Source organism: Nicotiana tomentosiformis, chromosome 3 (genome assembly GCF_000390325.3).
Source record: "Nicotiana tomentosiformis chromosome 3, ASM39032v3, whole genome shotgun sequence".
NCBI lineage: Eukaryota > Viridiplantae > Streptophyta > Magnoliopsida > Solanales > Solanaceae > Nicotiana > Nicotiana tomentosiformis.
The window spans coordinates 24,620,494-24,692,582 of record NC_090814.1 but is presented as its reverse complement, the minus strand read 5'-3'; the positions used below and the strand labels follow the sequence as shown (position 1 = coordinate 24,692,582).

At 39.2% G+C, this 72,089-nt stretch overlaps 2 protein-coding genes across 5 annotated transcripts in view; both read right to left on the bottom strand.

Annotated features, from left to right (window-relative positions):
* Positions 1 to 2,043, bottom strand: part of LOC104090606 (expansin-like A2) — a 4,096-nt gene extending 2,053 nt beyond the window's left edge. Inside the window, exons 1-4 of one of the 3 annotated variants that reach the window (XR_011414644.1) lie at positions 1,736 to 1,918; positions 1,402 to 1,511; positions 1,081 to 1,259; positions 183 to 315 (exon numbers count right to left, since the gene is read on the bottom strand). Coding sequence is in view for 2 of the 3 variants with exons in the window: in XM_009595742.4 (XP_009594037.1) it covers positions 183 to 315; positions 1,081 to 1,259; positions 1,402 to 1,511; positions 1,736 to 1,853 (540 nt within the window). In the remaining variant the exon portion in view is untranslated. Of the gene's footprint in view, positions 1 to 182; positions 316 to 1,080; positions 1,260 to 1,401; positions 1,512 to 1,735 lie in introns of all 3 variants that reach the window. The other 2 variants (XM_009595742.4, XM_009595741.4) reach the window with 2 other exon arrangements.
* A 41,278-nt stretch (positions 2,044 to 43,321) lies between these two features.
* LOC104101877 (NDR1/HIN1-like protein 1) lies at positions 43,322 to 57,653 on the bottom strand. 2 transcript variants are annotated; one of them, XM_009609413.4, is made up of 3 exons: positions 57,009 to 57,633; positions 56,273 to 56,458; positions 43,322 to 43,908 (listed from the first exon to the last, which is right to left on the bottom strand). In XM_009609413.4, exons 1-3 carry the CDS (start codon positions 57,486 to 57,488, stop codon positions 43,615 to 43,617), a joined length of 960 nt encoding a protein of 319 aa, XP_009607708.1. In that variant the 5' UTR covers positions 57,489 to 57,633; the 3' UTR covers positions 43,322 to 43,614. The 2 variants fall into 2 exon arrangements, with proteins under 2 accessions (XP_009607708.1, XP_070052892.1); XM_070196791.1 differs by having other exon boundaries at positions 43,842 to 43,966; positions 57,009 to 57,653.
* Positions 57,654 to 72,089: the final 14,436 nt, after the last annotated feature.

Sequence of the window (72,089 nt, the reverse complement as noted above, 5' to 3'; positions counted from 1 at the left end):
AAAAGAATTTAAAGAGGAAAAAAAATTTAAAAAGGAGAAAAACAATAAATAGTTTTCTTGAACAGAGAAAGGTGCCACATCACCATGAGGATGACCCTCTTTTATATAAATATATAGATTGGTAAAATAACCAATTGTTCTACTGAACTCGAAAAGAATTTAAGTCTATACTACTAGTTTACCTGAGCTACATCAACACCAACGATTTCAGTTTGACCCCCTTGATACAACAAGGTGATTGCTAAATAATTTGGCCTTTTGCTTGATTGTTCCACCCGAATAGCCAAATTCTTGTTTTTGAAATCACAAGGCACCCTGTCCCCACCAAAAATATTGTTCCCGCAATATTAGCTTTAGCATATAAGCATCAATCTGGAAATCTTATCCTATCATTTTTTCTCAAATGCAATCGTGAATATGTACCCCATGGCAGAGGTAAGATCTGCGTACATACTACCCTCCCAAACCTAGCGGGATTATACTTAGTTGTATGTGTAAGCATTGCATAATGCTCTGGACAGTGATGTTCACTTGTCTATCTAATCTAGTGGGGCATGCTAACATAGTTTTCTTTATTAAAAGGTACGTACCTTTTTTATAATAAAAAACAAAGAATATTTGGCAGTTGTAACAAAACCACCAAAGCCAGCATCACTATCGTGTGTTAAGGATTTGGAACGCATTATTTGTGATCCCTCCATTTCTCTTGAATAGTTTGGCTTAAACTCAAACGATTACGCTAAGTGTTCAATTTTACACTCATGAGAAATTTGTACTCTCTGTCTTAATTAATGCCACATGCTTCACTTCCCGAGACCATATGAAATTTGACTAATATTTTGAAATGTACTATTTTTTATAATACTGACATGACAAATTATTTATAATACTTTTTATAGAATTTTTAATTATTTATATTTACATATTAAAATATTAAATCGATCTAATCCAATTTAACCCGGAAGATTAGTGGAATTAATTTTCAAAAAGCAAAAAATGTTAGCATAAATTGAGATGGAAAGAGTACATAGTAAGTAGTAGGCTAGTAGTGCACAGAGTAAGTGAAGGTAACCTATGGACCTTTTGTACTCGACATGGACGATACCGAGTTCGAGAAGGTCTTGAGCTTTGCCTTGATTAGCCATGGCGCTGAAAGTTCTGCTGCTGACTACAAAATCTGTCTGGTTGTTGGTATTCTGATCAGTTACAGTCACCGTTGTGCCTTCTTTTGAACAAAGATTTGAATTCTTGCATCTTATCTGCAATTCAATTAGGTTCCATAAATCATCTGGAAGAATATTGAATATATTTACAGTAACTAAAATTTCCAAATTTTTTTTTCTTTTGGTGTAATAAATTGAATTGCATATGCGCTATGGGACGAAAATGGTAAATTAAAACCTGATAACAAGCACCACAACGAGCTCCCTCTTTGTAGATACTAGGAACTGCTGCTGCAAGGCGACCCCCATTAAAGCCTATAGCTGAGGAGCCATAACCACAAGCACCAGCTGTAGAATTGGATATTCACAAGCAAACAGAAACTCAGATTAACAAGTGAAAAGAAAGAGTAAAATAGAAGGAGTATCATTTTGCTCAACAAGTTTTTTAAAAAGCTTTTTTTTTTCTAGCTAGTTCCAAAAAGAAAACAAAGGAATATATAGTTTCATCAAGATTATAAAAATAAAGAAACGAGAGGGAATTGAGTAGGGGTAGAAAATATAAAAAAGCTTACACTGAAGGGCAGAAGCCTTGGAAAAGTAAGCAACCTTTGATTGGTGGACACAGCGATCGCACGCTGTTGCAGAGGAGATAAGAACAAAGAATAAGCAGGAAACGAAAGGAAGAGCCATATTTCTTTGGTCAAGAAAAATGTATAATGACTGACTGATTGACTAAATGGGGAGTGGCGAGGTCTATATAAATATTCTGAGAGAACTGATTGAAATAGTAATAGTAGCCTCTTAACGCGTGCACTCAACGATATGTCGCGTTTGTTTTTTTAATTTGTTGCCATGTATAGAGCAAACAAAAAGGAGGAACAGTAAAAAAAATCCAACACAGGAGATAAGTAAGGAAAAAGGAAACACGGATACCTACACCAAACGCCAATACGCGGCGGGGAGTAATTCCAGGAAGGAAGTGAAGCCAGATAAAATGAATAACGATAGTGGCGGATATGCTGGCAAGTAGCACACTGAAGTTAGTGCGGTGTCCACACGCCTACTAACTGCCTACGCTCTTTTGCAACAAAAGTCATACTATATAGGTCAAAATCTGTCTTAGTAGTTGGGACTAAGTAACATCAAAAAAAGAGTCAGTCAAGATTGACTAGGAAATGGCAAAGCACGTGGTCGAGATGTAAAAGTTGGTCGATGTCGAGCGCTGAAAAAAAAGTTGTAACAGCTAATTTATTAGGGCAGGATATTAAAGAAAATATTTCATTGGATATTCTTTTTACTTGTACCATTAGGATTTATTGGAGGATATGTCCCAAATAAATAGAAAAAAAGATAAGGAATAGGGCATGTGATATTCATTGTGATAAGAGCAGACTTTGTTAAATGATTCTCTCTCTCTCTCGTAAAGATACAAAGACTATATTTTTATCAAGATTCTTGCTCATATTATTCCACACTTTTCCATCAGATCCGAGAATATTTCGAACGTTCTAAGATCTGTCTGTCACTCATCATTGTCAGGAGGAATAATCACCTAGCTTAGTATTTATTGGGTGAACCACTTCTCCTATTTACTTAAATGTCATTTATTGTTATTTATTGCTAGTCGCTTTTTCATTAATACTGATATCTTTCGAAACACACATTAAATGCTACTGTCGATTCTCTATTAGATCTGTCTAAACGTTAATCATTTTATTAGAATCCACATCTAGAGATATTATCCTTAACCAGGTTTAACCCGCTATTGTATAAATATAATCGTTTTAACGAGGAGTTAATTTTCTTGGTCAAACAATTTGGCGTCGTCTGTGGGGATCCATTTAAAATGCCACCCTATCTGAAAATATATGATGGCACGACCGACCTCGAAGACCATGTGACTCACTACGTCACCGCCGTGAAAGGCAATGACCTCGCCAAAGAACAAGTATCCTCTAGTTTGTTAAAAATATTCGGCGAGACCCTCACGGGAGGAGCATTAACTTGGTATTCACAACTACCTGCGCGTTTTATCGAAACCTTCAAAGAAATGGCCGATATGTTCGTAATGGCCCATGCTGGGGCCAAAAGGGCAGAGGCGAGAGTAAACGACATATTTGCTATTAAACAGTCTTCGAGAGAGGGATTGAGGGATTTCTTCGCCCGGTTCAACCGAGTAAGAATGACCTTGCCGAATGTATCAGAAGGGATGGCGGTCGCAGCTTTTCAAAATGGGCTGAGCAGAAATGGTTCGAGGGCAACAAGAAAGTTACTAAGTCGGCTTATGAAGTACCCCCCCCCAACTACTTGGGATGAAATACACAATGCATATTGCGCCGAAATCCGAGCAGACGAGGACAGCCTCAATGGGCTGACCCATCGACTGACCTCGGTGCAAGCCGAATCCAGAAAAGATCGAAGAAATGATATTAGAAGAGATCTCGCAACCTTGCGACCCAACCGGGAACGACATCTACCATATGTCAGAGCCACCATTGCGTCCTCCTCCCGCCATGAAGAGGGCCCGCCCCGATCAAGAATAGGGACTAACCGGAACGAAAGAGGTATGCCCCATTTACTATCCGCTCACAATTTTTGTGTGTCACCTACAGAAATAGTCTACGCCTTGGAGAAGCTCGGACCGAATGTGAAGTGGCTACAAAAGATGAGGTCAGACCCGAATACCAGAAAATCAGACACCCTTTGCGAGTTCCATCAAGAGCGAGGACACAAAATCGAGGATTGCATCGCCCTAAGACAGGAGGTCGTAAACATGCTACGACAGGGACACCTCAAAGAGTTGTTGAGTGACCGGGGAAGGACAAACTTTGCCATAGGACGTGAACAACATCAAGGACCGCCGAAACTGCCCTCGCCAACCCGCACCATCCACATGATCATTGATGGCGGCGACGATGCTTCTATCAATAGTGTGAAGTTCACCACAACCCACAAGCTCAAATGGTCGATCACCCACGAACGGTATGATGAACTTGAAGAAAGTATCATCTTCGATAAGTCAGATACTAACGGTTTGGATTTCCCTCACTATGATGCCCTTGTTATTAGTTTACGAATTTTAGATACCGATGTGAGATGCATTATGGTAGACGATGGAAGCGACACGTGCATTATCCACCCTCGAGTACTTGCACAAATAAAACTCGAGGATAATATAGTACAGCGCTGCATCACACTAACAAGTTTTAACAATGCAGTTGAGCGAACATCAGGCGAGATCACACTCCCCGTCCTAGCCGGTGGCGTCACTCTGGACACCACATTCCAAATCATGGACCAAGACACAACATACAACACCATAATAGGGTGACTATGGATACACACCATGAGAGTTATCCCCTCCAGCTTGTACAAGTCCTCAAATTCCCAACTCCATGTGGAATATTCAGTATACGAGGGGAACAATGCACATCCCAGGAATGCTACACATCGCTCTAGACTGTACAACCACTTAACAAGCAAAGGACAAACAAATAGAGGTATAACAATAAACAGGGTTGAGGTCGATATGTGATGACCGCGAGGACGTCATTAGAGACGCCGATACGATCGAAGATGCAGGATTGACCATAGAGGACCTCGACCCCGTTCAATTAGACAACAACGACCACAGCAAGAAAGCTTGCACCGGCTGCAAAATTCAGGAATCAGGTAAGTTTTGTTAATTCTTAACTGCTAACGCGGACTTGTTTGCTTTTAGCCATGCAAATATGCCAGGTATCCCAAAAGAAATCGCCACGCACAAATTGAACACCGATCCATTCCACCCCCCAGTGAGGTAGTTTAGGCGTAAGTTCAACTCCGCAATTAATGATGCAGTACGCGAAGAGGCAAAAATATTGCTGGAAAATGGCTCCGTCAGGGAGTCGAAATACCCCCAATGGGTCGCCAACGTGGTCATGGTAAAAAAGAAGAATGGAAAATGGCGGATGTGCATAGATTTCATGGATCTGAACAAAGCATGCCCCAAGGACTCATTTCCATTACCCCATATCGACCAACTAATCGACGCAACGACCGGGCATGAACTACTGAGCTTCTTGGACACCTACTCGGGGCATGAACTACAAGACGAGTAAATAAGATACACAATAATGAAGTAAGGAGAAGAAGACACGGGGATTCGATATAAAGAACATGCAAAACACGAATTGTGCCTTGGGCAAATCCACCCATCCTTCTGGAGGATTGTGATCCTCTTGCGCCATTTCCTGAACAACACCGAGTCTCGTCGGTTCACCCTCGATCACCTACTCTGCCTGTACAGTCCCTGAATCTTCCGAGGGGGACTGATCAAGCTTGTCCGTCGAGCAAGCAAGGCTCCTTTATCGAGCATTTACGAGGACCGAGACCGAGGCTAGTATGTAGGGTAGGTTCGTTTGGATGAAAATCGAAGACCTTATCCCCCTCGAGTTTCTGACGTTCCCCAAGGAGTGGAACGCATCCCGTAAGTATTGTCTTTCCGGGGTGTTTCTTCCCTTTTGTTCTTTTTCTCATCGCCTGTGTTTGTGGTCGTGCAACTGTTGCCCAAGTTCCCGATGCAATCCCCCGATTCAAGTAGTGGATCGAAGGAATTTATATGCAAATGTTGTACTCTTAGCACGCGTGGCGCAAACTCTCGAAGGGCAAATGGGAGGCCCGTTCTCATGGTGAGGTTCTTCCTTGAAATAGTTACTATCATGCTCTTTAACTTCTATAATGCTAACTTTTTCTTTTTTCTTATAGGTCTGCCTAATACCACCGAACTTAGGCCGCTTGATGAGGACGAGGATCAGTTTTTGCCTGCCGAGCCCTCCGTCTTGGGATAACCCGGGGCTGCCGTAGAGGAGGAGAAGAAGAAGAAAAAGAGAAATTTCTCGGGTTCCCTGGACCTCCAGGGGAATAGGAAGAAGAGGGCGGCCACCCGGTCCCGGAAGCCCAAGAAGAATACCGAGTCCAGGGCACCAGACCCTGGCTATCTCTACTGGTTAAGGGATGAGCCCGAAGAATATGGCATCTTTGTCGCCCATGGATCGACCCCTACTAGGAAGCAGGCAACTACCGAAAAAGGGGATCACAAGGTCGACTCCCTCCTGGCTCAAGAACCTGAAGGGGGGATAGAGGTTGTGACCTCCCGGAAGCAGCTCTTATTCCGAAGGAGGCGACCGGTTTCATTGACATCATGGAGATACCCTCCTATACCGAGTCCATGCTCGAAGAGGCCCAAGCGGGCAAAGAAATGTCAAGTGAAGAAGCATAGGGTTCAGACGATCCCCTCAACTCCTTTTTCGATGGCATGGACATGTCCATATTGGAGGATTTTTCCGGGCTGGGTCACCTGGAGATCCCGAAGAATAATGTTCCCTCGGGAGCTGGTGGGCTGAGTTTGAGTCCAAAATTAGTGAAGCAATTTGTCGCGCCTAGTGTGGACCCCGAGCGCAAGAGAATGGTCATTATTACAGTCCTGGAGGATGCTCGGGTCCTATCTTCTCTGGTGGGCGTAGCCAGCTACCTCTGATGCCTATTGACCGAGAAGGACCAGGCAAAGATGAACGAGGTGGGTACGTCAAGTCTTTTCAATGAGGCACAGCAGGCGCTGAACCGGGTAAGGCGTCAACACTTTTGTACCCCTTTATGAATCCCACTTAGGTTTTCTCACTACTTCTATTGTTTTATAGGTATTAGTTCTCCACCATGAAAGCTTCCTTCGGTACCACTTGGAAATTAATCAGCTCGAGTTCGATCTCAAAGAGCAGGTCCGGAAGAAGGACATGTTTAGGCTTCTAAGTGAGCAACAGGACGAGGCTCTTAAAGACCTCCCGATTCTCCAGGCCGAGCTGGAAAAGGCTCAGAGGGAGGCTTCGACCCTAAAGCGGTAACATGCCGACCTGGTTGATAAGGTAAAGGTCTTTTAAGCTAAAAACGGGGAGCTAGTCGTGGTGACAAACAACACAACTTTGTAGGTCCAACAGAAGATTGACCCGATCGACCAGCCACGGGCTGAGATAGACGAGGTCAAGGCCACGACCAAAGTGTGGAAGGGCAAGATAGGCCTGCTAGCCTCATAGAAGGAAGCTGCGAAGGCGGAGCTAACGTTGGTCGAGAACCAACTTTGGGTGGTGAAGGACAAAGCCGACAAATAGTCTCGGTTAAACGATGATCTGTGGGCAAAACTGAGCTCGGCTGTCACGGAACAGGATGCTCTCGGAAGGGAATATGCAGCATTAAGGTCCACACTAGACACAATCTCTGTCGATGCCAAGGAAATGGTGGCCCAGTATAAGGCCGATGTGGAGGCAGCCGAGACCCTCCTAAAGACAAAGATTGAATACATGAAGCGGCTGTCCCGAAGAGAGACCCTCGAAGAGATCTACGCCCGAGGTTTCGACCTATCGGCTGAGATAGAAGAAGCTAAGAGGTTCGAGTCCAAGGAAAATGAGGTCTAATAGCCTGAGGGTGCTGAAGGCTCCAATGGTTCCCAGGGATCTGAGGGCTCTGAAGGTTCTGGCGACGAGTCGGGCCCCGGTGAAGACCAGGCGTAGATGCCTTAGTACTTTTTCAGTTTTTTGTTTTCTTTATGTATATTTTATTTTCATTTTGAGTCCGTTCTATCAGGCCTTTGTAAATATATCTTTGGAATATATATAAGATTTTTCCCTTTCCGACAATATTGTGCCTTTACTTTTCCAGCATATTCTTGCAATTTCTATTAGTGTATTATTTTTGATGCCTTACCATAGAATCAGATGTAGTACTGGGGAGTTCGTTTTTTGGAGGTTCGAATGAAGCCCGACTTCGATGCAACTTTGTTTGCTCGTGGCTTCGAACCCTCGGTGAGACCGGAGGTTTCCAAGATGCTTAAGTGTTTTTAGACAATGTTTTTACTGAGGGTAACCTTTTAGTAGGTTTCGAATTTTCGTAAAGGCCTTACTTTTTGGTTACGGGCTTCGGACGTCTTCGAGCCATTTTTAGGGTGGCCGTAGCCTTTTATATTTTGTCACCGCCCAATAGGTTTGGTACCTCCGGAATTCGGTAGCCCGGGTCGTCCGAGTTTTCTTCGGGCGACAGTCCCTGAGTAGGGGTAGCTCGTGGGCTCGATAGTCCCCAAGTAGGGGTAGCCCTTGGGCTCAATATTCCCCGAGTAGGGGTATCCCTTGGGCTCGATAGTCCCCGAGTAGGGGTGGCCCTTGGGCTCCAGGATCCGGGATCGAAGAAGCAAAAATACGTAATAGCAAAGCGAAATTTCTTTCATTTCTTAGTATGCATTGTACACGATCGATAGCGCATAAAACCTTGTGCCGTGGCTAGAGTAGACTATGTGGGCACTGTTCATACTACCGTTTGGCCCTTACTATGAATCCTAACCACCAAGCCTTAGCTTTTAGCATACAAAGATTTCTTTTTTCCTTGCTAAAGATATTAATCCGAGGGTAATGGCCCCCAGTATTCGAGGTCGAACTCGTGAGGGCTCGAATACTTTTGACCTGAAGCGGATGATTAATGACTCCGGTTTGAAATCGGTATTCGAATCTAAGTTAGCATGTTTTACTATTGCCTCGCTAAAAGCCTTACCCATTTTGGGACAAAACCGGTTCAAGAAAAAAAGAGTACAACGCGTGCTTTCAGACCTAATAGCCACATCTGTCCTTGGCCATTTACCTGTATATGTTAGTACAGTTTGTAAATTGATTAAAGAGTAATTGAGTTCGTACCTTAACAGTAGTATCGCTTTAAGTGTGTCATGTTCTAGTTGTTCGGTAGTTTTACGTCTGTCACGGCCCAAATCGAAGGGCCGCGATGAGCACCTTGTGCCTTACTTAATCGAGTACCAACGCAATGTATCTTTCTTATTACACCATCATGGGTAAATAGGCTAGAAGGGTCATCAGAAGATAACCAAAATAAAACATAAGGGAATACTAGACATAGGACGACCCAACATGATATAGAAACTTATACATGTGACATACATGCCTATAAGGCCGACATGATTATTTATACACTCAAAACATCGGCTAACAAGGCTATACAAGTATCTATATACATGACATCTATCTACAAGCCTCTAAGAGTATATAAACGTCGTAAAGGTTAGGACAGGGCCCCGCCATACTAATCAATACATGTCCAAATTATACTAACCAAATAGGCAATTCCGGAGCAAGTGGAGTGCACCAATACCTTTCGCTGAGCTGATAGCCTACTATGAGAATTGTCAACCTGTCTATCGGGACATGCGGGCATGAAACGCAGCGTCCCCAGGCAAAAGGGATGTCAGAACAAATAAAGTACCGAGTATGTAAGGCTTAAAAATAAGTATGTAAAAGACATGAACGAAACATGGAGTAAAGCACTCAACCTGTAAGTCTGAATAGCTCTGTGAACAATGAAACAATTAAAATGTCATGCATATGCGTATAAATATCATATCATGCATGGGTATATGCGTACATAACATCATCAAGCCTCTGAGGGCATCCCATCATATCATCTCGGCCTCTATGGGCTAAATCATCAACGTATACCAACCGATCGGGTGGTGGTGTGTATATAACGTCATAACTTTTTACCATAACCCATATACATACAATATACGTGTATATAACGCCATTTGGTCATGGGTCAATATACATGTATAAATGAATGCAATGCATAAGAAGTAAGTCGATAAGATATCTCGGATCATATGATCAATATGCCTTTATAAACTTTATCAACTTACGTATTTTCTGAGATCCATTAACAGACGATACAATAACATGATACATGGGGAATCAAGAACATAGACATCTCTAGTACCTCTATGAATAGAGTCATTTGTAAAAGTTGCGTGTTTGCTCATTTTGTTTGTATCACATGGATCATGCCAAAAGGAAAGAAGGGATAGCCTTAACATACCTCGTGTCGTCAACACAATCTAACAACGAACTCGTCAGAACTAGTACGCCAATCCTATAATAAAGGAATGCATATGCGAGCTTAGATGACGCTAGTATATCACTTACATCAAACGATAATTCGGTTCTAAATTGGAATGGACAACATTTCCCTTATTCTTTAACAACCACAACTACAACCTCATTTAATCCCTTTAAATTGACATCATCAACACCTAATAATACAGACCAAGACAGTCCAATAAATTCTTCTTATACGGTACCTTATACACTTCCTTCTTCCAACTTCAAGAAGCATATCAATAGTAATACAACAACAACCTCAAGAACATGTAGGAGAGATGAAATATTACCTTAATAAACTACGACATGCCCATTATGCTCCAAACAGTCGTGCCATAAGCAGCTATGACAAGCTAATTTATGAGAGATGGAGGGATAAATTTTGTATTATGATTTTGCTGCCCACTTTTTGCTCCATCAAAAGATAGAAAATTTTTGAAAATAAAATCCCAAAGTTGCCTCTCAATCTCTCACGTTTTGTGCTTTTTAAGGCTAGGTGGTGATGCTGGTTAATAATATACATCTAGTGAAAATGAAACTTTGAAGTTTTCTAATACTTAGTGGGTTATGGGGCCCACATAATAATCATTTAATAAGAAAAAGAAGCTTGGCCATGGAGCAGCCACCGAGATATACCTATCCATGGAATATGAGTCATAAGGTGGAGATTTGAGTAGTCCCATGTGGACTCCATAATTGTCCCCTATTTTGGACATTTGTCTTCCACTAATCCCTAATTATATCCTTGCATTTAACTAATTACCCACATAATTAATTTCTAAATCATATTTCACTTAAATACTAATATACTTCATATATCTTACTACCAAGGCCATGTGGTATAGCACTAGTCCATAAATACGGGGTATTATAGCTTGGACCGTATTTTATCCCAAAATATCAAACTTCGACCAATCTCATTTTATTTAACTCGTTTACCCTTTGATCTTCACGACTCTTACTTAGCACTTGTTTGAGATAGCATAATACTTATAACCTCCAAAAATAATCTTGTCCATGAACTTATGTAATTTATCTTACAACAAATCCAATGTAACATCGACGTAATACTATAGGGTGTAACATCGACGTAATACTACGAAGTGTAACATCGATGTAATACTAAAAGGTGTAACATTGAAGTAATAATGCATGGTGTAAGATTATTCCCCCCTTTGGAACATTCGTCCTTGAATGTTGACTGATGCGCTTATCGCTCTCATACCCGAATAGCTCTTACGAACATTTTTTAATACTGTCTTTGCTAGCTAGGTAATTGTTATGTGAATAAATCAAAAGGCTAGGGCATTCCCCCTTTAGGCCTTTTTCTCACACCCCGACATGCGGTTGGAATTCTTCCAATCTCGTAACTGTTGCTACCTTCTGTCATACAGCCTGTACGACTCTCTCCTTGTATCTGCGCCTACGCTATCTTCTTTCATTTTTCCTCCAGGTTTTAGCCAATCTCTAGGCCTCACTTTGTGAACATATGCAGTCTGTCCCTCTGGGCATCTGTAAGTGTACTAAAGTTATTCGCTCAGTACTTGTCAAACTTACAACTATTGCTATATTTTGTTTCGTAGACTCGATTATCTATTCTTATGGCTTTACTGCATCTAGGTAGGTCATACTATACCATAACTCTTACTTTGGTTTTATTATTACTTAGGTCTACTTCACAACTCCAGGTTACTCTCGTTGCTAAACCTATATGTATAAATCTAAGTCCATTAGTGCTTCCTCGTTACCGTTCATCTTAAGAATGACAGCCTAATTTGATCTCATACTTTGTAACTTTTATCCATATATTGTTGACTTACCTTAATGTTGGTTTATAATATACCATTGATAACTTGAAACCTCTTACGTAACATATTGTTACTGGGGCTCACGTCTCATCGGGGAACTTCTGAAGTAAATTTGCCTAATCCAGCTAGGGACGATACTATACTTCAATAACCGTATTTCATAACATCCCAATGTGATTCATTTTATGAGGGTATTCTAATCTCGTGCAATTCATGAAATCCTTTTTCTTAAAATCATCACTCAATCAAAGGCCTAAACGTCACTCTCTTATAATTTATCACAGTTACACTTTCATTCTTCTACCAAGGCCGCATTCCATCTCTTCTAAATGCTCCTAGTCTTAGACTCCTCTGAGTTCATTCAAGCTATACTGAGATTTCCATAACTTAGAGAAATGATCAACTCTCTTATTTTCATGGGCTTAATCCCGAGGACTTACTTATTCTCGTCACCTTCTCACTCACCTTTTCTAATCCTTACTCCTGTCTTCCTAAAACCTTGTCTCTCTACCATACTTTAGCTTGTGACCTACACATATCTATTTATACTACTCACAATCTTCCTTTAACTTGCTTGCACCATAGATTTCCTTATGTTATTATGGAACATCAAGGGAGACATCACATCATCTTTAACTCTTCTTTACTCTCTCAACTAGACCTCTCGGTACCTAGAAATCATAGGCTGGAAGATATGCCAATGACGAAACCGCTATCATTCCTGGATACTGATTCCCAGCGCTTCTAGCCCTCCATCTGAAGTATGGATAATTCACAACCTTCTGCACTTAAGTATCTCGTACGCTGTTTACCTTTACCTTACTTACCTTAAAATCTCGCATTGTATCTTCTATCTCTTTCATAATTCACATAGGTATAATTGACATCCAGAACTTGAAGCTCTACTATAAAACTTGCACCTCTCGTGCATACACAATCTGGTGGGAGCTTCATACTGACTTCTTATGAGGCTGGTACTCTTCTAACTGGCCTTATCGTAGATCCGTTATAGAGTATGTTTGTTGTACTATATCTCTTGTACCTCTGATATTAAGAGTGATTCTGCAATGTTCTCAATCACGATTTCTATAATTATTTAGGTCCAATAATCAGACTCCTGATTTACTTAGCTGATTCAACTCTTTGGTTTCCTCTTCTCCCTCAGCCTTTATATAGGCTTAAGTATCTTCCGATCTGTGGCTTAGGGTATTTGTTATTACTTTAGACTTTCATGGACGCTATGGAATATTCATGATATAATCTTCTAACAATTCAATCTTTTTTCTGTGATCTGGACTCAATTCTTTCTTTTAACTTATACCGGAGTCTTCTACGGCTGTATGAATGTCAACATATATGTTGCATGGATAATACTCTGAAATCATGAGTGCATTCATAACGTAACTAAATCTGGTTCATTGATCGAATAATTCCTTTCGTTCCTTCTCAAGTTTCTTTAAATGTGAGCAATTTCTTTTCTTGGTCTTTCTACCACTTGTTGCGTGAATACTTGGCTTATCTTAGTTCCCATGCATGCCAGAATTTTTGTGCAACTCATATGATCTCGATATTACTTTTGATTTTACTTCCCAGTCACTATCCACGATAGGTGCCACTTTCTTATGAAGTGCATACAATGTTCTAATGAGACTACTATTACAAGACCATTTCTTCTTCAAGTTACTAGGCTTAGGTTGAAGCCTTCTTCTTTATTTCCTTCGCTAGTCTTTTGTTGTAGTACCTGGGGACACCCTATGACTCTTGTAAAGCTGCGAGCTTATTAAATCGTTTACTCTATGGAATTTTTTTTTTAAATTCTTCCTCGCCTATAATTATCCTTAGTTACTTACCTCCATGCTCATGTGCTCGTAGGTTGCTTATGAACTAAAATTTTGACTGTCTTCCCAGTGGAACTCTCTTTTATTTCAGTAATACTCATACGGTACCTTTAACTACCCCAACCCCTATCTGAATATTTTTCAAGGGTCACGATGTCATATCTGCAAGACTGAATTCCCTATGTTGGGGTTCACTACGTTTATCTTGCATGATCTGTTGATTTATCTGTATCCTCTTGTATAGCCATAACTAGATTCTTCCTGAATAAACTACTGACTACTCGTTGGTCCATTCTCATGTCTATATTCCGCATAATCTCTCTTGGGTCCTTTGTCTTAACTTACCTCTCGCACTAGATATTTATGTATCAAGTGTTCATTCACACTAATTTATCAATAACATCTGGAGGGAACCCTTACTGCCTCTCCCCGGCGTCGTGCTTGCATAATGTTCTGGAGTCGTAACATATCTGTAGGATTTGAATAAGTGCAATCTCATCCCTTCCTCATTTTTGTAGCATGCTTACTTTACCATTCCATAGTTACCTGAATCACTTAACTCCGACTTAATACCACATCACACCATATTCCCTCATTTAGGGGAGTACTAAGATTTAGTGCTACGACGATCTACCTATAGATGTTTTACCTATTTATCTTTGGCATCTTTTCACATCATCAATGACCCTTACTCGCCTTACGTAACCATTCTATACCAGGGATAACTGAATTCCAGACACGTGAGGGTGACACTTAGTCCCTTAAGCTTAACTCTGCTCACAGTGTTTGCTTTAGGGTAGCGTCTTCCTGAATGACCTTTAAAGGTTGTTCTTCATTTGTCCATTCTATTTTGGCAGAACGCGGTCTCTGAAATTATCTCAATGTCGACTATTATCAAATCATTTTGTCCCCAATTCATGTTCAATTTATCCTGTTCACTAGTCCATACTGATTTCTATTACTCTGGGGTCTAACTTTTCCTTCTGGTAATCACGTTGGAGTCACCAACTTAGTTTTTGAATGAGGATATGACTTTCTGGCCTGTACTCTTTTATTGACTCAAGGACTTTCGCCTCATGTCTTTTCCTTCACTTGACTATAGACTGTGTAATCCTGTCATATTTTGATTTACCATTGTCATCTATTTATCAAAGCTTACTCATAATGCTTCATTTACTCTCTTCTCATTCTGCTGCTAATATTTCTGTCTATCACTTTATTCTAAAAACTTCAACAAACCTTCACTTTTACCTCCCCTTGCTTCATCTCACTGGCTCTTCGGATCGCCTAACATTCTCTTTTTTTTCTAGGGGCGAGAGTCATATTAAGGTAAATATTTATCCCTTCTAGGATTCCACTGCCTATCTTTTGAAACTTCTGAACATTGTAGTATTCATATCTGACTGTACTATTCTAGTGTGCACCATCTGGGTGTCTCACAAGGAGAACTATTACCACATTTTGCACTATCCTTCAGAAATGTTAGCTAATGATAACAATCCATCCACAATTTTGGGTTACTCTAACCCCAGCTGGATCCTGATATCCCATCCTTCTCTTAAACTGTATCTGCCCGCCCCCAAAGGGAATAATTGAGATGGGTGTGGTCAATTGTATATATCTCTGTTACTGTTGAAAGTAACTCAGAATGCTTATATTTCTCTGCTTGAATTGTAAATACTGATAATCCTCATTAACTGGGTACCTCGTACCCTTCTTCACCTTGCTTCACTTATTTCTTTTTACCATGTGGGTGGACAGATATTCTTGCTTTAGGACTCCTTATCAAGAAGCTTACATGTCCTAGTACACACATCATATGCCGAAGACCTCACATTTACTCATCATAAACATGATGCAAAATTGAGTTCCTCTGACTCAACTCTTCCACAACCACATGCAATCTCCTACCAACTGTCTTTCTGGATGTAGGTATCGTTGTATTACGAATAAAATAGAATTTAGGAGTTTGAATTCTTACAATTGAGCTCTATCACATGATCTAGAGTAAGAAGAAAGAGTGTCAGTCCTAAATGCCCTGTAGCCTCCTGCTTATAAGTGTGGTGCACAATACACCCATAAACAAAACTCTACTAGAGACGACTTGTAGACTCCCTAGGACAGAACTGTTTTGATACCACTTTTATCACGACCCAAATCGGAGGGCCGCGACGGGCACCTTGTGCCTTACTTAATCGAGTACCAACATAATGTATCTTTCTTATTACACCATCATAGGTAAATGGGCTCGAAAGGCCGTCAGAAGATAGCCAGAATAAAATATAAGGGAATACTAGACATATGACAACCCAACATGATATAGAAACTTATACATGTGACATACGGGCCTATAAGGCCGACATGATCATTTGTACACTCAAAACATAGGCTGACAAGGCCATACAAGTATCTATATACATGACATCTGTCTACAAGCCTCTAAGAGTATATAAATGTCATAAAGGTTGGGACAGGACCCCGCCATACTAATCAATACATGTCCAAATCATACTAACCAAATAGGCAATTACGGAGTAAGTGGAGTGCACCAACACCTTTTGCTGAGCTGATAGCCTACTACGAGAATTGTCAACCTGTCTATCGGGACATGCGGGCATGAAACGCAGCGTCCCCAGGCAAAAAGGACGTCAGAACAAATAAAGTACCGAGTATGTAAGGCATAAAAATAAGTATGTAAAAGACATGAATGAAACATGGAGTAAAGCACTCAACCTGTAAGTCTGAATAGCTCTGTGAACCATGAAACAATTATAATGTCATGCATATGCGTATAAATATCATATCATGCATGGGTATATGCGTACATAACATCATCAAGCCTCTGAGGGCATCCCATCATATCATCTCGGCCTCTGTGGGCTAAATCATCAACGTATACCAACCGATCGAGTGGTGGTGTGTATATAACGTCGTAACTTTTTACCATACCCCATATACATACAATATACGTGTATATAACGCCTTCTGGTCATGGGTCAATGTACATGTATAAATGAATGCAATGCATAAGAAGTAAGTTGATAAGATATCTCGGATCATACGATCAATATGCCTTTATAAACTTTATCAACTTACGTATTTTCTGAGATCCATTAACAGACGATACAATAACATGATACATGGGGAATCAAGAACATAGACATCTCTAGTACCTCTATGAATAGAGTCATTTGTAAAAGTTGCGTGTTTGCTCATTTTGTTTGTATCACATGGATCATGCCAAAAGGAAAGAAGGGATAGCCTTAACATACCTCGCGTCGTCAACACAATCTAACAACGAACTCTTCAGAACTAGTACGCCAATCCTATAACAAAGGAATGCATATGCGAGCTTAGATGACGCTATTATATCACTTACATCAAACGATAATTCGGTTCTAAATTGTAATGGACAACATTTCCCTTATTCTTTAACAACCACAACTACAACCTCATTTAATCCCTTTAAATTCACATCATCAACACCTAATAATACACACCAAGACATCCCAATAAATTCTTCTTATACGGTACCTTATACACTTCCTTCTTCCAACTTCAAGAAGCATATCAATAGTAACACAACAACAATCTCAAGAACATGTAGGAGAGATAAAATCTTACAGTAATAAACTAGGACCTGCCAATTATGCTCCAAATAGTCATGTTGTAAGCAGCTACGACAAGCTAATCTATGAGAGATGGAGGGATAAATTCTGTATTATGATTTTGCTGCCCATGTTTTGCCCCATCAAAAGATTGAAAACTTTTGAAAATAAAAATCCCAAAGTTGCCTCTCAATCTCTCACGTTTTTGTGCTTTTTAAGGCTAGATGGTGATACTTGTTAATAATATACATCTTACCGAAAATAAAACTTTGAAGTTTGCTAATGCTTAGTGGGTTGTGGGGACCACATAATAATCATTTAATAAGAAAAAGAAGCTTGGCCATGTAGCAACCACCGAGATATACCTATCCATGGAACATGAGTCGTAAGGTGGAGATTTGAGTAGTCCCATGTTGACTCCATAATTGTCCCCTATTTTGTGCACTTGTCTTCCACTAATCCCTAATTATATCCTTGCATTTAACTAATTACCCATATAATTAATTTCTAAATCTTATTTTACTTAAATACTAATATACTTCATATATCTTACTACCAAGCGGTATAGCACTAGTCCATAAATATGGGGTATTATAGCTTGGACTGTAATTTATCCCAAAATGTCAAACTTCGACCAATCTCATTTTATTCAACTCGTTTACCCTCTGACCTTCACGACTCTTACTTATCACTTGTTTGAGATAGCATAATACTTATAATCTCCAAAAATAATCTTGTCCTTAAACTTATGTAATTTATCTTATAACAAATCCAACGTACAAAAGTACGAGATGTAACATCGACGTAATACTGCAGGGTGTAACATCGATGTAATACTGTGAAGTGTAACATCGACGTAATACTACAGGGTGTAACAACGTCGTTTCCTGCTTCCAGCTTGTACGAGCCTTTACCGGTTATTCCGACAACTCGATATGGTCCTTCCCAGCTTCCCCTCGTACGGGTTCCTGGTGTATGTTGTTACTTTCCTCAACACCAAGTCCCCGACTTGAAAGTGTCAGAGACTGGCTCTTCGGTTGTAATACCTTTCTATTCGCTATTTCTGGGTGGCCAACCGGACAAGGGTGGCCTCCCGCCTTTCATCCAATAGTTCCAAACCCATGATCATGGCCTCGCCATTTGGCTCCTCTTTCGCATATTAGAACCTGAGGCTTGGTTCTCCCACCTCGACCGATATTAAGGCTTCGGCTCTGTAGACCAATGAAAATGGGGTGGCCCCGGTTCTAGATTTTGAAGTCATACGGTATGCCCAAAGGACTTCGGGCAGGATCTCCTTCCATTTCCCTTTCGCACCTACCAACCTCTTTTTCAGGTTTTAAAGTATGGCCTTATTTGTTGATTCTGCCTGCCCATTCCTACTAGGGTGATAAGGTATTGATAGTATCTTCTTGATCTTGTGATCTTCAATAAATTTATTTACCTTGCTGCCGACGAATTGTTTCCCATTATCGCAAACGACCTCGACTAGTATCCCAAATCGACATATTATATGGTCCCAGATAAAGTCAGTGACTTCTTTCTCCCGGACCTTTTCGAATGTTTGAGCCTCGACCCATTTGAAAAAATAATCGGTCATGAATAGTATGAATTGAGCTTTGCCAGATGCCCACGATAGGCGACCGACGATGTCCATTCCCCACTTCATAAATGGCCACAGGGACAAAATCGAGTGGAGAATTTCTCCCGGTTGATGGATCATCGGGGAGTGCCTCTGGCAGGCGTCGCACTTCCGTACGAAGTCATTCGCATCTCTCTCCATTTCGGTCCAGTAATAGTCGGCCCTGATTAGTTTTCGAACCAAAGATTCTGCCCATGAATGGTTCCTGCAAGTGCCTTCGTGAACTTCTCTCAAGGTGTATTCGGTCTCTCCTGGTCCTAAGTAGGGCTGTGCATTTGGATCGGATATCCAAAATCCAAACCGATCCGCTCAATTATGAATTTTGGATTTGAGAATATGTTTATTAAAATTTCGGATATCCGGATCGGATTCGGATTGGTATAATTTTAACCCGATCCGAAATCCGAAATTATTAGGGGATGTATAAATACTAAACTTTAATTTCGGATAGCCAGTACTTCCTTTACATCTTCCTCCAAGTTATTACCTTTACAATTGTTGGATTTAGCTACATTAGCACCATAGTGCCCTCATAATTGCAAAAACATGAATTTTTCTTGTTGTATTGCCTTGATGACGTCCAAATCCTACTAAAAAGTAAATGGACACGGTCGCATGCAATATAATTTACCCAACTATGAGTCGGGGTCGAATCCCACAGAGAACAATATATAGGCGATTAGGAATGTAAGAGAATTATCACTTATTATGCAATGCCAAACACTTAGAATAGTTGTTGAGAAATTATTATAGCTAAATGCGAAAACGTAAACTAACCTAGAAAGCAAGTAAAATGATCAATGGCTACAAGCATGGGTGCATCGGGATTTACACTCAAGTAACGATCCAATATATTTTATAATTTTATAAATATGAACGAGTTTATTATTTATTAGCCTCAGATAATAATTCTATATTAGCTTCTCTCAAAGACTAACAAGACTTCCTAATTGAATTATCCCTAAAAAAATTAGGAGATTAAGCACACCCGAATATGGCTACAAGTAGTTCATTCCCATCCCTAGGTAGAATCTATAAAGTGAGGGTTAACGCCTCAAGTTCTTATTTATTAATCTTTCCCAACCCCGAATTAATTTTTTTTCAAAATTAATTCAAAGTGAATGGGCGAGTCCAAGGGTTAGCTAATCCCTTTGGAAACATTTAAGAACAAGAATAATTAAAGAAACAACAACTCGCTTCGTAATAAATAAAAATCGTTCAATACATAAGCACAACAAGGTATTTAATCCACACTTTAAATCTGAATATTTCCATAAACAAGATTCAAGTGTTGGAAATAAATACTACATACTTAGATATACAATACAAAGCAAGGAAATGAAGAAATGAGCATAAAGGAGTAAGAAATTTCAACCAAAAGCTTCAAATCTTCAAGACCCAAGTGTGTGTGTAAGAACCCTAGCTTCCAAAACTTGTTCTCTATAGTATATGGACTGAAAATAAGCCAAAGATGTTCCAAGATATGATTGTCTCCTTTTTACAAATGAGCTAGGTCGTGTATTAAATGGTTTGGGGTCAAAATCGTGAAATTCCAGAACTGTCCAGTTTTTTTGCCTAGTTTCTTCTTCGCATTCGCGAAGGTTTGATTTCTGCTTCTTTTGCGTTCGCGATATCTCCTTAGCGTTCGCGAAGGATTGTCTCATGCTTCATCGCGTTCGCGATTGTACCTTCGCGTTCACGAAGGTTGGCTTTCTCCTTCTTCGCGTTCGCGTAGAGCATCTCGCGTTCGCGAAGGCTTGTTGTCCTAATGTTTCGCGTTCGCATCTAACCCTTCGCGTTAAGGGTAATTCACTAGGCAGATTTCCTTTGTCCATTTTAGCTTCTTTTTGACTCATTTTTACTTGGTTTCTTCACCATCACTTCTAAACCACTTGATACCTGAAATATGCCAATAAACCTCAAATAATGCCTTAGTTTCTCAACAAAATCATACAAAAGCTAAAGTACCAAGAAGAGATAAGTGGGTAAAATACCAACTTATCATGCCTCTTCTACAAAGAAAATATACATATGAGTTTTGCAACTTAGAGGCATAACAACTCGAACCACCAGAGAAATATTTTCTTAGAGATGCAATGTTGATAAAAGGGATGAAAAGAAAAGAGATGTTTGTATTAGCACAGAACACAAAAGAAGTAGATAAGGCAGATGCATTAGCCGATTAGATTAGCAATAGCCTTAATAATATGTATAATCCGATCCGAAAATTCGAAATATTTATCCGATCCAAATATTAAAATTCAATCCGATCCGATATTAATTTGGATCGGATTTGGATTGCATTTTGTAGAATCCAAAATCCAAAATTTCAATCTGAAATGTGCCAAATCCGATCCGATCTGATCCATGCATCTGGCTAGCGGGTCGTCGAAGGTTCTCCTGAACAATGCCCCTTCGACCTAGCAAAATCTGGCAGCCTTGGTACGTTGAGCTCTCAATTCTTTGGGATCCAAGGGCAATTTTCCGGTCTTCTAGTAGTCTATGTGCTTGTTCCTCCAGTCCCAAGTTAAAATCGTTGAGTTTACTTCGGTGCGGCCTTCTTCTATCACCGACTTCATGAGCTTCACTAAAGTTCCCGAACTGAATTCGTCGGCTTCGACCGATAACCCTAAATTAGCCAGAGAATCGGCCTCGCTATTCTGATCTCGGGGTGTCACGACCCAAAATCCCACCACAGGCGTCGTGATGGCACCTTAAGCCGATTTCTATTACATTTTTAAGCCATTTTTTTTAAATCTAACAGCGGAAATAATTACAATACACAACCTCCCAAGACTGGTAGTACTGAGTCACGAACTCTAACTGAATACATGGAATGATCACGAGGACCGAATATACAATACTATTTGATTACAAATTAATAGTACAATAAAATGAAAAAACTTCAAGGGACTGCGACGGCCAAACAGCTCTACCTTGAATCCTTATGATCGCGCTTTAACTCTGCTCAAGTTCGATATCTTCAATACCTGGCTCTGCACAAATATGTGTAGAAGTGTAGAGTAAGCACACCACAGCGGTGCCCAGTAAGTATCAAGACTAACCTCAATGGAGTAGAGACGAGGTACAGTCAAGACACTCACTAGTCTAATAACTTGTGCAATATAATATACAAAATAATAGGAAACAAATAATAATAAAGGCAGGATAAAACAACCAGTGATATGCACAACAGACAACAAGAACACCACTAATATCACTCAACAATTAATAAACACAATTACACCCAATTAAATCAAGCCCTTCAAATAAATGTCTTTCACATAGTTCTTCCAAATAACTCTCTTTCAAATATAATTCTCTCAAATAATTATTTTTCAAATATAATTCTTTTATATGATACTTTCTAAGTAAAAATCCTTTCAAATAAATATTTTGAATATAATTCTTTCAATTAAAAAGTCACCATTTGACACCTCATTTCAAAATCATCGAAATACGGGTCTCATCCCATTTTTATATTTTTCATAAATATGGGTCTCAGGCCATTTTCATATTTCCACGGCACCTCGTGCCCATAATTAAATCATCATATTTGCCCGGCACCTCGTGCTCTCATTTCATATCACAACTACATGGATAATTCACGTGCCAAATATCATTATCATTTCATCACAGCACCTCGTGCCCACATTTTATATCACAACTGCACAGACAATTCACGTGCCAATATTCCCATTTCATATCATAATTCACGGTACCTCGTGCCCACATTTCATTTTATAAACCGCCTGGCAATAGCCACAGGCTCCCAATTTCAACAAAATCAGATTATTATCAATTTACTAACAACAAGACAAGTTGCACAAGGTATAAAAATAAACACAAGAAAATCACAACATCACATGAAAATTGTCAACACCACAACCTCACATCATCACATATCGTCCCTGACAATAGCCACCTTTATCGCTCATATTGCCACCCGTATCGCTCCTATAGCCACCCTTATCGCTCCGTCCAGACAATATCAATAGCCACCCTTATCGCTCCTATAGCCACCCTTATCGCTCCTATAGCCACCCTTATCGCTCCGCCCAGACAATATCAATATCCAACAAACACAACAGTGAAATGCCACCCTTATAACCACATAATATCAACGGTGAAATGCCACCCTTATATCCCCAAAATAACAACTCACACAACACAAAAATTTACACGGAAAATTATCACAACAACATAACAAAAATCAATTCATATCACAATTTTTACAATGGCCACAACCAAATTTCAAAGCTACAACCAAGTTAATTAATTTCACAGCAAATAGCCAAATTCTCCACACAATGTATACAACACCCAAAAACAATCAATAAAGATAGAAATTACTCAACATAAAGCAAAGTCTTCATAAAAGATCAAATTTTCAATAATTATATAAACACCTCTTCTTAAGCTCATTTAATTAATTATTTGCAGAGGGGAAAATCCAAAATGAAATTAAATTCCAATAATTATCAAGCCAGCAAATTCACGAAATTTCATAAATAATCAAATAACAATCACATCACATTGTCATATAACAACAGAGTCAACAACAAGGGTTTAGGCACGACAAGTAGATGATAAAATATATGCCAACAATTATCCAATTTACTACACAATATGCTCAAGACTTCAACTCAATAAAATTTGCACATATAAACCAAGTACGTACTCGTCACCTCGCGTACATGATTTTCAATTACCCAAGTTGCACATAAGACTCAATGCCTAAGGGGAATTTCCCCCATTCGAGGTTAAGCAAGACACTTACCTCTTTGAAGTTAGGCCGATATTCCAAAATAGCCTTCTCGCTTGAATTGACCTCCGGACAGCTCAAATCTATCCAAATTAATTGTATAACTTCATTAAAATTCATCAGAAATAATTTCGAATAATAATACGTCGACTTAAAATTTTATTCCAAAAAGTCAACAAAAGTCAACACGGGACCCGCCTCTCGGAACCCGACATAATTTTCATAAAATTCGAACACCCATTCCGATACGAGTTCAACCATACCAATTTTATCGAATTCCAATAACAAATCGACCTCCAAATCTTAAATTTAAACCAAGAGGGTTTTCTAAATTTTTCAACTCAATTCACTAATTTAGTGATAAAAACAACAATAGATTCATGTAATTTAACCAAAATCAAGTTAGGAATTCTTACCCCAATGTTTTCCTTGAAAACCTCTCGAAAAATCGCCTCACCCGAGCTTCCTTGGTCCAAAAATGGAAGAATGACACGAATTTGGACTTTATTCTGCTATCCAGGGGTTTGTTCTTCGCGTTCGCGAGACTCCCCTCGCGTTCGCGAAGAACAAATTCTTCAAAAGTCATTTTCAAATTCTTCTCAAACAGCCTTTAGTATAATGGTCATAACTTTTTGTACAAAACTCCAAATGATGAATGGTTTGACTTCAAATTTTGCACACAAGTCATAATTGATATAACGAAGCTATTCCAATTTTCAGAATCGGATTTCGACCCCGATATCAAAAAGTCAATCCCTAGTCAATCTTCCCAAAAATTCATTTTTCGCCATTTCAAGCCAAATTCCTCTACGAACCACCAAATAATTTTCCGGACACACTCCTAAGTCCATAATCACCATACGGAGCTATTGACATCATCAAAATTCCATTCCGGAGTCATCTTCACACAGTTCCGACTACGGTAAAAATCCTAAGACTTAAGCTTCCATCTCAGGGACTAAGTGTCTCAAATCTCTCTGAATCATCCGTAAATCAAACTCGACCACACACGCGGGTCATAATACATATTGCGAGGCTGCTCAAGACCTTAAGTCATTGAACGGGGCGTAAATTCTTAAAACGACAAGTCGGGTCGTTACACGGGGTATGTGCTACAGGGTCCATTCCCTGAACTGATGCAGCGTTACCTGTAATTTGTCTAAGTATCTTCGCATCCGTTCTTCCTCTACTTCGAACGTCCCGTTAACTTGATTTACCACGAGGAGGGAGTCGCACTTAGCTTCGATCACCTCGTCCCCAAGGATTTTAGCCAATTCTAGACCTATAATCATGGCCTCATACTTGGCCTCATTGTTAGTTAATTTCATAGTTATGATAGATTGCCTAATTATATTTCCAGTAGGCGGTTTCAATAATATGCCGAGCCCGGACCCCTTCGCATTCGAGGCACCGTCCGTGAAAAAGATCCAGATTCCCGAAGTGGTCCATGAGGTTAATAGTAATTCCCTTTCGACTTCAGGTATTAAGGCCGGCATAAAGTTGGCCATGAAGTTTGCCAAAATCAAAGATTTTATGGCGATTCGGGGTCGATACTCGATATCGTACCCGCTGATTTCGACGACCCATTTGGAAAACCGGCCTGAGAGCTTGAGTTTGTGCATGATGTTCCTCAATGGGTAAGAGGTCACGACGCATAAGCAAGCACCAATTTTTCCAGGTGAGGATACTTTGTTTCGGCCTCGCCTAGAGTTCTACTAACATAATATATGGAAATTGCGCACCTTCTTCATCCCGGACTAAGACTCCACTTACCGCCACCTCAGAAACTGTCTAGTAAAGGTACAATTATTCGTCTGCCTTCAGGATGTTGAGCAGGGAAGGACTCGATAGGTACCTTTTGAGTTCTTCCAAAGATTGCTGGCATTCTAGGTGTACAGGAAAAGTTCTTCTTCTTCTTTAACAGTGAGAAGAACTGATGGCTTTTGTCTGAGGACCTCGATATGAACCGGCCCATGGTGACTATACGCCCGGTTAGCCTTTGAACGACCTTGACGTTATCCACCACGGTGATATCCTCTATGGCTATGATTTTGTCGAGATTGATCTCGATCCCTTGATTGGACACCATGAACTCGAGGAATTTTTCCAATCCGACCCTGAATGAGCATTTCTCTATGTTCAGCTTCATATCGTATGTCTTCAATATCTCGAAGGTTTTCTGCAAATATTTCAAATGGTCCTCTGCTCGCAGGGACTTGACTAACATGTCGTCAATATAAACTTCCATTGATTTCCCTATCTGTTCTTCGAACATCCGGTTTACTAGGCGTTGATAGGTGGCACCGGCGTTCTTTAATCCGAACTACATTACATTATAATAGTAGGTGCCGAATTTAGTGAAAAAAGAAGTCTTTTCTTGATCGCCTGAGTCCATCCGTATTTGGTTGTACCCGGAATAGGCATCGAGAAAACTTAGTATCTCATGTCCGGCCATTGCGTCGATCATCCAATCAATGTTAGGCAAAAGGAAAGAATCCTTGGGGCATGCCTTGTTTAGATCTTTGTAATCTACACATATTCTTAGCTTATTCACCCTTTTAGGCACTACTACTACGTTAGCTAACCAGACTGGGTACTTAACCTCCCGAATGGATCCTATTTTAAGGAGTTTGGATACCTCGTCCTTGATGAATGCATGCTTGACCTCAAACTGTGGTCTCCTCTTCTTCTTAACCGGATGGAACTTTGGGTACAAACTCAGCTTATGAGTGGTTACCTCCGGTGGGATCCTTATCATGTCAAAATGGGACCAAGCGAAATAATTTATGTTAGCTTTAAGAAAATCAATGAGTTTTTTCCTGAGCTCAGGGGTGATCTCGTCCAATTTCACACCTTAATTTAAGGTTATGAAACGGTCGAAAGCAATGATAGTACCCAATGAGAGTCGAGTCGATTTCCATATGGAGCTATATATTGGGAGTTAGAAATATATATTGTAGTATGTGAATTTGACTATCTCAATTTACGCTTCCACAAATTGGAGTTGTTTTTAAGTCTAATTTTAAAACTAAGAGTGCAAGTTGAGAAATAAAACTAAGTAATTATTTTTGTTGTTTTTCAAGTTTTGTAAAAAGCCTAGGGCTATGACCATTGTCTAGGTGTTTGCCTAATGAAATATAAATCTTAATGCTTATTTTATTGATCGTGGTATATTATAGCTATCAATACTCAATACCTCTCGGTCAGAGAGTAATTTTGCCCAATTTGGCTTTTTCAAGTCCAAATGGTATTGCACAAAACGGTTGATAAAAGCTCAAGTCGGGTTATTACTATCTCTAGGTTGAACCCTTTAATTGGGATTATCAATCTCTCGATTGACCCAATTTTTTGTTAGTCAAGTTTTCCTAGACTAAGTCTCTCTTTCTCAAGTAGAGACCAAGTCAATTGGGCATGAACTAATATTTGCAAACCATTAATTCCACAAATTAAAGCATGAACTAGGCTAAATAATAAACACCCAACCATAAACAAGCATTAAATTAAACACTCATAAGGTTTACATACTAGGGTTGGGTCACAATCCTAATGAAAATCTAGCTACTCATGCTTGAAATTGAAGAAAAAGAAGAAGAAATGATAATTAAACTCATATTGCAAGATTAGAATGATACAATCTATGTTAAAATAGCTCAAAATATGAAAAACTACTAAAAGAAATGAAGAGAAACTGCTACTATAGCTGTTGATGTCAAAAGATGACCTAAAATTGTGAAACTCATCTATTTATATAAGGCTGGAAATTTCGGACAAAAATACCCTTCGGGAGGAAATTGTGCGGCCGCAGATTTCTTCAACTTGTAGGAACTGGAGGTCTGCGGCCGCATAATTCTGATCTGCGGCCGCGAGGCCTTCTTTCTACGGTCCGCAGAATTGTAACTGCGGCCGCATCTTGCTCTTTTTTTGTCCGCATAATTACATCTGTGGCCGCATCTTGCTCATCTGCGGTCCGCATAATTACATCTTCGGCCGCGTAGCACTTCTTCTGCGTCTGCATAATTCCTGTGCGGACCGCACTTCTGGGAGACTTAGAATGCACATTCTCTGAACTTTTGTTCCTAGCCATCTTCTGCGGCCGCACAATTCATGTGCGGACCGCAATTTGCACAAAGATCTGCTGCCCTTTCCTTCATCATCTGCGGCCGCAGATGATATTCTGCGGTCCGCACTTCTGAGTTTCTATGTCTTATATGGCCTTGAGTTTAAATTACTCCTTTTTGAGTTGGATTTCATCTCGGGAGTCCATCTTCTAATATTCCTGCAATTAGCACATTTTATCAATTTTCATGCTTTGCCAATTCTTTGAGGCATTTTTCTTTTCCTTGGGGGAAACTAGAGAGACTTAACATCACTCTTTCTTGATTATGACATTCATTTTCTCCCATTTTGATTTCTCCATGCTTTGCAATATTACTTTTCTTTGAATCCCTTCAACTTTTCCACTTTCTTTTTGCATTTTTCCTTTTGATCTTTACTTTTCATCATTTCTTTTCTCTTTTTGTGCCTTGATACCTTTTCCAAGTTCCTTGTCTCTCCCCCAAACTTCCATTTTTTTAAGCCAATTGTTTCACAAGAGTGTTAAGGAAAGCTCGGGTGCCAAAAGAGGGTCACTACAAAACGGGTAAAGGCTTGTGACATGGTTATCAAATGAGAAAGGTTTGAGGCTCAAATGGGTTTAAGATTCGCCTTTAAACACATTCGGGGCAAGTTCTAGACCATTCGTACGAGTACTTGGACTTGCAACAAAAATATCTCACCTCTCACACAGCTGGATTGTTAAAGAGGATAGAGTCGAGGGCCCACAACTACCATATTCAAGATTAAAAATCACTATGGTTTGACTAAACCACTCGATGATTGCCTAAGTCAACACAAGAGTCACAAGGTCACTAACTAGAGCTTTTTTTCTTCAAAAAAACTTGTTTTTAACCATAAGCGCGTAGTTAAGTGCATTGGTAACAAGTGAAGCATGTTTGACTCTTCGAGCATGACTCAATTAGGTCTTTTTATTCATTACTACTACTATTATTACCTAAACACCAAAAACAGACTCAATCCCTAAAGAAGGTTGTTACGCCATCCATCGTTGGGAAAAGTCACCTGGTTCACATAAAAACTACCTTTGGAAAGAACCGTGGCATTAAGAAAACCAAAGGCTTATTATCTACTAAAACATAAAAATAATCTATTAAATCAAAAAAAAAGCTACTTAGTTAAACACTAACTAATAAGAAAACATACATAAAAGAAGCTACAAAACAAAAACTATTGAAAGCATACCGAATATACATAATAAGAGAGTTGAGAGAATACATACATAATAAGAAAGAAGAAGAAAATAGTATTAAGTTAATTACAGGCCAAATGTCTCAGAATCATCAAAATATATTAAATAAACTCCACCCCACCCAACCCCCAACCCCAAATAAAAATAAGCATTATCCCCAATGCTTAACAAAATAAGAGTAAATGAAGGGTCAGAGTGAAGAAAACTCCCTATGGCTCTATGGCCATCTCTGTGTCCCCAGCAGTGGCACCGACCTCGGCCTCATCCAATTGGATCTCATCATCCTCAACTCCGGGAGTGGCTGGGTTGGTGAACATCTGAAGCACTACCTCGGCAGTGTCAGCAGCAATGTCTGGCTCCTCAGACTGGCCAGCTGGTGTTGTAGGTGTTGTAGGATCTGGGCCTGGGTGGTACGGGTCAATCAGCATATCAAATGGAATGTCTCCGGCTGATGCAAGCTTGGTATCCTGTCTCCGGAGCTTGTCCACTGACTTCTTGGAGACCTGGGACTTTCGCATATTCTTCACTTCCTTTCCCAGCTCTTCTATTACTGACCCATGTTGCACCAGAGTGGCCATAATTGTGTTCTGATTCTCCAAGAGCTTCTTCAAGGTTTCTTCAAATGTGGGGGGAATCTGGGGTGCCGGAATAGATGACTGTGCTGCAACATGATCGGATATGTTAGACAGCTTTGCAGTAGCTGTCTGCATCCAGTTGTTGAGGCTCGCCAATGTCTGGGAGACTCGCAGCGCAGAAAGTGGAGCAGTGGGCATAGACATCGGCTTCAAAGCCGAGATGGAAGGCACTGAGGCTGAAGGTGGGGGCATAGCTGTTGCACTGGATGAAGGCTCTGCTGAAGTGGAGGGCATTTCATCTATCTCTGCAGCTACCACCGATGGCTCATCAGATTGGCCTATGGTGGTAGTCGGCTAACCCTTTCTCTTAGGGTTGTGTGCATCCATCAGAGAATACCATGATAAGGGCTTCTTAGTCGGAACTTTCGTATCAAAATCTCTTGGCTACACCCGTGCATCTGTAAGGTACTCAGTAATGGTGTTGGGAAATGGGTAGGAGGTATCAGCTTGCCTGGCGACCACAGACATGTTGGCTGATATCACGGCACCCACATTGATCGGGTACCCCGATCATGATGGAGGCGACTAGAACTGCTCGCAGGATAGGAAGGTTTGTTTTATTCGGGCACGGGTCTAGTCTGCTGCAGACAAAGGTCTTCCATCCCTTTGCCTCAAAGTTTAGGGTGTTCCGCTAAATAGGAACCCCTGATGTGACCCATGGTAGTGGTGGCCCCGGAGCTGCAAGAATTTCAGCTAGTCAAGGGCGAGTTGCATATCCCATTGCCAGCTTCTCCAAGTACTGTGCAGGCTCAACATCAACAAACCCCAAGTAGGTGTTCAATGTGTGCTGGTCAAACCACACCTTCAGATTCCTCACTTTGGTCATTTTTGTCCCTTTCTTTATGTGCTCCACATTAGCGTAAAACTCCCGGACAAGATACTCCTTTGCGTCCACTACGCTCTGGGTGAACCAAATCCATCCCTTCCGCTCTCGGAACTGCCTCAAGATTGACGGGTTATACTTTTCAAGGTCTTTCAGTTGGAACTGTCGCACAAGAGTGAGCGATCTCACTGGCCACCACCTACGGAAACTATTGAAGGCAACCAGACTAACGGACCGGTCCTCCCAGGCCTCTTTCTTCTTCGACCACTCAAGGCTGTCAACTGTAGTATCTCGCCCTCGACCATTATCCGGAATATCATCAATTGTAGCCGCTGGTGCCTTAGGGACAGGTGTAGAGGAGGGCTCAGAAGTCTTACTGGCACTCTCCGAACCCTCGGAGGTGCTATGTGATGTGGAAGGCTCGTCCCAGAGTTGATACCTCACCGGTGGCTTTGATTGGACAGCCGACTGCTCTTAAACTGAGTTACCCTCCGATTCTTCCCTAGATGGGGCATAAGAACTAGATTTTGAGGGCTACGCATTTCTTCCTCGGCCGGCTGTAGCCTTCTTTGTGATTATCTTTTGAAGGGCGAGGGGTAAAGTACTTTTGCCTCGTTCCCTAGAAGGTTCACCCCTCCCCTTTAAAGTATCACGTCTGCATCGTGATCTAACCATTGTGTGTACCAAGCAAAAGCAAGTGTCAGTTGTAATTCAAGTACAAACATACAAGAACACACCAATGAAACAGTGAACAACCTAGTGTAAAACATGCTTTCAGGGTAGGGGAGTGCGGTCCGCAAAATAATCAGTGCGGTCGCAGGTTGGGCATTGCGGACCGCACAAATTGGAGTGCGGTCCGCACATTTTCTATCGCGGCCGCACATCAGATACCCCCAAAATGCCAACTCTCTGATGATAGAGAGTGGGTTGTTTTGCGGCCGCAATCACTTTTCTGTGGCCGCGATGGGATTTCTGCGGTCCGCACAATTTTCATTGCAGCCGCAGAATCAGTCTTGACTAATGTACCATAATCTCAACTTATGCAGACCGCACAATTTCTTGTGCGGCCGCAGATTTCAAAACATTTACAAGCAGAGTTCTAGGGTTAACAATATTTTTCACAAATTACTAGTTGACCCACTACAGTTTAAACCCCACATGGTTGTAAAATTGAATTCTACTGACAAATGGCCAAAAACTAATTAACAAATTGTAAATTAAACTAAAAATTGAAAATTCTACAAGTAATTAAGGCATACTATATATGAAGTAGTGCAAATGAGTAATCACAGATGTTCATTGTGTGTGGAAGATGATTTAACAGACGATTTCAATATTTTATATTTGTGAGTGCATAGAGAGGGGGAAAATTGAACAGTAGCCCTAAGTCTACTATTTATGTTGGACGGTCTGACTAAGGGACAAAGGGATGAGTGCGGCCGCAGAATTCCTATTGCGGTCCGCACTCTGTTACCTGGGGCTCAAAAGCCCTTGCTGATCTGCAGTCCGCAGAATTTGCAGTGCAACCTTAGATTTTTGTTGCAGACCGCAGATTTTGATGTGCGGCCGCACTTTGGCCATTTCTCTGACAAACCAACTTCAGAGAATTTGCATTTTTTCCTTTCAATTTGTGCGGTCCGCACTGTCATTGTGTGGCTGCAGTTCCCTTTTGCTATAGCAATCCAATTGTGCGGTCCGCACAATGTATATGTGGTCCGCACTTCTTTCCATACTTAGCCAATTTTCTGGACACAATTCCTGTAAAGTACATTCATCTCTGCAACACACTTCAAATCCAGTTAGCACAAAAATAACGCATATTTACAAAAGAAGAAAATAAAAGAAAAAGAAACATGGGTTGCCTCCCAAGAAGCGCCTGATTTAACATCGCGGCACGACGCAAATTACAATCATTTGAAATGAATAACTGCCACCACGCGGCCATCATCAACCTTTCCCAAATAATACTTCACCCGATGACCATTGACTCGGAATACCTCATCATTTTTGTTCTTCAAGTCCAAAGCACCAAAAGGTGTCACACCCACAATTTCAAAGGGACCACTTCACTTAGATTTCAGCTTTCCGGGAAACATCTTCAACCATGAGTTGAACAACAAAACAAGATTACCCACTTTGAAATCCTTGTTCCGAATGTATTTGTCATGAAGGTACTTCATATTCTCTTTGTACAAGGACAAACTTGCATATACATGATACCAGAATTCATCCAATTCATTGAAATGTGCAACCCGCAAGTTAGCGGTTGCATCCTAATCAAGATTCAACTTCTTTAAAGCCCACATGGCTTTGTTCTCAAGTTCTACCGGAATATGACAAGCTTTTCCAAACACCAACCGGTATGGAGACATCCCGATAGGAGTTTTGAAAGCAGATCGATAAGCCCATAGTGCATCATCAAGCTTCTTTGACCAATCTGTCCGGTTAGCATTCACTATTTTGGACAAGATACTCGTTATCTCCCGGTTTGGAAACTTCCACTTGACTGCTAGCTTGTGGATGATAGGGGGTCATAACTTTATGAGTGCACCATACTTCCAAGAAAAGTGTTAAAAATCTTGTTGCAAAAATACTACCCCCCGTCGCTTATGATAGCCCGCGGAGTACCAAATCTTGTGAAAATATTCTTCTTCAAGAACGCCACCACACTTTTCGCTTCATTGTTGGGTAGAGAAATGGCCTCAACCTATTTAGACACATAATCAACCGCGACCAAGATGTAGGTGTTCCCACAAGAACTCACAAAAGGACCCATGAAGTCAATACCCCACACATCAAAGATATCAATCTCCAAAATGGTAGTGAGAGGCATTTCATTCTTCTTCGAGATTCCACCAGCCCTTTGGCATTTATCACATCTTTTCACCATATCACTTGCATCTTTGTAAAGAGTGGGCCAATAAAAATCGCAACTTAGCACTTTGGCCGCCGTTGTTGCTCCGCCATGGTGACCACCATAAGGCGAAGAATGGCAAGCCTCAAGAATAACATTTTGCTCTTTGTCCGGTAAACATATTCTAATTACCCCATCCGTACAAATCAGGAAAAGGTATGGCTCGTCCTAATAATAATCTTGACAAATCCGGGATGATTCCACACGCAAGGAAGTTTGCTAGATCTGCGAACCATGGCACCTCCTTCATTGAAATATCCAAGAGTTGCTCGTCGAGGAAGGAGTCATTGATTTCAAGGCCATCATGCAGCCTCCCCTCCTCCTCCAAACGAGACAAGTGGTCTGCCACTTGATTTTCACTCCATTTTCGATCTTGGATGTCAATATCAAACTCTTGCAACAATAGCAACCATCTCATCAACCGAGCTTTTGACTCTTTCTTGCTCATAAGATAGCGAAGTGCCGCATGATCCGTATGAACAATAACCTTTGCACCCATTAAGTATGGGCGGAACTTCTCAATTGCAAACACAATGGCAAGGAGCTCTTTATCTGTAATGGTGTAATTGACTTGGGCATCATTCATGGTCTTACTAGCATAATAGACCGGATGAAAAACCTTGTTGATGTGTTGCCCCAAAACTGCTCCAACCTCTATATCACTAGCATCGCACATGAGCTCAAAAGGAATACTCCAATTAGGAGCGGTGATAATAGGAGTGGTTGTCAACTTGAACTTTAGCAATTCAAAGGCTCCCATGCAATCATCATTGAAGTGAAACTTAGCATCTTTCTCTAAGAGCTTGCACAATAGGTTCACCACTATAGAAAAATCCTTTATGAAGCGTCGGTAGAACCCCGCGTGACCCAAGAAACTTTGCACGCCTTTCACCGAAGTTGGAGGTGGAAGTTTAGAAATCACCTCTATCTTCGCTTTGTCGACCTCTATGCCATTCTTTGAAATCTTGTGTCCAAGGACAATTCCTTCCTCGACCATGAAATGGCATTTCTCCCTATTCAACACCAAGTTCGTTTCTTCACACCTTGCCAATACTCTATCCAAATTTGCCAAACAATCATCAAAGGAATCCCCGACTACCGAGAAGTCATCCATGAAGACTTCAAGGTAGTCCTCTACCATATCCGTAAAGATAGCCATCATACACCTTTGAAAAGTCATTGGTGCATTGCATAAGCTAAATGACATCCGCTTGAAAGTGAAAGTGCCATAGGGACATGTGAAAGTTATTTTCTCTTGATCTTCCGAGGCAATAAGGATTTGGTTGTAGCCCGAATATCCATCTAGAAAGCAAAGAAAGCATGGCCGGCCAACATATCAATCATTTGGTTAAGGAAGGGAAATGAAAAATGGTCTTTCCTCATGACTTTGTTTAGTTTGCGATAGTCTATACACACTCTCCACCCTGTCACCGTTCTTGTGGGAATCAACTCGTTCTTTTCATTGGTGACCACTGTTATGCCCCCTTTCTTTGGGACACATTGCACCGGAGAAGTCCACGAACTGTTGGAAATGGGGTAGACAACCCCGACATCTAACCACTTGATGATCTCCTTTTTGACCACGTCTTGCATGGCTTCATTGAGTCTCCTTTGATGTTCAATGGATGGTTTTCCATCTTCCTCCAAGTTAATCTTATGAATGCAAAATGCGGGGCTTATCCCCCGAATATCTGCCAAAGTCCACCCAATAGTTTTCTTCCTCTTGTGGAGCACCGCCAATGTAGAGTTAACTTGAACGTTAGTCAAACAAAAGGAAAGAATAACCGGTAAAGTAGAACAAGGGCCAAGAAATTCATACCTAAGATGTGGAGGCAATGGCTTCAACTCCAAGGTAGGAGGCTCTTCAATTGAAGGCTTTGTAGGAGGAGTTTTCCTATTTTTAAGATCCGAGGAAAGTTTTCGGGGTGCATAGTTGTACGACCCCGTTCTTTGCAAAGAATTCACACATTCCATGAAGCCATCCATCTTGTCATCATCAAAGTTGAGCAAGACGGCCTCCAACATATCACCCTCATTAATCGTGGCACTTGTATCATCAATAATCACATCGGTCACCAAGTTCACGAAGGAACACACTTCATTGCCATTCGGTTGCCGCATAGATTTGCACACGTTGAACGCCACCTTTTCATCACCCACCGGGAAAGTGAGTTCTCCGGCTTCCACATCAACAAGAGTCTTACCTGTAGCAAGGAAAGGTCTTCCAAGAATAATCGGCACCTCATAGTCCACTTCACAATCAAGAATAACAAAATCCGCCGGGAGAATGAACTTATCAACACGAACCAATACATCTTCAATCACTCCAACGGTCTCTTCATTGTATGATCTACCATTTGTAATCTCATAGATGTGGGTCTTGGTTTCCCAATTCCCAAGGTCTTGAAAATCGAATAGGGCATCAAATTGATACTCGCCCCAAGATCACAAAGAGTTTTGGCAAACTCGGCACTTCCAATGGTACAAGGGATTGTGAAAGCACCGGGATCTTCCAATTTAGGAGCCATCAAATGCACAATTGCACTCACTTGATGAGTGACTTTGATAGTTTCAAAATTCATCGACCGCTTCTTTGTCACCAAATCCTTCATAAATTTTGCATAACCGGGCATTTGATACAAGACTTCAACTAATAACACATTTATCGATAGACTCTTCATCATGTCAATGAACCTTTTGAATTGATTCTCGCCATTTTTCTTGGTGAGCCTTTGAGCATATGGAGGAGGTGGCTTAGGCAATGGTGCCTTAGCCTTTTGCACTACCCGTTCCGGTATGTCTATAACATAATCCCTAGACGGGTTCACTTCCTCTTGAGTATCTTTCACCGTGTCATCAATATCAATCCGCACTTTATCATTTGTTTGCACCACATTGTTCAGGATATCTTCTTCTACCACTTCCTCATCATCCACAAGCTGCCTTTGACTTGAGGTAGGTGCATTTCCACCTCTTCCACTTCTTGTAGTAATGGCCATGGCATGCCCCGTATTGTTCCCCTCCCCCTTTGGGTTCATCACTGTGTCACTTGGTAGTGCCCTCTTAGGACGAAAATTTAAAGCTTGAGAGATTTTTCCTATTTGCACTTCTAAGTTACGGATCAAGTGTTGTGTGAAGCAAGTTGAGCATCGGAATCGGCATTCTTCTCCATCATTTTCTTGAACATGTTCTCAATATAGCCCATTTCACTGTTGGAAGAACTAGGACCATGGGAAGGATAAAGAGGTGGGTTGCTCGGTTGTTGATACATCGGGGGCCTTTGAAAACCTGACCCCCGATTTCCTTGATTATTATTCCACCCATCTTGATTGTTGCCTCCCACATTGCCTTTGTTATTGTTGTTATGCCAATTCCCTTGATTATTGCTTCCACTCTAATTTTCTTGATTGTTGTTGTTATTCCAATTGCTTTGATTATTTCCACCACTCCAATTACCTTGGTTGTGAGAATTTCAATTGCCTTGATTATTTTGAGGTCTCCATTGTTGTTGGCTAGGGCTTTGGTAGTTGTTTCTTTTCCCTTGAAAGTTATTTTTTTGCCCTTGAAAGTTATTTCTCGGTCATTGTAAGATTCATCTTGATAAAATCCACTATCATCTTGCACAAAATTGTCCACTCTTTGTTGCACTTGTGGACTTCTTGTTCTTCGCTTGTTCACCATTATACCTACTCCCTCCATTGCATTGACTTGCCTCTGGTTTTGCACTTGTTGAAGTTGAGCCTTTGCCAATTGGTTCATGGTGGTCGTCAACTCGGCTATGGCTTGTCCATGATCATGCAACTTTTTGTAAAGGAGAATCACATTGGGGTCACCTTGTGGAACATTAGCCCGAGATTGCCACGCCGATGAAGTATCCGCCATCTCATCCAAGATATCACATGCCTCTGCATAAGGCGTAGTCTTGAAGTTCCCACCAGCAAGTTAATTCACTACAGATTGGTTGGTTGTATTGATCCCTCGATAGAAAGTTTGTTGAATCATGCTTTCCGTCATATCGTTGTTGGGGCACTCTTTCACCATTGTTATATACCTCTCACATATCTCGTGTAGTGGTTCATTGGGCTCTTGCTTGAATGCTAGAATTTCATCTTGAAGAATAGCTATGTGCCTGGGAGAGAAGTACTTAGAAATAAATTTCTCCGCTAATTCATCCCAAGTATGAATGAAATGATTTGGCAAACATTCCAACCAATCTAAAGCTTTCATCCGTAGAGAGGAGGGAAAAAACCTTAGCCTCAAAGCATTTTCGGAGACATTTATTTATTTACTCCCCCCAACACGAATCTACGAACCCCTTCAATTGTTTGTATGCATTTTGACCCGGTGTAGTGGTGAAGAACCCTCATTGCTCGAGCAAAGTGAGCATCACGTTGGTTATTTGAAAGTTGTCCGCCCTAATATGGGGAGGGACTATAGCACTTGCATATCTTTCATTCGGCAATACCCGGTGTAGAGCCGCTCATGGTGGAGGTGAGGGTGGAGGTGGGGGTGGAGCGGGTACATTGTCATGAGGCGAACGGCCTCGTCTATTTTCTTGAGGTTCCAGAGGGACCTCATCAATTTGATCATTCTCAACGTCCACATTCCCCAAAGGTAAGTTTCCGAGCTCATTGTTTGACATGATTGCACCTACAATTTCTCAACACGTGAGTAACACGGAAAGAAAAGAAGATATTCCCAAAAACACACCTAAATATATAGCTAACATCGTTTTTAGCTCCCCGATAACAATGCCAAAAATTGATCTCGTCCAATTTCACACCTCACTTTAAGGTTATGAAACGATCGAATGCAATGATAGTACCCAATGAGAGTCGAGTCGATTTCCACATGGAGCTATATATTGGGAGTTAGAAATATATATTGTAGTATGTGAATTTGACTCTCTCAATTTACGCGTCCACAAATTGGAGTTGTTTTTAAGTCTAATTTTAAAACTAAGAGTGCAAGTTGAGAAATAAAACTAAGTAATTGTTTTTGTTGTTTTTCAAGTTTTGTAAAAAGCCTAGGGCTATGACCATTGTCTAGGTGTTTGCCTAATGGAATATAAACCTTAATGCTTATTTTATTGATCATGGTATATTATAGCTATCAATACTCAATTACCCACTCAATACCTCTCGGTCAGAGAGTAATTTTACCCAATTTGGCTTTCTCAAGTCCAAATGGGTATTGCACAAAACGGTTGATAAAAGCTCAAGTCGGGTTATTACTATCTCTAGGTTGAACCCTTTAATTGGGATTATCAATCTCTCGATTGACCCAATTTCTTGTTAGCCAAGTTTTCCTAGACTAAGTCTCTTTTTCTCAAGTAGAGACCAAGTCAAATGGGCATGAACTAATGTTTGCAAACCATTAATTCCACAAATTAAAGCATGAACAAGGCTAAATAATAAACACCTAACCATAAACAAGCATTAAATTAAATACCCATAAGGTTTACAATCTAGGATTGGGTCACAACCCTAGTGAAAATCTAGCTACTCATGCTTGAAATTGAAGAAAAAGAAGAAATGATAATTAAACTCATATTGCAAGATTAAAATGATAAAATTTATGTTAAAATAGCTAAAAATATGAAAAACTACTAAAAGCGGTAAAGAGAAACAGCTATTGTAGTTGCTGATGTCAAAAGTTGACCTAAAATTGTGAAACTTGTCTATTTATATAAGGCTGGAAATTTCGGACAAAAATGCCCTTCGGGAGGTTCTGCGGACGCACAATTTTATGTGCGATCCACAGATTTCTTCGACTTGTACGAACTGGAGGTCTGCGACCGCATAATTCTAATCGGCAGCCACGAGGCCTTCTTTCTGCGGTCTGCAGAATTGTAACTGCGGTCACATCTTGCTTTTCTTCGGTCCGCATAATTACATCTGCGGCCGCATCTTGCTCTCTACGGTTCGCATAATTACATTTGCAGCTGCGTAGTACTTCTTCTGCGGCCGCACAATTCCTGTGCGGACCGCACTTTTGGGAGACTTGGAATGCACATTCTCTGAACTTTTGTTCCTAGCCATCTTCTGCGGCTGCACAATTCATGTGTGGACCGCACTTTTCACAAAGATCCATTGCCCTTTCCTTCATCATCTGCGGCCGCAGATGATATTCTGCGGTCCGCACTTCTGAGCTTTTGTGTCTTTTATGGCCTTGAGTTTAGATTACTCCTTTTTGAGTTGGATTTCATCTCCAAAATCCATCTTCCAATATTCCTACAATTTAGCACATTTTATCAGTTTTCGTAAACACAATTAAATGCTTTTGGAATAAAACAAAATCTAAAAGGCGCTAATAAGTAATCAAAATCCCCACTTATCAAGGGGTTAATCCCGTACCCAGGTATACCTTTCGATCCGGTAGGTGTTCTATTAATATGACTTGCTCCAACTCTTAGACCATGATTTACTGGCGTCGGTGTCATCAGGAGCTATGAACGATCTCGGGACTCCGTAATCATCCTCCTCGTCTACTCCTCGTTCCTCCGGTTCGGTCAAGACCGGCATCGGTGATTGCTATTTAATTTCTTCCTTTCTGGTTGGCTTCGTGTTCCTTTATGTCGAAATCGCAGGCACCGGGATTACCTCATCGACCGCGAACATTTCCTTTGCGGCCGGCTGCTCTCCGTAGACATTCTTGACTCCTCCTGGTGTAGGGAACTTCAGTGCCTGATGCAAGGTCGAGGGTACCGCCCTCATATTGTGAACCCACGACCTTTCGAATAGGGTGTTGTACCTCATGTCCCCTTCGATCACGTAGAACTTTGTCTCTTGGATCGTCCCGACGGTGTTTACTGGCAAGGTTATCTTTCATTTATTGGTTTTGCATGCCATGTTAAATCCGTCCAAAACCCGGATTGCTGGCACTATTTGGTCCTGCAACCCCAATTGCTCTACGACCATCGATCTGATGATGTACGTTTAACTCAAGATTTATTGAGAAGTACAGATATTACTAGCGCATCATTATGAGGTTGTACGATGCCCTCGGCATCCTCGTCGCTGAACGAAATGGTCCCCTCCGGGACATAATCCGGGTGTGTTTTTCCCTTGTGATAGATACTTTAGTGCGCTTTATCATTGGCCTTTGGGCGATATCAATCCCTCCAATGATCATGTTAATGACGTGTTGAGGCTCTCTTGCTCGGTATGTTTGTTAAGGTCCCTATTCCTAAAGTGGTCTTTGGCTGGATCACTCAGAAATTCTCGAAGGTGCCCGTTATTGAACAACCAGGCAACTTCTTCTCTCATCGTCGGCAATCCTCGGTCTTGTGGCCATGAGTGCCATGATACTTACACATTAAGTTAGGATCTCTTTGGGTAGGGTTGAACTGCAATGGTCGAGGACACTTGGTTTCCTTGATGCGCCCAATTGCTGATACGATGCTGGCGGCTATCAACGTTGAAGTTGTACTCTGATAACCTTGGTGCTTCCCTACCCCCGAACGGCATGTCGAAACAATTTTTGCTCATCATACCTCGGCTACTAGGCCCTCGATCGTCTCTTTTTTCGCTCCTTGTGGGCTGACGCTCGGACCCAATTCCCCTTCGGTCCGTGCTCTATGGATGGTATCGATCCCGAACCGGCCTTGGCTTATGATCGACGGCTCTCATAGACTTGTCGTCGGCCCTGATGGGGTAAACAGACCTAGAAGGGGCTCCGAGTTAGTCATCCTAGACTTTGATCTTGGACTAGTACCTGTTGTGGACGTCGGCCCAAGTTACCGCTAGGTACTCTACCAAATTTTGTTTTAGCTACTGTGAAGCCAAGGACCTTCGGGAGTTAAGTCCTTGAGTAAATGCCTGAACGGCTTAATCATCTGCGACCGGAGGTAGGTCCATCCGTTCCATCTGGAACCTCGACACAAACTCCCTGAACATCTCATTGTCTCTTTGTTTAACCTTGAAAAGGTCCGATTTTCTGATCTCGACCTTGATGGCCCCAGCATGGGCCTTCACGAAAGCATTTGCAAGCATAGCAAACGAGTCAATGAAATTTAGGGGTAAGTTATGATACCATATCATTGCTCCTTTGGACAAAGTTTCCCCAAACTTCTTCAGTAACACCGACTCGATTTCATCATCTTCCAAGTCGTTCCCTTTGATTGCGCATGTATAGGAGGTCACATGCTCATTCGAATCCGTGGTTCCGTTGTATTTTGGGATATCGGGCATATGAAATCTCTTTGGGATTGGCTTCGATGCCGCGCTCGGAGGAAAAGGCTTCTGGATAAACTTCTTGGAATCCGGCCCTTTCAATATCGGGGGTGCTCCCGGGATTTGATCAACCGTGGAATTGTATGTTTTCACCTTTTTCTCATTGGCCTCAATTTTCTTTTCACCTGACTTCACCCGCTTCGTTAATGCTTCGAGCATTCTCATCATTTCGGGACTGACCCCGGGCTCAGCCTCACCCGGTCTCTCGGTGATATGTTCATTTCTTCGGATATTTTCCCGGGATTGTTCGGGCTCAATCCTACTGGGGGCGTGGCTTTGATTCTGTAGTTGCGCCATCACCGCCAGTTGAGCCTGCAACATTTCAAAGATTAACCGTAGCCTCACCTCATTGCCTTCGCCTTCGGGCGCTTCTCGAGCCGTTGGTCGGGGTCCCCGGCGAATGCTGTTTTCGGGGTCAATTGGCAGATTGACGTCGACGGCCACTTGTGAGTTAGCATCGACCGGATCGGCAACTGGGACTCCGCTGGGGTCAGTAGGAGGCACCTCGTTGCTAGGCACCAGGTTGTTATTTTCACCATGATGGTCAGACTCAGCATCAACGTTCAAGTGGGCAGGCTGAGAAATTGACATTTTTAAACTGACCTGAAATTAAAACTTTAAAGAACAATCATAAAATAGAGTGTGTTATGGAGATTTGTATCAAATCACTACTATTATCCTTAGTCCCACGGTGGGCGCCAAACTGTTTACCAATTAAATTTGTACGCGGTTTTAAGGATATGTTGATTGATTCAACACAAATAATCAGGAATATTAGATAAACAGGTTAAAGACAAAATGAATAGTCAAACCAATTGTGATGTTATGGCCTGGCTTAAACTTAGGTTGAACAGTAGTTTGCCCTCGATCGGACCCTTGGTTCGAAGCCAATTGTGAATGAAGGACAACAATAAAGTAAGAACATTGCAATAGCTAGAAAGCAGAAAAATAAATTTGTATTGCCTTGGTTTGCGTGTTACAAATGTGTGTTATCAAAGAAAAACTTCCCTTTTATATAATAGGAGAATTTTATCCCTAGTATAGGTCTAAAATGGTAAAAACCCTTCTTTCTCGTTAATTACATATTCGTAACTGACATCGGGCAAGATCTGCGCCGTGATATCCGGTTAGGTACGGATATCACGGCCTTCTGTTAGTCGTGCGTAACTGTTTGCCATATTTTCCGAGGTCTTAGAGCTCGTTTCGGGTTCGAGGGGCGTTGCTTTATCACGCCTGACGATGAGCACATTTTTCACCTCTCAAGGGTCTCGGTACAAAAGGCTCCAAGCCTCGATTTCAACCTCGTGTGTCTGTGCCCTCCTTCTGTCCTCTTCACCGGAAAATCGGGGCATGCATTGTCTCGGATTTTACCTATATACAGTAATACAGTCAATCTTGGTTGAAATTGTTGCGCTTAGATTCTTTCCCAACCATAAAAGCCAAAGTTTTGACAAAGTGTACTCGCCACAAAAAAGAATTCAAGAGAGGGGGGTAATGGTCCACACACGTGTCATGACGCCTTAATAGTCCCCAAAACAAAATGTATTAGGCGCACAAGGGCAGGCGTTCGGATCGAATATGAAAGTTTTTTTTCTTTAGCTTATCAAGGTTTATGAAATTAGAGAGACATGAAAAAAGTTCGAAAAAAATCGAATTCCATGTAAGAAATGAAGTTCCAAAGTTTAGATTACAGATAAAGAATACTACTCTAATTGATAAAAGTCATGTTTCACACACAATATGTATTCTCCTACAGTTAATCAATATACATCTCTTAGCAAGCTGTGTGACAATTATCGAGATTCTTTGATCACCTATAAGCAAACTAGAAGCTGACCAACAATTAGACTGCCACTCAAGTTAGCTGGCCAATTTTTTCAAGTTGCTCGACATAAGAGAAAAGAGCCTAAAGCAAGAAGTATTCATCGATAAGTACAAGAACCAGAACTGGTCAAGTTGGTGTGCTTGCCTAGGTTCTTGCCTCTGAGAATAACTTCACATGAGATATGAATGTAGAACTTGGGATTCACCAGCCTTCCCAATATATTGGCCCTTGACCTCATTAGGATTGTTAAGTTGAGCGGCACAGAGACAGCTTGAATCCGGTCTTTAGCATCACTAAGAAGTGGAATCGCGCCATAAAGGGGAATTTGGTGTCCTTGAAGAATAGCCACCACTATCCGGTTACTCTTCCTTGGCTGATAAAACTTCTTCATCTACTTAAAGCATTAAAAAGACATTAGACTGAGCAAGGAGAGAAAGAAATACTAGGAACTGCATCAACAAAAACTCTTGGTGTTAGCAGTGGTACTCTTTATTCAAACAAAAACATGTAATTTAATTTGTTGACTCTGTTCTAGATAAGAGCATCAAATAATTTCATCTCAAATATTTTTCTTAAATAAAAAGACTGAAATTCATGGACGAAATATACTGAACCAATGGAAAGTACGCACTCATCCTTAACCAATTTTGAGTTTGAGTACTAGGTATAGTCGTCTTTGATTGGAAGCGCCTTAACCTCCAATGTAGACTTTCCCGGCGCGAATCCGAATTTAGTCGGGTCCCAATGCGGATACCAAACACCGAAATCCAAAAAGAATGTTACTCCTGTTCTTCAAATTAAATGCTAGGTTCATTTCTAGATAGTCAATCTTCACCTTCTTCACCTTGAGATTATATCATGGTAAATTACCTTTTGACGAGGCAATTACCAAGTTTGGCAACCAGTCAGCCTCTAGATACAATTGTTGTCAAAGACCTAAATGTGACTATTCATCATACTTTTAGTGAAGGTGAGGTTGCTTGTAATCTGTGGAAGAAGTTTGGTTTGCCTTTGGGTATTAGACATCAAAAATGGTCTGTTAAGAGGATTCTTCAAGAGTGGTGGGAGGTGAAGCCTAATAACAGCATTCATATGCTTCTGCTACATATTGTTCCTATTATTATTTTTTGGGAAATCTGGAAAAGTTGGACCTCTTGCAAGTTTGGAGATAAAAAAAGATTTATGCTAATTAATATGGAGCAGAAGGTTAGCTGGACAATTCAAGCAGCAGTGACAGTTGCCTTTCCTAACTGCAAACTTAATTGGCCTTGGGTGAAAGTCTGTGAAGAGGTGGAGAGGATGCACCCAGTAATGAAAGTCACATGGACTAAACCAATAGGAGATATGGTGAAAGTAAATACAGATGGTAGTTTTATGGACATTGGGAAAGCAGGTATAGGAGGGGTGGTAAAAGACTCTAATGGAGATCTCCTCATGGCTTTCTCAATACCTATTCAATGTAAAGGCAACAACGAGGCAGAAGCTGTAGCAGCTAACATTGATGGACTAGGCTACATCAGATTTCATCTAGAGCTTGATTCTCTGATTGTGGCCAACATGATTACAGAAGGATGTACCAAGAACGTAAAGATGAAGCAGATCATTAGAGATGCCAAAAGAAGTATCAACTAAGCAGAAGTTGTGGTCTCTCACTGCAATAGAGAAGCCAATCAGGTGGCTGACGCGTTAGCCAAAAGAGCTGCAATCTCTGGCAACAGTTCCTATTTCTACAATTTTCAGAATCTCCCTAAAGACTGCCTTTCCTACTAGATAAATGGCAATTGCCTAGTATAAGAAGTAGATATGACACAAAGGTAACTTTTTTGTAAGCTAATTCATTTAGTTTTTTTTATGGAAGAGTAGTTGTAAATTTCTGTATCTTCCATGGATTTTTTGAAGATTGTCTTAGCAACAGTCTTGTGTATATGGAAGGTCAGGTCTATGCCCCTTTTCTTTTGTTATCTTTACCTTCTATATACATGCCACATGGTAAGGGTCAAGCCAAACCTCCCAACGCCTCAGTAACCTTTCCTGGGTGATGGCTTAAAGGGAAAAAAAAATCTTCACCTTCTTTGACGAACATTTTAAAATTATTTCTCTCTGTAATTAACAAAAAGTAAGTCATCTTGTTGTAATTACACTACCAACTGGACCGGGTTATTCCAGGAAACCAGCCAGACCAACCTGAGAAAAGGGGGCCCAATACTGGCCCAATTAGAAGACCAGGCCTAAGCTAGTGCCTATATTTCCAGCCCGTGAAATTGGCATGGCCTGGACCGAATGGTATGTCCTAGGGCATCTTTTTCTTATTTGACTACTAGTTGACCAACGAGCAAATGGGAACTCCAAGCAAAGGATTGACCTCCAAAGAATTTGAACATCAGTTTTAAGATTCAAATTGTCATTTTCCTTGTATTAAATTTTATCAAGTAATTGTCAGCTTTTCTTTGATAACATCACTTGTCAATAAAATTTGAGAATTCAACTTAAAGATAACTTCATAATTTTTTTATGTTTTTTCTTCATTATTCTTATACTTCAAATTCAGTTTTACTTTTCAAACATACATTGATAAAATTTTATAAAACAAATAAAGAAAAGCTCAAAGAGCACAAATATACATTTTTAACCCTGCCATTGAGAGTTAAGCCACTCTTCTATAAGTATTTAAACTTAAGCCAAAGTAAATATAATTTGTATAGTAACACCCTCCATACAATAGCCTTCTGACGTGCTTCTTCTATGTATCTGCTGCATCTTTTTTTTCTTTCTTCTTCTTCTATTTAAGCCGTTATGCTTTATGAAGATAGCTTTACCCATTCCAGTAGTCTTTCATTTTCTTCTCTTAGAATATAAAGTTGCAAGCATTCTATGAATAATAAAATTGAACTTCATCACCATGTCCGGTACCGGACCGGTACCCGAACTTCTTTTATCTTTTTAAATTTAAAATCTAGCCGTTTCTGTACCGTTAGCCAAGCAAAAAACGGCTATTTTTGCCTCCCTAACCCCCAACATCCCCCATACCCCCTAATTTATGTTTTTAATCCCTAAGTTTGTTCAAATATACTTTGGCCCTATTTTAAAACTATGAATATCCCATTTCATTCTTTCAATTTTCATTCAAAAACTCTCATATCTCTCTAATTCTCTATCTCTAATTGCAATTAACGTCGGCGTTTAGTATATTCATTCCAATTCATATTAATTTTTGCATTTATTTTTGTTATATTTGTATTGCTATTTGTTGTAAGTTTAATTATTTATTATTAAAAATGGCTCATAAACTAGTAAAACAATATGTAATAGGTCTACTAAGGGTAATGCTAGGGAGGGGGGGTCCTCATTTTAAAACAAATCCTAACCAGTACGGGTTTAGGAGTTACATACAAGAAACGTATAATCCTTCTTCTCCAAGTTTTCCTAGAACAACTGTTAGAAATAATATTTGCGATGAAGACTTGCTGAAATATTTGAAGAGAAGAAACTTTGGCCTTTCAGAAATAATTCAAGAAGATGCCTATAGTGAAATACTATCTACCGGAGACAACGGGGACGCAGAAGAACAAGTGCTATCAATTTCAAGCGAAAAACCAATAGAAATTATTGAACAATTCCGTAAATTGTAAAAAAAATATGTAATTTTTTTTTTATAAGTATTGAAATAAAAGTATTGAATTTTTTCGTCTATTAAAGTTTGTTTGTATTTAAATATAATTTATTTTTAAATTTTTAATTTAAAATTACCCCTAACTACCAAAAAAAAAAACTCAATTCTAGGATACAATGCCCTAAAATTTGAACTGAACTTTTTTCATTTTAGAGCCCTAAAGATTGAACTAAAAAGAACTAAAGTCCTGAAATTTGAAGTGAAAAAACTTAATTTCAGGACATAATATTCTAAAGTTTGAACCTAAAATAAAACCTCAAGACTCAAAAGTCTTGAAGTATAAACTGGAATAACTTAATTTCAAGCCACATTGTCCTGAAGTTTGATCAGAAAAAATTAAATTTCAGGACACAAAGTGCTAAAGTTTAACTAAAAGAACTGACCTTCAAGATAATTTCCTTAAATTTGAACCTCTAGAGCTGACTTAGAATATAGTTCAATCTTTGATTTATTTATTTTTTCGAAACAGAGCATGATATGTCCTAGCTAACTAATCTTCATCGTTCTTATGTCATCAACATACTACATAGCTAAAACCTATCTTCTATTTTTACCTACGGTGAATTCAAGTGTACTTCTGCAATATAACTTTAAAATGTTTTCTGACCTCATACACAAAGATAATATTTTGGGTCTAGTTTGGAGGAATGAAAAGCATTATGAAAGAAACATTAAAAGCTAAAGAAAGAGTTTCATATGGAAGCACAGGTATTCTTAAGAATAAACTTGATAGAAACACTATTCACACGGTAACATTCATTAGTGGGTGTAGAGATAAAAGAGCAGAGGGTAAAAAGGTCTTTGTAATTAAAAATTACTTTCTTCATTCATTTTTACTTGTCCACTATGCTAAAAATATATTTTTACCTTAACTTGTCCATTTTAGCAAATCAAGAGAAAACCAAGTTTTTTTCTGTTTTATCCTAATCATTAACTACAGTCAAACCTCTTTATAACAGCCGCGTTTGTTCCGACATTTTTCAGATGTTATAGTGAAATGCTATTATAGAGAACATATATTATAGCATAATATAAAAGATTGGTTTCTAGAAAATTTGGCTTTTATAGTGAATGATTGTTATATAGAGACGTTGTTATAGAGAGGTTTGACTATACTCATTTCCCAAGACTTCTTAAAATGCTATCATTATTATGGGTATTATGGTTATATACTCATTTATTATTTCTTAAGAGCGTGTTAAGTCCATTATGGGCAAGTAAAAGTGAACAAAGGGAGTAGTTATTTTTTGCTTCGCATCAAAAAACGGTGGCCAAAGGCTAAATACCAGGCCAAAAAGTGGCCAGCCCCCATGATTTCTACAAGCTCAAAAAGTAGGATCGAGTAATGGTCCTTGGGCATGGGCCGGTCCCTACCCACATAATTTCAACTTGCCCAAGCAAGCCCGAGTAAGTTATGTTCACTAGTTAATAAAATTTAGACTCATCTCGAAGAATTTTAAATATTGCACTTGTAACCCATTGAAACTTAATGCTCCCCGTCTCAATTTAAGTGGCATAGTTCGAATATCGAGAATTAAACTTCATAATTTTGATCATAAATTTATATATAAATTTTTGGAGTTTTTTTTTAATTTATATATTTGAAAACTATGTAAAAAGTACTATTAAGTCACAAAACTAACAAATCAAAATATTTAAAAGAAATAAAAAATCGCAATCAAAGAAAAACTCATTTGACTCTAAAAAATCAAACGGCGGGAGTAATTTTTTTAGGTTTTTTATTCATATTCTTCAATTTTAGTTAATTCTTTAAAACAAATACATTGCTAAAATTTAAAAAACAAACAAAAAAACTCAAGCCCAACCTAGGCCCAAGGGCCATCATTTAGTACGACTACATAATTGTCCTTGGGCATGGGCCGATTCCTACCAACAAAATTATTCAACTGGCCCGAGTAAGTTGAGCCAGCCCTAGCTTGACATAGGGTTAGCCCGATCACGCCCAGTCCTAGTCTCATTATGCAGTCTACTTTTACTTCAAAGTATACAGGCATTTAAAAGTTTCATTTCAAAAGATTTGTCAAGAAGATTTTCGTCAAGAATGATCTTTTATGCGACGTTATAGCACTTTGATTTATACCCAAAGTGGTATAATGGTAACGCACAGTAATTCTGTACATTCTTGATGCAAATTTTCTTGATAAATAACTTTTTCCTTAAAGAAATAATGTACTAGAGTTGGTTATCGACTCTAGATAAACCATAAAATTCAATTTGACATAACCTGTGGTCCTTCAATCCGCTCTTAAGTTCGCCTAATTTTACAACCAAAATACAGTATAAGGAATCATGCTAAGACAGAAGGCCTGTTGGAGCCAGTAGTCACAACTAGTGGTGGCACAATATGGTTAAAAGAGAACAGTTATTTATCCATATTATCCACTAAAAAATGTGTTGGATAATGAACTTTTTAAAAACAGGTCAAATATGGATAAGAACCATATTATCCATTTAGAAAATAGATAAACAATGAATAATTAATGGGTTTAACTTTTACATTTGTAAGGCTCAAATTGAGGGTTCCGCAAATTTGGGAGACTAGGAATTATCCCAAAAGTGATCATATTCAAGAAGTAATGGATAATATGGATATCCATATTATCCGCCGGTTAACCCGTATTTTATCCGTATTTAATATGGGTTGGGTCAGATAATATATTCATTTTTGCTTTACCTGTTTTCGACCCGAACCATATCTGACACGACCCGCCCGTTTGCCACCTCTCACAACTAACATTTAGGGAGATAGGCGCAGATATTAAAGCTCTTTCCCCTTAACTTTATGCTTATATTACGGTAGTGCTAGCTCGAGTGACTTGGAGAGTTTGCAAGAAAAATGTTTGCAAAAAACTGTAGTCCTAGTAAATCAAAAAAGCTGTAGTGTTTGATGAAAACATTAGCAGAAAAAATCAGTTGAACCTTTTTTTTTTTGGGAATTATCGAAACTTCAACCATTTGTATGCAAGAATTTCTTTGTAAAAAATGTCTCCATCAAAATATTATTGTCTTTAGGGTACGTAGTGACAGGCAGCTGACCTTGGCTTTGCTCCTTATCCCGTTTCCTTGCTATAGAAAACGTGAGTCCGGAACCAAAATGTGGTTCTTTTGGACTCAAAAAATCAAAATATATGGGGAAAAAAATTGAAAACCAAAATATATATAACGCCGAAGTTTTAGGCGCTATACCTTAATGGCCGTTTACCCAGTTAAGTATAGCGCCCTAATATAAGGCGCTATATTTGAACATAAAATGAGCGGGAAGGTATAGCGTCTTAATATAAGGCGCTATACCTAGATAAAAGCGCGTCCACTCTCCTTCCTCACCAAACCAGTGAGCTTTCCTCCCCCATTAAAGTACGACAAACAACCCCCCCCCCCCCCCCCCATTTTTAAGCAAAAACAACTCGGTTGGAGCCCACCGGTCCCACAAAAAGTGTAGATTCTCGGTCCCACATCCTAGCTAAGGCGTTATTTCTCGGTCTCACATCCTAGCTAAAGTGTTATCTCGTAGTGGGTTGCTCGTTTCGGCTCCAAATCACCAAATCTTCAAGTTTCCAAAAATTTAAAATCGAGGTATTCCGACTTAGTTTTTGTTAAAACTAATGTATAAAAAATCCCTATTAGTTGTTTTTAATGTGTTCTATGTTATTTCGTGATTGTTTTGCGATTTAATTAATTTATTATTTTTTATCCCGGCTAAATTATTAGTGTGCTAAAAAATTAGTAAAATAGAGAAAATATTATTAGTTGTTAAAAAAAATGTTAATTAGTTATTTTTACTATGGTATATGTTTTTTCGTGATTGTTTTGTGATTAAATTAAATTGTTGTTTTTATCCAGCTTAGATTATTTATTTACTAAAAGACTAGTAAAATAGATAAATTGTTACTTTAGTTCCCTGTAATGGTATCTTGTGCCCTAATGTAGTGCTCGTATTCGTAATGTAGTGCCCTTTAGCATAGTATCTTTGTAATTATTGAAATTAATCATTTAAGTATCTGTTAAACCCAAAAATATCTCAAAAAAGCTGATAGTTCAAACACAAATTCTCTCCAATTCTAGTCAAAAAACGTAAGAAAATAACATGAGAAAACAACAATATTTGTCAAACTAAGTATTGTTATATAAATATTTAATAATTAAATCCTGTATAGTTATGAAAATTAATTATAGTAAAAAATAGGTGAGTAACAAACAAACATATAAAATAATAAAACTAACATATAAAATAAGAAACAAACATATTAAATAATAAACAAACATATAAAATATTAAAGTAACATATAAAATTATAATATAGAAAATGTATCAATCTAATTAACAATATAGTAAAAATATCGAATAAATTTTAATATTAAAGGTATTGCAATATATTTAAAGATGTTAAGCAATGAAAAAGAAAAATATTTTAATTAATATTGTTCAATTTACAGTAGTAGTCATGGAGGTTCCGCCTGTGCATCCCGGACCTGCCTCGCTAGAGCTACTGTTGCTACAGGCCGAGCATAGATCTTCGTACATATGAGGGGCAGTTATTGGCCCAGACGTTCCGTGCTAGAAGAGTAGACGATATGTGGGACTTTCTTAGGGTCCACCATCTCCATCCCCGTATAGTCTGACGCCTTCAAGATACGAATTTCTATAGGATTATTGAGATCGGCCGATTGCAGACGGATTGGTCATTGATCACGGCTTTGATAGAGCGGTGGCGACGTACATATTTCATTTATCCATTGGCGAGGCTACTATCACGCTTCAGGACGTGGAAGTTCTATATGGGCTGCCGGTTGATGGACATCCTATAACTTTACCGCATGCTATCAGAGATTATACGGGATTGCAGTACCTGGAGATGTTACAGCGGCTCACCAGTTTCCAGCCAGCGGATGAGGCTGCATTGGTAGGGGCTAGTCGTTTGCGGTTGACGCCCGTCCGGCTGCATCTGAAGGCGATGCATACGGATGATACACCGGATCTTCATATTAACCGGTACACGAGGTTGTTGATGCTGCTTATGTTTAGGGGGTATTGTTCCCGAACACTTCGGGAAACCTAGCCAGCTTGAGATTTCTTCATCATCTTGAGCGGCTACATGATTACAGTTGTTCTTGGTTACTTGTATAGCAGATGTGTCGGGCTAGCATGGGCACCCAGCGAGACGTTGCCGGATTTTTGCAGCTACTGCAGGTGAAAACATAGTCAATGATTTTCATGATTATAACATATATAGTAAAAATATACCTTAAATTTTACGTCCACATTGTATATTAGGTTTGGGCCTGGGAGCGGTTCCTGCAGTTGCAGCCACCTCTACCACCCTTCGCTCTGGATGTACCACCTCCACCGTTTCTCCCTTTAGCTAGGAGGTGGGTTGGTAGGTGGGGATACGGACGCGAGTACGAGACTCGACATAATCTCCCCTATTGCAAGGATTTGTTGGAGGGCGCGCAGATAAATGTATACTTAAGTTTATTTGGCCTGGCTTTATATGTATTGTGTATACTCACGGTTCCTGTTTTTACTTAATAATTCATTTGGAGGCCATACCGCGACGAGACAATAGCTGGTTTGCCCGATTATTGCTCGACCGGCCGAATTATGTAGAGCTCTTCCGTCCCGTTGATGTATATTGTCGAGCATCATGCCACCGAGCGAGTCCTTCACTAGTTTGGTCAACCGCAGCTTGTACCTCCACCGCCCGCTTGGCTCCACTGGTGGCCCACGATGGTACTGCTCTGGCGGCACATAATCAGCCTCGTATCCTAAGCGCTCATCTTCTCAGGCTCGCCTCAATGTCTGGGAAGCCAGATCGGTAACCTGCCGGCCATACCTGTGCAAAGCGGCCGCTCCCTCGCCTGTATATTGCTGCATCTGCAGTCCAGTGGAGCCAAGCAGGCGGTGGAGGTACAAGTTGTGGTCGACGAAACTGGCGAAGGACTCGAACGGTGGCATGATGCTCGACAATATCGAGACACGTCAACGGGACGGAAGGGCTCCACATAATTCGGTCGGTCGAGCAATAATCGGGCAAACCAGCTATTATCTCGTCGATGTATGGTCCAAATGAACTATTAAGTAAAAACAGGAACCGTGAGTATACACAACACATATAAAGCCATGCCAAGTAAACTTAAGTATACATTTACATGTGCGCCCTCCAGCAAATCCAACAAATCTCTGCAATAGGGGAGATTATGTCGAGCCTCGTACTCGCGTTCGTATCCCAGCCAATCAACACACCTCCTAGCTAAAGGGAGAAACGGTGGAGGTGGTGCATCCGAAGCGAAGGGTGGTAGAGGTGGCTGCAACTGCAGGAACTGCTCCCAGGCCCAAACCTAATATTTAATGTGGACGTAAAATTTAAGGTATATTTTTACTATGTATGTTATAATCATGAAAATAATTGACTATGTTTACACCTGCATCAGCGGCAAAAATCCGGCAACGTCTCATTGGGTACCCATGCTAGCCCGGCACATCTGCATATACAAGTAACCAAAAATAGTTGCACCCCAGCTGTAATCAGGTAAATCATCTAGCCGCTCAAGATGATGAAGAAATCTCAAGCTGACTAGGTTTCCCGAAGTGTTCGGCAACAATACCCCTCCAAACATAAGCAGCATCAACAACCTCGTGTACCGGTTAATATGAAGATCTGGTGTATCATCCGTAATGTCCGCATGCATCGCCTCCAGATGCAGCCGGACGGGCGTCAACTGCAGACGACTAGCCCCAACCAATGCAGCCTCATCCGCTGGCTGAAAACCGGTAAGTCGCTGCAACATCTTCAGGTACTGCAATCCCGTATAATCTCTGTTAGCATATCTCTCAATTTCTGATAGTAGCCTCGCCAATGGGTAAATGAAATGTGTGCGTCTCCGGTCGCCACCGCTCTATCAAAGCCGTGATCAATGACCAATCCAGCTGCAACCGGTCGATCTCAATAATCCTATACAAACTCGTATCTTGAAGGCGTCTAACTATATGGGGATGGAGATGGTGGGCCCTAAGAAAGTCCCACATATCATCTACTCTTCTAGCACGGAACGTCTGGGCCAATAACTGCCCCTCTCATATGTACGAAGACCTATGCTCGGCCTGTAGCAACAGTAGCCCTAGCGAGGCCGGTCCGGGATGCACAAGCAGAACCTCCATGACTACTACTGTAAATTGAACAATATTAATTAAAGTATTTTTCTTTTTCATTGCTTAACATCTTTAAATATATTGCAATACCTTTAATATTAAAATTTATTCGATATTTTTACTATATTGTTAATTAGGTTGATACATTTTCTATATTATAATTTTATATGTTACTTTAATATTTTAGATGTTTGTTTATTATTTAATATGTTAGTTTATTATTTTATATGTTAGTTTTATTATTTTATATGTTTGTTTGTTACTCACCTATTTTTGACTATAATAAAATTAAATAATTAATTTTCATAACTATACATGATTTAATTATTAAATATTCATATAACAATACTTAGTTTGACAAATATTATTGCTTTCTTATGTTATTTTCTTACGTTTGTTAATTAGAAATTTAGAGAGTTTGTGTTCGAACTATCAGCTTTTTTGAAATATTTTTGGGTTTAACAGATACTTAAATGATTAATTTCAATAACTACAAAGATACTACGCTAAAGGGTACTGCATTTTACTACACTAAAAGGGCACTATATTACAAATACGAGTACTACATTAGGGCAAAAGATACCACTACAGGGAACTAAAGTAATAATTTATCTATTTTACTAGTATTTTAGCAAATAAATAATCTAAACCGGATAAAAATAACAAATTAATTTAATCATAAAATAATCACGAAAAAATATATACCATAGTAAAAATTAACTAATTAATATTTTTTTTAACAACTAATAACAATTTCTCCATTTTACTAATTTTTTAGCACACTAATAATATAGTCCGGATAAAAAATAACAAATTAATTAAATCGCAAAAAAATCACGAAATAACATTGAGCACATTAAAAACAACTAATAGGCATTTGTTATACATGAGTTTTAACAAAAATGAAGTCGGAATATCTCGATTTTAATTTTTTGGAAACTTGAAGATTTGGTAATTTGGAGCCGAAACGAACAACTCACTACGAGATAACGCCTTAACTAGGATGTGGGACCGAGAATCTACACTTTTTGTGGGACCGGTGGGCTCCAACCGAATTGTTTTTGCTTAAAAATGGGGGAGGGGGGGGGAGCGGTTTGTCGTTCTTTAATGGGGGGGCGTTGTTTGTCGTTCTTTATTGGGGGGTGGGGGAGAAGCTCACCGGTTTGGTGGGGAAGGAGAGTGGACGCGTTTTTATCTAGGTATAGCGTCTTATATTAAGACGTTATTCTATAGCGTCTTAATATAAGGTGATATACCTTCTCGCTCATTTTACGTTCAAATATAGCGCCTTATATTTGGGTGCTATACTTAATTGGGTAAACAACCGTTAAAGTATAACGCCATAAGCTTGGGCGTTTTATATATTTTGGTTTTCAATTTTTTTTCACATATTTTAGTTCTTTGAATCCAAAAGAACCACATTTTGGTTCGACTCTAGAAAACGTACCAAGGAGACTAAAACACTTTAATCACAACCAAAGTGGGCCTAACCGGTAATAAGGAGCCCGAGTCCTTATTCAATGAGTCTGACTACAGACTTTCTGCAGCCTTTTTCATGCTACATAAAAACATACCAACCAAGGCAACTGGACAAACCACTCTCTCGAGCTCCTCAATTCCCCCCCCCCCCCCCCCCCCAAACAAACCATGCACTAGTAGCTAGTCCAAAAACTGTTTAAACTTTTATTATTTTATTGTGAGTTTTCCCATCAAGAATTAAACAACCAATTTTTCCACTCACCGGAGCCCTATGCCTAAATGCAAACTCAACTCCGCCTTTAACAGTAAGATTCTGCTCAGAAAAGTGTTTACAGCTAGGCATAAAAAGCTGATTTGCAGACGGTGTAAAATAGAGTAACACTAACTAACGTTAAGGAAAAGAAAAGGGGGATTTCAATTTTCAAATTATGTGACTTACTTGACCAGAGGCAACCTTGAGCATGTAATAGTGAAGCTCAAGTGGTGTAGCTGTGACATGCACGCCGAAAAAAGTTGCAGGGTTCCGGTAATAGATCCTGACCGTCGAATTTAGAGTCAACATGTCCGTTTGCACCCCCGTCCTATCCATCCCTGCTTGCACGTTAAAACTTTCGAACACCATGCTCTGCACCACCATACGATTATAACCCATGTCCTCATTAATTATAGTAAACAATACGTACTGACAAAAGCATAGTGTAATTATTACTGCTATTATCGAAATAAAGCAAAAAGTCCACTGTTCACACTAACAATACTGAGCCAACCCATCTTGGTACTGCAGACTCCATAGCTGGAAAAAGAAACAATGCTTCCAAAATTGTACAACCTCCCTTCTTTTCAATTCTTTCGGCAATATTTTCTTATTAATTTATTTTAAAAAAAATATTACTCATTTTTATATTGAAAATTAACTTAAATTTATTGAAAATCTTTTTATAACCACACAACCACGAGCATCAAAATTTATATAATATTTATACAAATGTTATGACATTGTTCTAAAATCATAGTAAGTTTTAAGAATATTCATTTTTCTTAAATTTCGTACGATAATAGCGCCACATAAAGTCTCGAGACCTTGTAATTTAAAGGAGTTAAATCGGGCTGTATTTATACGAGTAATTGCATGACCGGAAAAGAGTAAAATAGAAATTAACAGCATTCTCACGTACCTTAACAAAGATTTTGGGTTTGTAAGGCACACTTGCAGCCCAAAGGATGAGGGAGAAGATGGTGAAGAGCACAACAAAAGAGAAAAGAAAGCACAGCACATAGAATCTGACATTTCCCTCATCACCAGACTTGCCATCATCTTCTCCTAATTCGTCATCGTTGACGTCTTCATCTGCCGGGTCGTCGTCATTTGTCCTGGGTATTCTCTTCCAGGCAGTAAGCTGATTCCTAGCTGGGTTCTTCAACGAAGCAGAGAACCTGGACGTTGAGGACTCGCGGGAATGGTGAATGGGGGAGCAGTGGTAGTGATGGGCGGGCGACCCGAATGGACTCGACCCGTATGACATTTTCTCAAGATCATGCTGCGAGTGCGATGGACTCTGAACATAGTACAGCGGCCTCCTCGGTGACCGTGGTGGTGAAGATGCGTCGATGCTCGTAACTTCTGAGTCTGATTTGGCATGTATTGTAACCCCCATTGCTAGCTACTGATAGGAAGAAAATGCAATTAATTCTTAATTGTAAAATAAAATAAGATGAGTAAAAAGGTTATGGCTTTAACTAAGGAGAGGTTTTTGCTAGGAAAAATGGGCTAATGAAATATCTATTGGAGGACAATGGGTTTTTAGTAAGGTTTTATTTGTCGATTTTGTGGTTTCCTAGGTTTATGCTGCTACGATACGCCAACCGCGTATTGTTCACGCCTTGGACCATTTGTTAGAACAACATGGCGCTTCCATGAACTCGCCAACGCTTTCGTGTTTTAATTTGTAAACCATAAATTTGATTGTTTGAAATTAAACTGAGATTAATTAGTATTTCTAAGTTATCTAAGATTTGGTATTTACTAGTTTACTTAATTTATGTCTAGTTAGATTTTATTTATCAAATTCATATTATAATAGATTTTGTTAGTCTAGTCAAATTTGGATTGTAGTATTATAAATAGGGGTCTTGATACATATTTTCAATTCTGGAGAGGTAGTTACGATGTAAAGAGATGCAAGAGTTTATGAGTTTTGAAAAAAATTTCTACCACGTTCTTTCTTTAGTTTGATAAATTTCTTCTATATAGCATTTGTTGAATTTTTTGCTTGTGTCTAAATTATTCTTCGGAATATTTCAATCCTTCAAATTGGTATTAGAGCATGTATGAGATCCTGTCTGAGCCGGTAGGAGATCCAAAAAAAATATGGATACTATATTACCTCATTATCCCGATTTTATGTTTGATGGCAAAAATAATTTTGAAACTTGGTATCAACAAATGAAGAATTTTTGTAAAGCTATTGGATTATGGTTTATCATTGGCGGAGGATTTGTGGAACCCCCGGAAGGTACAATACTAACGGCTGAAGAAATTATGCAGTTAGAGAAAATAGACAATTAGATTATAAGGCACGCTACTATCTCGCCATCAAGATCGAATTGTATGTATCTAATAATTTTTTGCATGCAAAGTCATCAAAGGAGGCTTGGACAATCTTAGTGAAGTCATATCGAAGAGATGCTGACATAAAGGCGGAGAAAATACAAGAGTTTAAGAGTCAATTTGAGTTGGCTTATATGAGACCAACTGTCAAATAATGTTTTACAAGAATTGAAGATATAGTCAATGGTCTAAAGATCACTAGAGAAGTATTGGAAGAAGTTAGAATTGTTAAAAAAAATATTGCAGACTCTCAATTTAAAGTTTAACAACAAAAAAGTTATTCTTCAGGCTAGCAAAGATCTTAGCACTCTCAGGCTTGATGATTTAGAAGGAAAAAAATTGATGACATACGAGAGATCACTGAATCAACAGAAATATGAGACATTAGATGAGACATTGCAAGAAAAGGATGATTAACCAAAAGAAAAAGAAGGCACACAAATAATGGCGGAAATAAATCAAGAAAGCCAAAATTCAGAAATAGAGGAGAAAAGGAGAGAAGGTACGTGTAATTTTTGTTTGTGATAGAGATTCCATTGAAAGCGAAAAGAAAGTCAAATAATATTCAAATTGATCGGCCAAAAATTTATGTAATTGTTAAAAAGAACGATTTGATTGCAAAGGATGCCCGTCCAAAAGAGGTTGGTGTTTCACCAGAAAAATTATTTGATAGTATTGAAGATGAACCTAGTAATGAAATAAGCAAGATAGTTCATCAAGAGAAAGTTTCTAACGATTTACCCAAGATTGAGGCATAAATAGCTTGGAATCTAGAACCAGAATAATGCATGATTACAGACATTGAAGATGCAATCAATTTCGTACCATTGTTCGAGATTGTATGTTTCAAGGAGCATGATGAAATATTTATTGGTGGCATTACCCTACAACTTATAGAATGGCAAATTGGAGTTGAATGGTTGTACAAGTCCAACTACAAGATAACTGGAGAAGTAGATAATTTCAAAGTAAAGGAAAATTATATTGATGATATTTTGAAGGGATTTTTCACGAGTAAAGACAAATCATATATGAGCAATATTCAAGATAAATTGAAGTTGACTAAAGATGGTACTCATAATTTTGATGCTACATATTTTAGGAAATTATTGGAGAGTCTAAGGTACTTGGCTTCTACAAGGCTTGATGTTACTCATGGCATGCTCAAGTTTGAAGATCTTGGTTTAAGGGAGGTTGTTGGAAATTAAACCAACATTAATTAGTATTCCTAAGTTGTCTAGGATTTGGTATTTACTAGTTTACTTAATTCATGTCTAGTTAGGTTTTATTCACCAAACTCATATTGAAATAGATTTTGTTAGTTTAGTCAAATTTGGATTGTAGTATTATAAATAGGGGTCTTGATACATATTTTCAATTGTAGGGAGGTAGTTACGATGTAGAGAGATTCAAGAGTTTATAAGTTCTGAAAAAGCCTCCGACCATGTTCTCTCCCTAATTTGGTTTGTGTGTATGTTACTTATATAGTAGATGATTTAGTGTATAGAATTTAGCTTATACACGGAAGATTAAATCATTGGTTCTTATAAGTCATAAAGTTTATGTTCACAATCTAATGATGGAATTGGACAAATCATCGGAATGGTTATAGCACAAGATTAAAAGTAATTTATCTTGATTATTGGAATGGTCTAATTCCAACTTTTTGTGCTAGTACATTTTGTATGTATTGAACGGATCAAGTAGAGATAAGTATTTTATACTGACTTAATAAAATAATTTTTTCAGTCCATTCAATGTACTTATACTCTTAATCTTGATATAATTATTATTAGTTGCGTATATCATTTATTGTTTTGATTTATTAAAAGGCAAGATTCTTTCGTGAGTCAATAAGCCTGGTAAATTGGACAATAATGATATACATTAGCGAAATAATAATTAGTTGATGAAATTCATGTCTCGGTTTTTGAGATTGATGATACCCTTTTATGAAAGCTTATAAGTTTTCATGTGTAAACCCGACAGTGGATTTTGTATCCGACACATGAAATAAGTTAAGCGAAAGTCTAAAGGAAGTAATCAATAAATTAAATTGTAAGTAATTTAATTTGATTTGTTAGTATCTGAATCTTAACATGGGGAGTTAAATAAAATTTTATGGAAGAATTTCGAAATTGAACTAAGGAGTGCAATTACAAATTTTTAGTAGAATAATTCGGAGTTTATTATGGTAGAAATTAGTTCAAAAATTTGAAATTAATTCCATAATATGAAGCCTTGTTAATTAAATTATGTGGTCCCTATTGTGCCTGAATAATAGAAAATAAAGGAAACTTTTCCTTAGTGGAAGAAGAAAACCTAACAGATTTTGAAAAATGGTTTTAACCTAAAAAACGTAGCTATATATACATGGGATATAGCTGGCCATTTTTTGCACTGGAAAGATACACGTTTTTCTTCCTTGAATTTCGTCCACCCGAAATTCTCTTTTTTCGAATATTATTTGGGTAATACGGTAGAAGACTGTGGAAGTTTACTGAGGTCTTGCAACTATGGAACTGGAGATGGATATTGATTTGCTTTGTTCACGCTTCAAGAGGTAACTCGAATAATCTCCGTATGTGCTAAGTGTTTAATTCACACGTGAATATGATACTGTAATTGCTTTCGCTGCGATATATAATCCAACAATTGGTATCGAGCCTACTCACATCTAATTAAATGATCAGGAGGAACAATGAAAATTAGTATCATGTTAATATGCAAGTTTTGAATTACATGCAAAGATTGTTTTTCTGTAAAACTGCATTATTTATTAGCATGATTATGTTTTATGGGTATTATGATTATTCTGAAAATCATGTAATATCTGCTTATTGTTGATGATATTTGATTAGAATAATCTGAAAATTATATTAATCCATGAAAAACGCCAAAAGTCACTATTTGGCCGAATAGGCCAGAAAATCGGAGGTCAGCATGTTGACGGACTCCGATTGACCTGAAACTTGGTAGGTCCATACGAAACGGCCCAATGAGCAATACACATGAGCTTTTCTCATGATGTAAGCCATTTTGGGGCTTTCGGGGTCGTTTAGATGGTGTTTTGGATGTTTATTTAATTTTCTGGAAATTTTTCAAAATTATTTTTTGAGTTGTTTTTAATCCAGTGGTAGTAGGGATCGTTTCCTATGGACTCCAGGGTTAAATTCTAGTGATATAATATTTTTACATGTTGACGTAGGTTTTCTTCCTTATCGGATAAACTCATTATGGATAATCACTAAGTTATACTAATTGTTGATTACTTGTACTTACTCTCCATCTAAGTATGCATGTTGGTTCAATGAGACTAATATATGTTAAATGTTGATATTCATTTGACTTAAATTAACAGTTTACTCTCCATCTGAGTATGACCTGTTTAAATTCATGGAGTGAATAATTTATCATTATATATGTATATTGCAAGAATAGCTCTTTTCCCATCGAAATCTGTTGTTCAAGGTGCATAGATTATATATATGTAGTGTGTTTTGAATTTTAATATTCAAATAATACATGCCTGATTTTGATCTATTTAAATAATTGTCTCCCAGATTAACAATGACTGCTTTCAATCCCCTTATTGCTGTTCTTACTCAAAACAAACTTGAGGGTCTGAATTATGTTGATTGGAAACGAAACTTGGACATTGTCCTAATTGCTGAAGAGTACAAATTTGTGCTCGATGGGGTGTGTCCAGAAAAACCTAGAGATGATGCCACAGATGATGAATAAAAGGCTTACCAGAAATGGGTCAAGGCTGATGAGATGGCGCAGTGTTACATTCTGGCATCCATGTCAAATGTTCTGCAACATCAGCATCACTCGACGGAGTCTGCTTATGACATTCTGGAAAATCTCAAAGAAATATTTGGAGATCAGAATTGTGCGGCTAAGCAGACTGCCATGAAAGCTCTTCTGAGTACCAAAATGGTTGAAGGTTCATCAGTTAGGGACCATGTTCATAAGATGATGAGTCTTCTGAATGAACTGGAGGTCCTTGGAGCTAACATTGATAAGGATACGCATGCTGAAATGATCCTGTAGACTCTGCCTGACAGTTTTCAGCAGTTTCGCCTGAATTATAATATGAACAAAATGGACTTGTCACTTGCGAAATTGCTGAATGAGCTGCAGCCGGCAGAGACTATTATCAAGCAACAAGCTCCTCCCGTGGCATTGAATTTTGAGGCATGTGCTTCTTCTAAGCCGAGAGGCGGGCAGAAGAAGAAAAAGGCTCAAAAACCCTCTGTTGGTGGCGTAACTGCTGGTGTGAAAAAGGCTAAGGGCAAGTGTTATCACTGCAAGCAGCATGGGCATCATAAGAAGCAGTGTCCAACTTATCTGGCCAAGCTGAAAAATAAATCGGGTGATTTACATCTACTTGTCGTTGAAACTCTTTTAGCGGCTGTTTCTACCATGTCATGGTGTGTAGATTCAGGAGCCATTAATCATGTTTGCACTTATTTGCAGGGGTTTCAGGTAACGCGGCGGCTAAGTAGACGAGAAAACAATGTTTATCAAGCAGATGGTTCGGCAGCCCCAGCTTTAGCATTAGGAAATATTAGTATTTCATTTGGTAGTAGTAGAGTTTTAGCTTTAAAGGGCACATTATATGTACCTTCCGTTAGAAGAAATTTAATTTCGGTTTCTAGCGCTATGAGAGATGGTTATGACATTAATTTTCATGACATTGATAAATGTGTTATTACTCATGATAAACGTTATCTCTCTTCGGCTACATTGATTAATGGTCTTTTTATTGTTGACTGTATTACTAAACCGTTATAACCTAAAGAACTGAATTATGTTGATTTACCAAATAAGAGAAAACGTTCTTCTGAATTGAGTGAAACATATTTATGGCACTTGCGTTTGGGTCATATAAATCTAAAAAGAATTTCAAGGTTGGTCAAGGATGGACCTTTAAGTTCATTGAAAGTGGAGGCACTACCAACTTGTGAATCTTGTTTAGAAGGAAAAATGACAAAACGAAATTTTTCCTCAAAAGGAAATCGAGCAAGTGATAAATTATAATTAATTCATTTTGATTTGTGTGGTCCAATGAATGTCCAAGCAAGAGGTGGTTTTGAGTATTTTGTGACTTTCACAGATGATTACTCAAAATATAGATATATTTATTTGTTGCGTCGAAAGTCTGAATGTTTTGAAAAGTTCAAAGAATTTAAGACTGAGACTGAAAAACGACATAATAAATATATCAAGACACTATGATCTGATCGTGGTGGGGAGTACCTCTCTGCGGAATTCATTAGTTATTTATCAGAATATAGTATTACATCTCAATTATCTGCACCTGGAACTCCATAACAAAATGGTGTAGCTGAAAGGAGAAATAGGACTCTTATGGAAATGGATAAATCAATGATGAGTTACTTCAGTTTGCCTTCGTCCTTTTGGGGACATGCCTTAGAAACAACAAAAGTGCGTTATGAATTTAGTCCCTTCAAAGTCAGTACCTTTGACCCCTACAAAATTATGGACTGGGCGCAAGCCTAGTCTGCGGCATATTCGAGTTTGGGGTTGTCCGGCACATGTGCTAAAAGGGAAAGCGGATAAATTGGAGACAAGAACGGATGTATGCGTATTTGTAGGTTATCCAAAAAGGACGAAAGGTGGTTTATTCTATTGTCCTAAAAAAGAAGGTAATTATTAGCACAAATGCCAAGTTTTTTGAAGAGGACTATTTGATGAACCATGTTCCTAAAAGTAAAATCGTTTTACAGGAACTCAGCAAATGAATGGAAACTCAGTCATCTGAAAAATAAAACGACCAGATGCAAACACCAGAAGTCTATTTTGACATACCATTGCATTTTAGTAGTGGGAGAAATGTCAATAGACTTGATGTCCCGCAAGAACAAGTGCCCGAAATCATACTACCACAAAGTAGTGGGAGTTATGTTGAGCAGACTGCACAACATGAAGAAGTCGTTGATATCCATGTGGATAACATGGAGACTCAGGTTCCTGATGATGATGTGGTTCAACCACAAAATCAAAACGGTGTAGTTGCAACTGATGTAGTGTGTAGTCGTAGTGGGAAAGAAATAAGATAGCCAGTTCATTATACGCTCTTGGGAGAATCATATGATAGGATCCCTGAAGAGCCTACTTCCGTACCTGTCAATTACGACCTAGCACTACATGATAAAGATGCCGATAAGTGGGTTGCTGCTATGAAATCAGAGATGGGGTCTATGTACTCTAATCAAGTCTGGGATCTTGTAGAACCACCTGATGGGGTTAAACCCATTGGATGCAAGTGGATCTATAAGAAAAAGAGAGGTGTAGACGGAAAAGTATAAACTTTTAAAGCAAGGCTTGTAGCGAAAGAGTTTACTCAGAAAGAAGGGATCGATTATGAGGAAACCTTCTCGTCGGTAGCCATGCTTAAGTCTATAAGGATTCTCTTATCCATTGCTTCTCATTATGATTATGAGATTTGTCAAATGGATGTCAAGACAGCTTTCCTTAATGGAAGTCTTGATGAGTGCATCTATATGATGCAACCACACGATTTCGTGGAAAGTGGCAAGGAACACATGTTGTGGAAAGTGGCAAGGAACACATGTTGTATAAGCTTAAAAGGTCCATTTATGGACTGAAACAGACATCTAGGGCATGGAACACTTGTTTTGACAAGGCAATTAAAACTTTTGGTTTTGATCAGTGTCTTTACGAGTCTTATGTATACAAAAAGTGGGATGGGGACAAAGTGGCGTTTTTAATCTTATATGTGGATGACATATTGCTCGTAGAAAATAATGTGGGCATGTTAGATTCAGTTAAACAGTGGTTTTCTACACACTTTGATATGAAAGATTTGGGAGAAGCAGCTCATATCCTTGGGATCAAGCTCTTGCGAGATCGCAAGAAAAAAGATATTAGGCTTATCCCAGGCTCTTTATATTGATAAAATACTCTCCGGGTTTAGCATGCATGATTCCAAGAAAGGATTTCTTCCTTTCAGACATGAAATTTCTCTATCTAAAGACCAGTCTCCTAAAATTGATGTATTGTGGGAATGGTCTAATTCCAACTTCTTGTGCTAGTACATTTTGTACGTATTCAACAGATCAAGTAGAGATAAGTATTTTATACTGACTTAATAAAATAATTTTTCTAGTCCATTCAATGTACTTATACTCTTAATCTTGATATAATTATTATTAGTTGTGTATGTCATTTATTGTTTTGATTTATTAAAAGGTGAGATTCTTTCGTGAGTCAATAAGCCTGGTAAATTGGACAATAATGATATAGATTGGCGAAGTAATAATTAGTTGATAGAATCCATATCTCGATTTTTGAGATTGATGATACTCCTTTATGAAAGCTTATAAGTTTTCATGTGTAAACCCGGCCGGTGGATTTTGTATCCGACACATGAAATAAGTTAAGCGAAAGTCTAAAGGAAGTAATCAATAAATGAAATTGTCAGTAATTTAATTTGATTGGTTAGTATCTGAATCTTAACATGGGGAGTTAAATAAGATTTTATGGAAGAATTTCGAAATTGAACTAAGGAGTGCAATTACGAATTTTTAGTGGAATAATTCGGAGTTTATTATGGTAGAAATTAATTCAAAAATTTGAAATTAATTCCATAATATGAAACCTTGCTAATTAAATTATGTGGTCCCTATTGTGCCTGAATAATAGGAAATAAAAGAAACTTTTCCTTAGTGGAAGAAGAAAATCTAACAGGTTTTGGAAAATGGTTTTAACCTAAAAAAACGTAACTATATATACATGGGATATAGCTGGCCATTTTTTGCACTGGAAAGACACACGTTTTTCTTCCTTGAATTTCGCCCACCCGAAATTCTCTTTTTTCGGATATTATTTGGGTAACACGGTAGAAGACTGTGAAAGTTTACTGAGGTCTTGCAATTATGGAACTGGAGACGGATATTGATTTGCTTTGTTCACGCTTCAAGAGGTAACTCGAATAATCTCCGTATGTGCTAATTGTTTAATTCACACGTGAATATGATAGTGTAATTGCTTCTGGTGCGATATATAATCAAACACATTTGATGACAGAGAGCAGGAGTAGTGCGGTGGAGGTGGATAAACGCCCTGAGAGCGCGACTGGGGATGTATAAATTTGAGGTGATGCTACACTGTACAGCATGGGAAACAAGAAGGGCTGCAAAAGCCCATAAAATTTGACCAATCTGGTTTGGGCCTCATCGATGGAGATTAGGTACACGTTTTCGGAACCCTCCCAACGTTTCTGTGTTCTAAACAACAAAACAAGAGTGACAGAGGAAAAATGTAAGACCAATAGCCTGTTTGGCTAAATTAGTTTTTGGCAAGAAGTACTTTTTCTAAAGTATTTTTTTTAAGTTAAAGTTATTTTGTCAAGCTTTTAGAGGAAAAAAATACTTTTGAGTATAAGCAAAAGTAATTTTTAAGAATCGGAAAAAAAATAATTTCTCACAAAAGCATTTTTTTTAAAAGTACTTTTGAGATAAAAACACTTATAAGTGTTTAAAAGTTTGACCAAACACTAATTGCTGCTCATATGTATTTTTTAAATTAATTAGTCAAATACTAAAAGTAATTTTTTGAAAAGCGCTTTGGAAAAACCACTCTTAAAAATAAGCTTAGGAGTTTGGCCACCTTATATAACTTTGAGAAGAAAAACAATTGACAGTTGTACACCCATAAGTGCCAATCGAAGTGATTCCAAAAGGAACATTTAGAAGAGTGAGGAACAGGTCACATTTGAACCATCAAACATTTGGAAATATGACATTTTTTACGGTAATGCATACTATTGAAGTTTAATTTGTAGTTGCTTACACTACAATTTTTTTTTTTTTTTTTTTTACCAAAGACTTTTCTCTCACTTTTACTTCTCTATTTTTTGCATCTCTACAACTATACATAATCCTTAATACTTACATTTCTTTCTTTTTACCTTTTAGTTGGAACAGGCCTTATTTTTATTTTGGGAGGGGGGATATGCTCTGGTTTTTTCTTTTAACTAGTTTGGGAGAGTCTCACTTACTAGCATTTGATATCTATATTTAATATATCACATTATAGTAGATTCTATACATTCTTTGTAAAGAAAACTATACAGTATTGCTAAAGTAGGAAAATAAATATTCATTTTAGCCTAATTTTTAACTTATTATCCACTTTAGTCCTGAACTCTTTTTTTACCACTAGCTAATTTGTAACGACCCGATCGGTCGTTTTAAACATTAGCATTCAGTTCGGTGGCTTGGGGTCATGAGTAGCTTCATATGATGCATTATGACTTGCGTGAATTATCGGTTTTGGTCTTCAAGTTGTTCGGAATCGATTTGGGAGAATGATTCTTAAATAGGAAGCTTTAAGTTGGAAGACTTGACCAAGATTGACTTTTATGTATTTGACCTCGGATCAGAGTTTTGACAGTACCGTTAGGTCCGGATAGTAATTTTGGACTTGGGCGTATGTCCGATTTGCATTTTGATGTTTCTAGAAGGTTTTAGCGCTAATTGGCGAAAGTTGGTAATTTGAAGGTTTGGAATATTCATAAGTTTGACCGGGAGTTGACTTTGATGATATCGGGTTTGAATTGTTGTTCTGGAGGTTGGAATAGGTTTATTATGTCATTTGGAGCTTGTGTGTAAAATTTGAGGTCATTCCGAGTTGATTTGATATGGTTCGACACGAGTTTTGGAAGTTGAAAGTTCAAAAGTTCATTAAATTTAATTTGAGGCGCGATTCATAATTTTAATGTTAATATGTGTGATTTGAGGTCTCGAGTAGGTCCATGTTATGTTTTGGGACTTATTGGCATGTTCGGACGGGGTCCCTAGGGGCTCGGGTGAGTTTCAGACGTGATTCAGATCATTTTGGAACATATTGGTTAATGCTGGTTTATGGCAGGATCTGGTGTGGTCCCACCTTCAGAGCTCTTGGCGCAGGTGCGGTGTCCGTAGGTGCTGACAAGTGGTCGCAGAAACGAAAAAGGGGTTGAGTTTGGGATCTCCGCAAATGCGAGATTTGGGGCACTTTTGCGGAAGCACACAAGCAAGTGCTCGGGGCGCAGAAGCGAGAAGGAGCATAGAAGCGTGTTTGGTATCGCACCTGCGATGTCGCAGAAGCAGAGTGTTTTCCGCAGGTGCGAAGGGTCGGGGCTTCAGTGTTTTTCTGCAGAATCGGAGCTTTTGTCGTTGAAGCGACGCTGCAGAAACGACTACTTGTTCGCATACACGAAAATTCTTGGGCAGATTGTATTTAATGCGAGGGTTTGTTCATTTTTATCACATTTGGAGATTTGGTGCTCGATTTTGGGTTTTTGTCTGAACTTTTCTACAATGAATTATTGAGTTCTGAAATCGGGTCGGAGTCGGATTTGAGTGAAATTAGTATGGTTGGACTCATATTCGAATGGATTATCAGAATTTGTTAGTTTTGGCGGGTTTCGAAGTGGGAGCCCGGGGTTGACTTTGAGTATATGATTAAAATTTCGACCTTTATCGCTTGTTTTTTTTTACTAAGGCATTATTTGATGTTTTTGAGTTACTTTTAGCTAATTTCGAGCCGTTTGGAGGTTGATTCGCGCGGGATGGCAATTTTAGAGTGTTGTTTGGCTTGCTCGGTATTTGATTTGGCTTGCTTGAGGTAAGTATCTTACCTAAACTTGGTTGAGGCACTAGTTGCCTGAGCTATTTGTGATAGCTACGTGCTATGGGTGCGTATATGTGTGGGGTTTGAGCCCATGTGCAAGCACCGATGTATTAATTCATGCTCGGGGTAGTTCTTAGATTGTGATATGCCTTGAATTGACTGTTAATGTCACACCCCAAAGTCTAGGAGCGAGGCCGACGCTCAACCGAGTGAACCCGAACGAGCAAGCCTGTTAGATTTCCTTCTACCCAAACTCATCCACGAATGAAGATAATACATATTTTCATTAATTAGACAAAAACGTGATCATGTCTACAATACCAATTCATTACCAATAGTTTTCATCATTTTTAAAGTCTCAAATGGGACAAGTAATACAACCACAACATAACATAGTTTGTCTTTCCCAGCACTAATACACAACCCACGCTACGTCTACGGAGCCTCTATAGATAAAGAAGAGTACTATGATAATGCCGGTAATAAGGCCCCAGCTATACCTCAACCATAATACATAAAGAACAAGAGATACATGACCCCGAGATAAAGTGGGTCTCACCAAGTCAGCTGAGAAGAAGGTGTACGGCTATCACTAATCAATATCTCCTGCTATGGAACCACCTGCATCCATTTGAAGATGCAGTGCCCCCGGCAAAAGGGACGTTAGTACCGTCGAATAGTACTAGTATGAAAACCAAACACCAATTTAAGAATTCAAAAATACAATATGAATATGATGAATCAGGGCGACAATAGAATAATATAGATAACCGTTTAAACTAGAGCAAGCTTATTAAGAGTTGTCAATAACATTTATAGGATTTACGATGAGATCCTCTGTAACCATCTTTACACAAAGTGGCCCCGCCGCCTCACCCCAATGTATGCGGGTGGAGGAGTAAGCACAATACCACAACTCTACTCGAGCGCCTCTTCCGCCTCACCCCAATGTATGCGGGTGGAGGTATAACCACAACTCTACACAAAGCGTCTATGCCACCTCACCCCAATGTATGCGGGTGAAAATGCATCAACAATACCAATACCTACACAAAGCGGCTATGCCGCCTCACCCCTATATATATATATATATACAACACAAAGCGGCTATGCCGCCTCACCCCAATATATATGTATGGGTGGTGGTGCCACAACAATACCAAAACTATACACAAAGCGGTCGTACCGCCTCACCCCAATGTATGCGGGTGGAGGTGCAATCCCCACAATACCATAATCCCTACACAAAGCGGTCATGCCACCTCACCCCAATATATACGGGTGGAGGTGTATCACAATCACAATCTCTACACAACTTTGCATAATAACTTCCACATAAATCATGACTTGAAATTATAACATGTGCATACACAATCTATATTTTGGAACACATCCTTAATTTATAATGCAATATGATAAGAGCATTTGAAACATGAATTGAACATATATCTTTATCAGAAAACTTATCGGAATACTCGATTTGTCATCAACATCTTGAAACTTACAAGGATAATGGGGATTCCAATTCTTAAAGAAGAGTTTAGGCAACTTACATCAATTGAGCTTCCTTAAACTCTAAAATATTTCGGAATTCTTAGCAACTTCAATCTATTTTAGAAATATAACAAATTAAACCAAAATTAGAAAGATAATCATGGTTCTAGCTCATTCGAGCATTTTATCAAACACTAGGTGTGCATAAGGTTTCAAGGTCTTTTCATGGAGGATACCATCATCCCACAACCCAATCTTTACCATTTTTAACTCAACAATCTTCCTACACCCTTTGATAACACATGCATGTAAAATAAACAACTCTCATGCCCAAAATTTATCTTGCTAATTACCCATTTCTAGACAAATTTTAAAATTGAGGGTTAGGGTGTAGAATCTTACCTCTAGGATGAAGACCTTGTGAGTTTTCCTTCTTAATCTTCCAAAATTTGAGAAAGAATTGAAGAACAATTATTGAGGAACGCCTTCTCACTCTAGGGCACTCTCTCTCACTATAAAATGTCAGATTTTAGCTCAAAAATAGCCCAAAGCGTGTATTTAACGAAGTAGGGTCGGTTTTTAAAAGCCCAAAAATGGAGCTCCAGAACAAGGTCTACGATCGCATAATCGATATGCGGACCGCATATCGGCCGCATAATTTGGCCTCCAAAACTGGGCATGACTGACCTGGTCTGCGGTTATTATGCGGCCCACAGACCTGTTCTGCGGTCACATAATGCACCGCAGAATTGGTCTGCGGTCGCATAATGCACCGCAAACCTGGTCTCCAAACCTCCCCTTTCATGTCTCACTCTGCGATTATTATGCGGTTCGCAGAGTGATTCTACGACCGCATAGTGGGCCGCAGAAACATCTTCTTTTGCCAAAAATTTTCATTTACTCTCTGGTGCATTGTTCAACCCAAAAAGTCTGAGCCGCGGCGAGCAAGCTCAGACTTAAGGCATTGATGCACACCTAGTTTTTGATAATATGCTCAAATGAGCTAAAACCATGTTCATCTTCCTAATTTTGGTTCAATTTTATTATATTGCTAAAATAGATTGAAGTGGCTAATATTCCGGAACATCTTAGAGTTTTAAGGAGCTCAATTGAGGTATGTTGGCTAAACTCCTTTCTTCTTAGAATCGAACCCCACAGTGAGCATGTAATTGGAGTAATCCCTTGATCATTATAGAATTGGTGATTTCTAACGTGTTTGTGTTGAAGGATGTAAGTTCAATATTTATTCTAAATGCTTCATCATATTATCTTGTTATTGAGGATGTGTTAAAAAATGTGGAATATGTGTTAGAAATATTAAGGTTTCTTGTCAAGATCGAAATAAAGGTTGTCGTGCCAAATTGTATGAAAAGCATTTATGTGCCTAAGATTCCTAAATTGCTCATATGTGAATTTAATGTCTTGAATAAGAAGCCTTATTGTTGTTGATATTGATATTGAATGTGGAAAAGGGGTTTGGAACTAT

Excerpts from the sequence above, each read along its gene's own strand:
- LOC104101877 (XM_009609413.4), bottom strand. The coding sequence starts at position 57,488 with ATGGGGGTTACAATACATGCCAAATCAGACTCAGAAGTTACGAGCATC. Across the intron at positions 56,459-57,008 it reads AACCCAAAATCTTTGTTAAG|AGCATGGTGTTCGAAAGTTT; the intron begins GTACGTGAGAAT and ends ATGGTGGTGCAG. Across the intron at positions 43,909-56,272 it reads TCAAGGTTGCCTCTGGTCAA|ATGAAGAAGTTTTATCAGCC; the intron begins GTAAGTCACATA and ends TGCTTTAAGTAG.